The sequence below is a fragment of the Geotrypetes seraphini genome, chromosome 2 (genome assembly GCF_902459505.1).
Source record: "Geotrypetes seraphini chromosome 2, aGeoSer1.1, whole genome shotgun sequence".
NCBI classification, from domain to species: domain Eukaryota; kingdom Metazoa; phylum Chordata; class Amphibia; order Gymnophiona; family Dermophiidae; genus Geotrypetes; species Geotrypetes seraphini.
This window is the reverse complement of record NC_047085.1, coordinates 29,445,702-29,517,790: the sequence shown is the minus strand read 5'-3', so window position 1 is coordinate 29,517,790 and position 72,089 is coordinate 29,445,702.

Here is a 72,089-nt window from a genome sequence, read left to right as displayed (position 1 = left end):
GGGATGTTTTGGGACCCAGCAAAACATTGCTATACAGTCTGACCATTCCTTACATCAAAGTCCCAGATTATTATTATTATTATTCTTTATTCTTATATACCGCCATACCCAGTGAGTTCTAGGCGGTTTACATCAATTAGCAAATGATCTGCATTGAATAGCAGATTTACAACAAAATTAGAAGTAGGTTTACAAAATTAGAAGCAGATTTACAGCATAATTAGAAGTATTTTTAACAGCAAATTGCAGGCTGAATTACGATAAATTACAGTGATTTGCCGCAGTCAGCCGTGAAATTACAGCGATTCTTAACTGTCTGCAAAGAGGGCAGGTTTACAACAATATTACAGAAATTGCAGGTTTGATCGAGCTAGGTAGGGGAGGTAGAGAGTGGGGGAGGGAGGGACTGGTGAAGGAGGAAGGGGGCAGGGGTGGGGTAAGTGTCATGTGAGGTGAATGGATTATTAAGGGTCGTGTTTGCTGAAAAGGTACGTTTTTAGTAGTTTTCTGAATGATAGGTAAGTGGGGGCCTCGAGTATCATCTGTGCTAGCCATGGGTTCGACTTGGCTGCTTGGAAGGCAAAAGTTCTATCAAGGAATCTTTTGAGAGGACAGTGTTTAGGCGAAGGGAAGGCGAACAATTGAGTTCTCCGTGATGTCCTGTTGCTGCAGTAAAGGTTAAAGTGTGTGTTTATGTAACTTGGGGAGGAGCCGTTAACCGATTTGTAGCAGAAGCATGCAAATTTAAAAAGAATTCTAGATTCAAATGGTAGCCAGTGTAGTTGGTGATAGAAAGGGGTGACATGTTCCCATTTCTTTAGGCCAAAGATGAGGCGTAAAGGGTAAAGGCAGTGACGTGGTAAGGGGCTGTAGGGCAGACTGTCCTGGGCGCCATCTTGGTGAAGGCGCAAGCACTGGACTTCCTCTCTGGCCCCCTGCCCCGCTCCCCCACTGCCACGTGCGCATGCCGCTTCCCTTCCCCGTACCTTTGTAACGTTCCTGGCGCGAGCAGCTACCCCCAACCTGCCGTCGCGCCAGCGTCAGTTCTTCCTCTGACATCACTTCCTGGATCCACGCCTAGGAAGTGATGTCAGAGAAAGAGACAAAGCTGGCACGACGGCAGGTTGGGGGGATGCTGCTCGCGCCAGAAATGTTACAGAGGTACGGGGGAAGGGAAGGGGTAGGGAAGGAGCATGTGGAGGTGGGGAGGGTGGGGGAGGGGCACCACTGCCCCGGGCCTCACACCCTCAAAATGCCACTGGGTAAAGGTAACTAGAACTATGGCACTAGTTTCAGTAGTCCTTATTCCAGTATAAGTCCTGAACTATTATTAAAAAGTGTATACTGGATAAGAATCTTAACCTTGCAGACTCATGAGTGGATAAATGAAAAAGCCTCAGCCCCACCACCAAGATTTAATTAAGTTGAAAGATTTAATTAATTTGAATGAACGAGAACAGAGAAACATCTTTTTTCTTAATACAGTCGAACCTTATGGACTTAATTGTGAGTTGGAGTGGGTTTCATTGTTTTGACCGATTCTGACCAATAGGACTTAGGGGGATGAGTTACTGGCACGAATGGGAGGACATTATATAAACACCGATGTACACGCCGACGCCATCTTGCTCTTTTACAAACATAGACAGAGTTGGATGACATAGGCAACCCGGTAAGACACTTGGATTTAAAAGTTGGGTAGTAATCTATATATATAAAATCGGAGGTATGTATGTGTGTATGTGTGTGTGTATGTGTGTATGTGCCGCGATCACGCAAAAACGGCTTGACCGATTTGAACGAAACTTGGTATGCAGATCCCTCACTACCTGGGATGATATGTTCTGGGGGTCTCGCGGCCCACCTGCACACGTGGGCGGAGCTACAAACATAAAATCACAAATTTTGACACATTCAAAACACCTTCCATGACTCATGACATGTTCCCCATAAGCCACTTTCAACATTTCATAAGTTTCTGTAGTGGTCTTAGTGACGGGTCAACACCGCGCAGACAATGGAGTGCCAATAATCGTGCACAGGACATCTGCACACTGGATTTAAACAGTATTTTAAAGCGCTCCAAATGGGGTGAGTATGGTGGGAACCCCCCACTTTACTTAGAACTGTTGGCGCTTCTGTTGGGAGGGGGGAACCTCTCCATTATATAGAAAACTATACTTTTCCCTAAAAAACAGGGAAAAAGGCTGTTTCCTCTATAATGGGGTGTTCCCCCCCAATACCCCCTACAACGGGAGTGCAAACAGTTCTAAGTAAAGGGTGGATGCGTGGAACAGTCTCCTGTGTCTGAATTCAAGAAAGTGTGAGATAGGGAGAGGAGGAAGTAGTGGATGCTGTGGATGGGCCATTTGGCCTTATCTGCCTTCATGTTTCTGTATGTTTCTATAATAGCATTAGGTGCCCTAACTGGGGATGCCTAGCTGAGTTCTGAACACAAAATGGAATAAGGAGCTTAACTGGCGTGGTAATTGACCATGCAAATTGAAAGCTGATTAAAAAATTTAGAAAACAATTAAGAGTTCCATGCTTAACTTGCCTAGCGACACATCATGACACCTACGTCAAAAGTAGGTGTGGTTAGGGGCAGCGAATAGGTATGGTATGACTTAGGCATCTGTATAGGGAAAATGAAGAATATAAATTAAAGAGCTAAAGCCGGTACTGGACAGACTTGCATGTTCTCTGTCCCATATGTGATGATTTGGAGTAGGATGGGCTTGGAAGGGCATCGATGGGAACTCCACTAACTTGGAACATGAAGATGTTACTGGCCAGACTTTATGGTAGATATCCTGCAAACAGGAAGGTTGGATAGGCTGGAGTGAGCTTGGACGGAAATTTCAGCATTTGGAACCTAGAACAATACCAGACTTTACAGTCTATGGCCCAGAAATATCAAAGAAGAGTCAAGTTAATTTAATGGGTATATCTTATGGGAAGACTGCATGGACCGTTCAGGTCTTTATCTGCTGTCATTTACTATCTTACTATGTTACCTGGCAGAAACCCAAAGAGTAGCAACATTCCAGAGCTTAGATTGCGATGTCATAATGCCTCATTCCATCAATGCCTAAAAGCCAACCTCAGCAGTGATGTCACAATGGCTTGATTAGATGGCAACTTCAGCATATAGAACCTAGAACAATACCAGACTTTAAAGTCTATGGCCTAGAAATATCAAAGAAGAGTCAAATTAATTTAATGATGTATTTTTTAAAGGGTACATCTTATGGGAAGACTGGATGGACCGTTCAGGTCTTTATCTGCCATCATTTACTATGTTACTGTGTTACCTGGCAGAAACCCAAAGAGTAGCAACATTCTAGAACTGAGATTGTGATGTCATAATGCCTCATTCCACCAATGCCTAAGAGCCAGCCTCAGCAGTGATGTCACAATGGCTTGATTAGATGGCAACTTCAGCATTTGGAACCTAGGACAATACCAGGTGGACTTTACAGTCTATGGTCCAGAAATATCAAAGAAGAGACAAGTTAATCATGTATTTTTAATGGGTATAGCTAATGGGCAGACTGGATGGGCGGTTCAGGTCTTTATTTGCCGTTATTTACTATGTTACTATAGGCAGTAGTAAATTAGGCCAAGAAACCCCTGGCCTAATAAACCGGGGCCTAAAAGAACGCCTAAGTCAAATTAGATGCCAGTAGGCACAATTCCGTAAACGGTGCCTAGCAGTCGATTGACAACCATGCCTAGCGGTGCTTAGGAGTTATGCACCGTTAGGCACCATTTATAGAATCAGGCCCTATATGCCTTGAAATAATATATATATATATATATATATATATATATATATATAAATAAAGAAAATGACTATCATTGTAAACATTTTCACAGGGCTACTTACACCGTGATGGGATCCTAATCTTTTACCCTCCTTATATAAAACAGAATATTCATAAGTCACTTCCTGTTTTGTTTTTATCTATTCAAATTTCTCTTTTACAACTGTGTTATATTCTTTCCAAGGGTTTATTTACTATGGTAATTTGCGGTGCAGGTCCCAAAAGAAGAGCTATCAGTGAGCCCTACTCAACTCTCTCGACTTCACGTCAATCTTTATTTCCCCAAATAAACTATCTCTGATTCAAAAGGAGAAACTTATCTAGCCAGTGACAAGCGGACAAGTCAGAAGTGGTCTGACAAGGTGCCCCCATTTCATTATCTTTTTCCTTGCATTCTCATCGTCTGCTCAATAATTTATAAAACGCTCTGCTTTTGCATGTAAATCAAAATGGGACCCCTGCCCTATAGCGGAGTGAAAATGATACAGCTAATATAAACAGTGGGACTGCTTTGGGGATTTTTGTGTGTTGAAGAATTCCCCATTATCTTCTTTATTGTGAGTGAGAATATAACACTGTACATTATTAGCTGCATAAAATTATTTAAATATAAGACGGGTGTGTGTTAATATTCATGTGCCCTGCTAGGATCTTTGCCCTGCATCCACCTCCTTCACTCTCTCCCCTGTCAGGCTCTGCACCCATCCCCCTCCCTCCTGGCCCTGCCGTGCTCTCTTCCCTGTCCACTTCCCTCCCTGCCTGCCAGGCCCTGAACCCAGCCCCCCTCCTTTCCTGCCAAGCTTTGCATCCAGCCCTATACCCTGTCCCTCCTCTCTCCTGATGTCCTGCAGGTCTCCACCGGGCCTGCCATATGACCTGGTGGGCCGGAACAGGAAGTATCCCTACTGCCTATTGTCCCGGCTGATTCTTCCAATTTCTTTTACCTCCCTCCCGCCTCCGCCTGCGTACCTTTTTGAATTCCTGGTGGTCCAGCAGTATACCGGGCAGGAGTGAGCTTTTTGTGTTCCTGTCCCATGCTGAGCCCCTTCCTGAATTGCCGCCTCGAGTTCTCGCAGTCCAGTGCTGTATTGGGCATGAGCAAGCTTTTCTTGCTCCTGTCCGGTGCTGAGCCGTTCCCTGAATGGCTGCCGCAAGTTCTCACCAGTCCCATGAGATCTCGAGGCAGCCATTCAGCGATCGGCTCAGCATTGGGCAGGAGCGAGGAAAGCCACGAGAACTCGAGATGGCCATTCAGGAAAGGACTCAGCGTGGGGCAGGAGCGCGGAAAGCTGGCTCCTGCCCAGTACACCGCTGGACCACCTGGGATTCAAAAAGCTACGTTAGGAGGGGGGGGGGGAGGCGGGAGAGAGGGAAAAAATTGGCTGAGTCGACCAGGACAGGAGGGATTCCTCCTGTCTTGGCCACCGCTAGACCACAAGGTCTCATGGCAGACCTGGCAGAGGCCTGCAACAGGTTCGGGGGGGGGAGAGGGCGACGGGACCCAAATATAAATCAAGACTCCCATTTTTGGTCCATAAATCATGGTTTATATATGGTACGTTCAGGTACACAAGCATTTTTCTCTATCTGTCCTGGTGGGCTCACACTCTACCTAATGTATTTGGACAACAGGGGATTAAGTGACTTGCTTAGGGTCATAAGAAGCAATGTGGGATTTGAACCCACAACCTCAGGATGCCGAGTTTGTAGCTCTAAACTCTAACCACTGCACCCCCCCCCCCCCCCCACAAATGACATCATATCCCTTTTCAGATGTGCAGGGGTCTTTTTTTGATGTCTAACATAGAGAGATCTATGTGAACTCATTAAGCATATTCAGACTGTGATCTCAGTGCTAAGACATGGAGCCAAAGAAGGCAGACAACTAGGCCGCTTTTTAGTTACTACATAGTTTAATCAATGAATTCTCAACCTCTCCTGGAAGGGCATTCCAAGCATTTACTAGCCTATGGGTGAAAACATATTTCCTGATGTTTCTTCTTCATGTTCTCTAGTTCTACCGCCCCCTACTTTTCTGGAAAAGGTTTGTTTGGGTATTGATACCTTTTAAGTGCTTAAATGTCTGTATCATTTCACCTTTCTCTCTTATACACATAGTCAAGTCCTCCAGTCTCTTCTCATACATCTTATGGCACAAACCCATTTTTTATTTCTTATTATTTCTTTATTTTATCTCAGTACATTACACAAGGAAATTCAATTTTATACGTGTCGAGTCATTTTTACACTCATAAAATCAAATTTATCCTGTCAATAGGATTTTAAATGTGTAAAAACGAAAATCTGGACTGAAACAAATGCACATCTCTGCTGGTTGCCACTATATTCTCTTCAGAAAGCAGGCCTCATCAGGCCTCTAGTCACCTGGTAGGATGTTCACCAGTATTCTCCCCACTCTACAAATAAAAGAGATTCATGGGATGTTTTGGGACCCAGCAAAACATTGCTATACAGTCTGACCATTCCTTACATCAAAGTCCCAGATTATTATTATTATTATTCTTTATTCTTATATACCGCCATACCCAGTGAGTTCTAGGCGGTTTACATCAATTAGCAAATGATCTGCATTGAATAGCAGATTTACAACAAAATTAGAAGTAGGTTTACAAAATTAGAAGCAGATTTACAGCATAATTAGAAGTATTTTTAACAGCAAATTGCAGGCTGAATTACGATAAATTACAGTGATTTGCCGCAGTCAGCCGTGAAATTACAGCGATTCTTAACTGTCTGCAAAGAGGGCAGGTTTACAACAATATTACAGAAATTGCAGGTTTGATCGAGCTAGGTAGGGGAGGTAGAGAGTGGGGGAGGGAGGGACTGGTGAAGGAGGAAGGGGGCAGGGGTGGGGTAAGTGTCATGTGAGGTGAATGGATTATTAAGGGTCGTGTTTGCTGAAAAGGTACGTTTTTAGTAGTTTTCTGAATGATAGGTAAGTGGGGGCCTCGAGTATCATCTGTGCTAGCCATGGGTTCGACTTGGCTGCTTGGAAGGCAAAAGTTCTATCAAGGAATCTTTTGAGAGGACAGTGTTTAGGCGAAGGGAAGGCGAACAATTGAGTTCTCCGTGATGTCCTGTTGCTGCAGTAAAGGTTAAAGTGTGTGTTTATGTAACTTGGGGAGGAGCCGTTAACCGATTTGTAGCAGAAGCATGCAAATTTAAAAAGAATTCTAGATTCAAATGGTAGCCAGTGTAGTTGGTGATAGAAAGGGGTGACATGTTCCCATTTCTTTAGGCCAAAGATGAGGCGTAAAGGGTAAAGGCAGTGACGTGGTAAGGGGCTGTAGGGCAGACTGTCCTGGGCGCCATCTTGGTGAAGGCGCAAGCACTGGACTTCCTCTCTGGCCCCCTGCCCCGCTCCCCCACTGCCACGTGCGCATGCCGCTTCCCTTCCCCGTACCTTTGTAACGTTCCTGGCGCGAGCAGCTACCCCCAACCTGCCGTCGCGCCAGCGTCAGTTCTTCCTCTGACATCACTTCCTGGATCCACGCCTAGGAAGTGATGTCAGAGAAAGAGACAAAGCTGGCACGACGGCAGGTTGGGGGGATGCTGCTCGCGCCAGAAATGTTACAGAGGTACGGGGGAAGGGAAGGGGTAGGGAAGGAGCATGTGGAGGTGGGGAGGGTGGGGGAGGGGCACCACTGCCCCGGGCCTCACACCCTCAAAATGCCACTGGGTAAAGGTAACTAGAACTATGGCACTAGTTTCAGTAGTCCTTATTCCAGTATAAGTCCTGAACTATTATTAAAAAGTGTATACTGGATAAGAATCTTAACCTTGCAGACTCATGAGTGGATAAATGAAAAAGCCTCAGCCCCACCACCAAGATTTAATTAAGTTGAAAGATTTAATTAATTTGAATGAACGAGAACAGAGAAACATCTTTTTTCTTAATACAGTCGAACCTTATGGACTTAATTGTGAGTTGGAGTGGGTTTCATTGTTTTGACCGATTCTGACCAATAGGACTTAGGGGGATGAGTTACTGGCACGAATGGGAGGACATTATATAAACACCGATGTACACGCCGACGCCATCTTGCTCTTTTACAAACATAGACAGAGTTGGATGACATAGGCAACCCGGTAAGACACTTGGATTTAAAAGTTGGGTAGTAATCTATATATATAAAATCGGAGGTATGTATGTGTGTATGTGTGTGTGTATGTGTGTATGTGCCGCGATCACGCAAAAACGGCTTGACCGATTTGAACGAAACTTGGTATGCAGATCCCTCACTACCTGGGATGATATGTTCTGGGGGTCTCGCGGCCCACCTGCACACGTGGGCGGAGCTACAAACATAAAATCAGATTTCACCCATTCATGTCAATGGAAAAATTGTAAAAAGCTGCCAACGCAAAAACGGCTTGCCCGATTTGAACAAAACTTTGTATGCAGATCCCTCACTACCTGGGGTGATATGTTCTGGGGGTCTCGCGGCCCACCTGCACATGTGGGCAGAGCTACAAACAGAACATCAGATTTCTACCATTCATGTCAATGGCTAAAATGTAAAAAGCTGCAAACGCAAAAACGGCTTGCCCATTTTGAACGAAACTTGGTATGCAGATCCCTCACTACCTGGGGTGATATGTTCTGGGGGTCTCTTCACCCAAGAATTTATGTGTTCTTGCTCCTGGAGGTGAAACTAAAAATGTTGTTTATAATCAAGTTTTGTGTTAGTTGTATTGTATTCATTTGGTCAAATATTTCACATTATAATTTGAATATTGTACTTTTTATAAAGCTGTAAAAAAATAATTTCATTCACCACTATAAAGTATCTTTATTTGAATCCATTTACAGTGTTATTGCTATAATTAAATACCTGTGCAACGCCGGGGCATCAGCTAGTTACTTATAAAACTTAGCGGGTGGGGTGATGTTATAGAATAAGCACTAATGTCATCTTCCTGTTACTATTTTAGGGGGACCCTTGATACAGCACAGACGGTGCGAAACATGTCGGGTCATGTTCCCAGGGTTTAGCTGGCATAAGATAAGTACACTATTACCTAATAAATTATTTATTTAAACAAAAAACACTTATAAATGAATGAAATAGCCAGTGATGATTGCACCACATAATTTCTTCCCACAGTAACAAGACATTACAGGAGTGGTGGGGCTGAGGCTTTTTCATTTATCCACTCATGAGTCTGCAAGGTTAAGATTCTTATCCAGCATACACTGGGTAAAGGTAAAGCAGATGGGACTTGATATATAGCTTTTTCTGTGTGGTTTACATATTTTAGACAGGTGCGTATTTTGTACCTGGGGCAATTAAATGTTAATTAACTTGTCCAGAGTCACAAGGAGCTGCAGTGGGAACCAAACCCACAACCTCAGGCCACTGATATGAATCTTACCAGTGTATTAACAATTTCTCATATCATGAACATATCCAGCAATACTAAGAAAGCAACATAGGCGGTACATTCCCAAAGGAAAACTTTGAGCCTTCCGCCTTACACTTGCCCATATTTCCTCCTATTGGTATTAAAAGTATTCCTCTGTTTAGTCCTGGTCAGGATAATGTAGTGTTTAAACGTTGGGCTCGGGAGGGGCTTTGCAACTTGGGAAAATTTCATATTATTGAAGGTAAGCTTCCTCCTTTTTACGACTCTCCAGGCGTCCTGGTCCTTGAGTGCTACTGATCATTTTACCTACCGGCAACTCTCTCACTATATAGCCTCCTTGCCCGAGGGGACCCTTAACATGACTTTTCTCGCTACTCTGCAGGAGTTCTTTGTTAATGCTAATTGGGATTGGCTTTCCGTGTCTCAGTACCATTGCCGACTAGTGGCTTTGCAACCTCGGAGCGATTATCAGCAGTCACTGTCCTTGTGGACTGGAGACCCGGGTAGGCGCCTCTGTCTTCTCTGGTGCGGCTGATTCCCCGGGTGGTGCAAAGCACGGAGCTCCAGGAATGCCTATTTAGAGTTCTTCACAGGGGATATGTTTCCCAGAAACAGGCCTTCCATTTTGGGTGTGTTACTATGCCTAAATGCCTTAAATGTCACCGGGTTGATAACTCTTTGGTACATGACTTGTGGTCTTGTGCAAAGATTAAGGCCTTTTGGTCAGATGTCCATATGTACCTCCAATCCCTGGTGGGCTATACCCTCCCAGGTCAAGTTGAGAGGATTACCTTTTTTGATAAAGGTTATTGGGAGGGGGGGTCAATCCTTGCTCCTTAGTAAAAGGATATATCACTGGTTGCAGGACTCCCCACCCACCATCTGGTATTGGCGCAATAAATTTCATCTTTTTATGGTCTGGGAATCTATGTTGGCCCGGTTCTCAAGGCACCGGAGTAAGATCTTTCTGTCTGTTTGATCTTCTTATTTAGATCCTGTATCCCCTACTATCCAGAGTCAAATTGTAAATAGACTGCGGAAGCCAGTGGTGCCCTTGCTGCCTGTTCCTTGAGGCTTGATAGAGGGGGGGAGAGGTGGGAAGGGGGTAGTGGGGGAGGGGGATTATAGTGGTGTAGTTTATTTGGCCAAGTCTGGGTTATAAGAACCCAAACCTGGACTCTGTTGAACCCTTGTAGAATCTGTTAGGAGAGTGTGGCGCAGTGGTTAAAGCTACAGCCTCAGCACCCTGAGGTTGTAGGTTCAAACCCACGCTGCTCCTTGTGACCCTGGGCAAGTCACTTAATCCCCCCCTTGCCCTGGGTACATTAGAGAGATTGTGAGCCCACCAGGACAGACAGGGAAAAATGCTTGAGTACCTGAATAAATTCATGTAAACTGTTCTGAGCTTCCTTGGGAGAACGGTATAGAAAATTGAATAAATAATTAGGAAAATGTTGTATCTGTTTGCATTGTTCTATGCTTTATTTTCTTGAATAAACTGTTTACCAAAAAAAAAAAAAAGGTATTGCTCTGTAACTTCAAGTGTCCCCTAGCCTTTGCTCTTGTGTGTGTATATTGAATACCCAGCGAAGAATTTTATGCAGTATGTGAGACAGAAAGGTGACTGGCTGAAGATCATTAAAGCCTTTGCTTAAGGTTAAAACTGATTTTTTTTAAATATATAAAAAGTTTTAGAGCATCGATGCCTGGAATTTCAACAGAGTTTTTGAGATGTGCTGAAAAGGATGGAATCGTCTTACACCGACGAGTGAGAAGGAAAGGATGAGAAAAATAGAAAAAGAAAATGAATGAAAAAGTAAAGAATTGGAAGAAATGTACAGATCAGTCTGGAAAACGCATGTATTTTATATATAGACTAGCTGATGCCCCGGCGTTGCACGGGTATTTAATTATAGCAATAACACTGTAAATGGATTCAAATAAAGATACTTTATAGTGGTGAATGAAATTATTTTTTTACAGCTTTATAAAAAGTACAATATTCAAATTATAATGTGAAATATTTGACAAAATGAATACAATACAACTAACACAAAACTTGATTATAAACAACATTTTTAGTTTCACCTCCAGGAGCAAGAACATATAAATTCTTGGGTGAACCCACCCTTGAGCAAGCAACATAGAGTTGTGGGCCGCGAGACCCCCAGAACATATCACTCCAGGTAGTGAGGGATCTGCATACCAAGTTTCGTTCAAATCGGTCAAGCCGTTTTTGCGTGATCGCGGCACATACACACATACATACCTCCGATTTTATATATATATAGATTACTGAATTATATTTTTCTTTAAATAGAAAAGTTTTACCAACGTATCCAGATCTTAGAAAACATTTACATATAAATATATATATATGCGGAAGATTTATGTTTTAAATCTAATATAATAAAAGCCTAAGCCGCGCATGCGCACTCTTAACTGCGTGCTCCCATTTTCCGTGCGCTGTAGGTCCCCGCAGGTAGGAGTGTGCATGCGCGCTTAGCTGTGGCAGTGGCCGATTGATAGAGGCAGCAAACACGCCGCGACTCCCCCCTCCAGCCCTCACTCACCCACCACCAGAGAAACATCGCTATGGCTGACCGCATTGGACCGCGAGGAGGTCATTGGGAGTACTGGCGGCGGACACGTGCACAGAATTGGCGCTTGGGGGCAAGTAAAATGGGAGACAGGCCTTATTTGCAATCTTATACCTGGTGGCCACAAAACAAATTGGAAACTGCTGCCCTCCCTGCTCTCCACCTCGCGCAAACCTAAATCCAGGAAAAATTGCACTACCGGTAGAAGTTTATTTTTAAGATTAAAGGTGCTGTGGTGGCTCCTCTCACGAGCCGCACCTGCGTCAGAGACGGCTTCCGACGCAGGCAGCGATCATGAGAGGAGCTGCGGTGGCAACTTTAAACTTAAAAATAAACTTCTACCAGTAGTGCCGTTTTTCCTGCTGTGCACTCTTGATCTCCTTTATCACAGTGAGTGCGATGGTAGGCCAGACCGCGGGAAGCAAAGGGGGGGGGATTGGGGGAAATGCTGCTGCACAGGGACCTGTAGGGGAAGGTAAATACCGCTGCTGCTGCTCAGAGAAGTGGACGGAGAGGGAAATACTGCTGCTGTTGCTGCACAGGGAAGTGAGGTCGGGGGAGGGAAATGCTGCTGCACAGGGAAATGAAGGGGGGAATGTTACATATGGAGCAGGGAGAGAGACAGATAGAAATAAAGATAGACAGACAGCGGGAGGGAGGGAGACAGAAAGAAAGGAAGAAAGACACAGGGGCAGGAAGAGGGTCAGAAAGACAGACAGACAGAGAAAGGGGGTCAGGGAGAGAGAAGTGGAGTATGTTTAGTGACAGAAGGTATGTTTCTTTCTATGGAGGGCTCACAATCTGAGATGGTGCCTCAGACAATGAAGGATTAAGGCCCAAATCCTGTAACCAGCACCTAAAGTTAGGCACTTATTTCGGAGGCGCCCAACTAGATAGGCGCCTATCTAAATTGAATAACAAGCTCAATTAAGCTTTTTAATTAGCCCATGCGAGCGCTTAAGCACACTTAAGAGCAGTGATTCTGAAAGAACACATAGCCACGCCCACACCAAACATGCATAGCGCCTATTTTTTGTGAAGGCCACCTAAATTTTTAGAGGCGCCTTGTTACAGAATCGCGCTTTTCTTGATTGGCGCCTATGTTTCAATCAGCCTCTAAAAATTTAGGCGGCCTTCAAAAAAATAGGCGCTCTGCATGCTAGGCATTGGCATGGCTACGTGTTAGGCGCCTTCGTACAGAATCACTGCTCTTTAGCGTGCTTAAGCGCTCGCATGGGCGCCTAACTTGTAGCTGTGCCTAGGGCCGGCCTGTTTAATGGGCGCCTCCCAAATAGGCGCCGCTCAGCGTGATTCGCTAAACAGCACCCAATTGGGCCCGAATCGCGCTGAACGGTGCCTATATCGGCGTCTAACTTTTGGGCGCTCCTTATAGAATTTGCCCCTGAGTGACTTGCCCAAGATCACAGGGAGCTCCAATGGGATTTGAGCCAGACTCCCTGGTTCTCAGCTTGCTGCTCTAACCGTTAACGGGATCTTTCGCTAAGCCGAGCTAGCTGATTTAGCGGCATAGAATATAATGGGCGCGCTAAATCGGCTAGCATGCCTTAGTAAAAGGGCCCCCTAAGTCAGATCTACCCAAAAACTGAAACTTTCCTTTCCCTCTCGAAAAGGCGTCTCCCTTGTAGGAAATCTAGGTTCCTCCCTCCCTTTCAGAATCACTGAGCTCTGGAACAACCTTACCTCCCCTCTTAGGAATCTGAGCTCCCTCCAACTCTTCCGTAAACATCTGAAAACCTGGTTATTCTCAAAAATGTAACTCCTCCTCCCTCTGGTTACTCTGTCCTAAATTTTCTCTTCATTTTGTCTTTTCCCTTCACTGGAGTTCCTTTCTACCCTAACCCTTGTTAACCGTGTCGAGCTTTGCGAATGTAGAGATGATGCAGTATACAAACCAAGGTTTAGTTTAGTTTAGTTAGTTAGTAAAGGGAGGTCGTCTCTCTTTTTGGTATTTTTCAAGTTAGGATGAGAGCTAAGCATCCTGTGAGAAGTTGCTGTGTCCAGGAAGAGAGAGACACTGGGGATTAGAATCTCATCTGCTGCAGAGTTAAAGAAGAGCCAGATCTGTTGAATGACAGCTGAACTTTGAGATAACCGCTTTGATCATAAATCTTTTTGTTACTTTGAAGTAAATTATTTTTGTTTTGTTTGATTGTTTTTTTTAAAATATGAAAACGTATGAAAGGAGACATACAACTGAAATAACATACATGGAATTGAATTGCATAAAGGAATTGCAAAATGGAATTGAGATGTCCAGGTTGATAAGTCTACAGTTCTGCAAGTATTTTAGGAAAGAACATAAGAATAGCCTTAGTGGGTCAGATCAATGGTCCATCTAGCCAAGTAGCCCGTCCTCATGATAGCTAATGCAGGTCACTAGTACCTGGCAAAAACTCAAATAATAGCAATATTCCATGCTCCAGGGCAAGCAGTGGCTTCTCTCATGTCTTTCTCAATAACAGACTATGGACTTTTCCTCCAGGAACTTGTCCAAACCTTTCTTAAAACCAGCTACGCTATCTGCTCTTACCACAACCTCTGGCAATGCGTTCCAGAGCTTAACTATTCTCTGAGTGAAAAAAAGATTTCCTCCAATTGGTTTTAAAAGTATTTCCCTGCAACTTCATCGAGTGCCCCCTAGTCTTTGTAATTTATGATGGAGTGAAAAATTAATCCACTTGTACCCGTTCTACTCCACTCAGGATTTTGTAGACGTCAATCATATCTCTCCTCAGCTGTCTCTTTTCCAAGGTGAAGAGCCCCAACCTTTTTTAGTCTTTCCTCATACGAGAGAAGTTCTATCCCCTTTATCATCTTGGTTGCTCTTCTTTGAACCTTTTCTAGCGCCGCTATATCTTTCTTGAGATAAGGAGACCAAAATTGAATGCAGTACTCCAAATGAGGTCGCACCATGGAGCGAACAGGGGCATTATGACATTCTTAGTCTTGTTAACCATCCCTTTTTTAATAATTCCTAGCATCCTATTAGTTTTTTTGGCCGCCGCCACACATTGGACGGAAGATTTCATCATATTATCTACGATGACACTTGGGTCCTTTTCTTGGGTGCTAATCCTCAAGGTGGACCCTAGCAACCAGTAACTATGTGAAGGGAAGCTCTTGCTTTGGAGCTGAAACGTTCATCTGCTTTCTACTTAAGTATCTAATAAACATGAAAATGCTCGGCATGTTTTCTCTGAGCACTCTTCATTAAGCCGCTTTTCTAGATTTTAAGAAATTTACCGGAATGGAGGCGAGAGATGACGAGCCTTTATAATAGCTGGCTTTCTATTTAATCTCAGTTAGATCTGCAATATGGTTGGTTTGGGGGGTTTTTTTTGTCAATATTTGGGGCTAATTGATAGCTTTTTGCTTTATGCGAGTGTGCTTTTGGAAGACGGCTAGCTTGCAAGCCTTTTATTTGGCTACCTCCCTTATTGTGGGCTGTGGAAAACGTGCCCATGACAGTGTTTCCCTTCTATTATTAGATATTATTCTTCTTTCCTTATTCATTTTTGTAATGTGCAGCTCATTAATTATGCCAAGATGTTTGAAATCTCAAAAATAAAATGGGGGGGGGGGAGGGAACCACCCCACCCATATGTACCAAATCTTTAGGAATTAACAGAGAAAAAGAAAAAAGAAGAAAAATCATATTTATAGCCCTCTTTTACAAAGGTGCGCTAAGCGTTTTAGCACGCGTCTAGCGCTTGCTAAATCAACGCATGCGCTAACTGCTAACCTATTAGCGTTTAGTGCGTTTAGCGCACACTAATATTTAGTGAGCGCTAAAAAGCATAGCGCACCTTAGTAAAAGAAGGGGATAGTCTTAGTGCCAAAAAATGAGTAGTAAACACTCAAATACCCGTAGCTGCGAGACATAATTTATAAACTTCCTAGGCAACTTTTCCTCTAAGCTGTGTTAGGGTGCTCCACCCATATTCCTGCCAATGGGGGGGGGGGGAGTAGTGGTGTAGCGAGGGTGAGAGGCACCCGAGGCAGTGGCACCCCTCCCCTGCCCTCTTCTCCGCCCCCCTCCTCACCTCCACATGTTCCTTCCCTGCCCCCTCCTGTCGCACGTGCACCACTTCCCTTCCCCTGTACCTCTGTAACATTCCTGGCGCTACTCAACAGAGTTTACAATCTGTTCAAGACAGACAAATAGGACAAATAAGTGATTAATAATAATAATAATTTTATTCTTCTATACCGCCACAATGTTGCGATTTCTAGGCGGTTTACAGTAAAGAGAGCTGGACATTCAGTGAATTACAATATGCAGATAGTCAGAGGAAATACAGAGTACAGAAACTTTAAGAAAGCGAAAAATAAAATATACAGTTTGCTGAGAAACTTCCGAGAGGACCTGTTTGAGAGAGGTCGCGAATTACAAAAAATACAGCGAAAATTACAATATACAGTGAATATTACAAAAAATAGGGAGCTACATTTATTATGGGAGTGACTAAAACAACATGGGTAATGAACAGGTGAATAAAGGATTAAGAGTGCAAAGCAGCCTTATAAAGGTGGACTTAATGCTTTAGGTCTTGCTACATTTCACTAAAGCAGGGGTGTCAAAGTCGATCCTCGAGGGCCGCAATCCAGTCGGGTTTTCAAGATTTCCCCAATGAATATGCATGAGATCTATGTGCATGCACTGCTTTCAATGCATATTCATTGGGGAAATTCTGAAAACCCGACTGGATTGCGGCCCTCGAGGACCGACTTTGACACCTGTGCACTAAAGGCTTGTTTGAAACTTTAACTCGGTCAATCCAAAATACGATCTCTCTTTTTCTTCAGGAACTGTATAGCAAATTTACTTCAATGACTAGGGTTGCTGTCTTACTGCATGACTAGGGTTACCAGATTTCCCCGGACATGTCCTTTTCGAGGACGTGTCCGGGGGATCGGACAGCTTTTCAAAACCCGGCACTTTGTCCGGGGTTTGAAGAGTATTCCAGGTAGCAGTGACGTCGGGATGGCATCTGTGCGTGCGCGGATGCAATTCGGTGACATCACGCGCCTGCGTACGACGTCAACGTGTCACACCACTGCATGTGCAGACGCCCTCCCAACAAGCGACCAGGTTGAGAGAGCGGGGCTGGGGGCGGAATGGGGCATGACTCGGACGTGAGGGAGGAAGATCCACCCCTTCCCCTCTTTTTTTCTCCTGCTAATCCTTTTGTGGCATCTTTCCAAGATGATGTTGCCCCCATGGACAAGATATCTACGGATCGGAGTATGCCATCTTCATTCCAGCCTCATGCTGTTTATAAGGTTGCTCACATAAACCGGCCGAAGACAATATGAAGGGTTTGGTGTCTCCCATATGACAACTCATGAATTCAAACCAATATTATTTTATAGATCACGTTTTCAAAGGAACTAATATTGCAGTCTGATCATAACAATTCCAATAAGTAGAATTCAGTTGTGTAGAGCCATCAGATGCGGCACTCCAAGGTACACAAGAACATAAGAACATAAGAAGTTGCCTCCGCTGGGTCAGACCAGAGGTCCATCGCACCCAGCAGCCCGCTCCCGCGGCGGTCCATCAGGTCCATGACCTGTAAGGTGATCCTTGTTTAAATCATTTAAGCCCCCCTGTCTTTCTGTCTATGCCCTATCATAGCCTATCTCTACCTCTATCTATATCCCTCAATCCCCGTATCCTTCAGGAATTTATCCAATCCTTCTTTGAAACCCGGTAGTGTACTCTGTCCTATCACAACCTCTGGAAGAGCATTCCAGGTGTCCACCACCCTCTGAGTGAAAAAGAACTTCCTAGCATTGGTTCTAAACCTGTCCCCTTTCAATTTCTCTGAGTGCCCCCTTGTTCTAGTGGTTCCCAGTAGGCTAAATAATCTGTCCCTTTCTACCTTCTCTATGCCCTTCGTGATCTTGAAGGTCTCTATCATGTCTCCTCTGAGTCTCCGCTTTTCCAGGGAGAAGAGCCCCAGCCTTTCTAACCTGTCTGCATATGAAAGGTTATGGAGCTAAATGCCGCTACGCTTCTTCATTAAATATTTGGATAGCTTATATTATAGATTTTGTCCAACTTATCTGTAGAGTTCTGGCAGAGCATTTAGCTTATACCAAGAAGCTGAAAGCACCAATGCCGATGAAGAAGTGTACCGGCAGTTAGCTCGATAAGTTCGGTATCTTGTGTACCTTGGAGTGCCGCTTCTGATGGCTCTACACAACTGAATTCTACTTATTGGAATTGTTAAGATCAGACAGCAATATTAGTTCCTTTGAAAACGTGATCTATAAATCAATATTGGTTTGGATTTATGAGTTGCTATTGTTTATAAGGTTCCAACAGCAGTAGTTTGTAGCAGTAGTTGACATGTATTGGAATAATTTTTCAGCCTTTAATTGGCAAACCTTTTGTAAGTTTTATACTAAGTATGTCTATTCGTATTGTAGGCTTGATAGCTGTTCCCCAATGTCATGAAAGTTGCCCCTGTCACTTTTAAGGCTAAATTGTTTAATTGAGTTAATTTTTTATTATCCAATGGGACCTTTCCAGAAGAATTAGGTCAGATTTTGATCACATCAATCATCAAACCCCTAAAGAATCTTCGATCTTAGCATCCAACTACAGATCCATTGCTAGTATTCCTTTGTTTACTAAACTGTTGAAGGGTCTGGTTAACCCAGAAATAACTACTTATTTGGATATGTTTAATATATTACAGGATAATCAGTCTGGGTTTCGGTCAGGTTTCAGTACTGAAACTGTCATGGCCATCTCTGTTGGATTATCCTCATAAGTTGTTTAGTCAAGGTACAAGTGCTTTGATTCTGCAGTTAGATCTGAGCAGCGCTTTTGACTTGGTGGACCATACTATTCTTATTGATTGCTTGGAATCTATTGGTATTTCGTCTTATTGATTGCTTGGAATCTATTGGTATTTCGTGAAATGTCTAACTGGTTTCGAGGATTTTGGCATAACAGGTGTTCAAGGATGAAAGTCTTTCTTACCGCTGGAAAAATCTATGTGGGGTTCCGCAAGGTTCGCCTCTATCCCCCACTCTGTTTAATATCTATCTTGCTTCACTTGGAAACCTTTTGCACAATTTAAATCTTAGGTTTGATATTTATGCAGATGACATCACTATAGTCATCCCGTTAACTTGTCTGACAGTTGAGATTGCAAATTTTTTAGCAATCATTCTGAATCAGATTGAACTTTGGATGATTGTGTTAAAACTGAAACTAAATCCAGAAAAAACTAAATCCTTTCTTGCAACTCCTAATGATAAGATTAAAGAAACATTGATACATTTGAACGGTCTCGACCATATTATAGAACAGTCTATAAAAATATTGGGAGTGACTACAGATAGACATCTTACTTTGGAACAGCATTCTGATCTATTACTGATGAAATGTTTTTGGGTTCTTTGGAAACTTTGTACCATTAAGAAATATTTCAATGAAGCTTCATTCCGTCTGTTAGTGCAGTCATCTGTTTTAAGCATTCTCGATTATTGCGTGCCTATAAGAAAATCTTTAAAAATTGAGAGTGGTTCTAAACACTGCAATTCGACTGATTTTTGGTCTAAAAAAATGGGAAAATATTACTCCATATTATCAGAAACTTCATTAGTTGCCGATTGAGGCCAGAGTTTTGTTTAAATTTGCTTGTATTTGTTATAAATCAATCTTTGGCATGTCACTTGACTACCTTGTTTCTCATTTTTCTTTGAACCACTCAAGCTTACACGTAGAGTTTGTTTACATTCCCTTCTGTTGTAAGAGGTTTCTTGAGAGAAATGTCTCTTTTCAGGCTGCTAAATTGAATGTTTGGTTTGGAAAAATTATGCTAGGAGCTTCTTTCTATCTCGATTTTTAGAAAATTATTGAAGACACAATTATTTGATAAATTTGTATCCTAATGCATTCTGCTGTCTTTTAAAATTTTATGCATTTCCTATGTTTTACTATCTGATATATTTCCACTTTCAAATTGTATTTTTCGCTGCATGTTCAGTTTAACTTGTTGTGAACTGCCTAGAACCACTCCTGGGCTGATGGTATATAAAAATGAAATAATTATTATTATTATTTGTCCTAACCTGACTAAAATGATTGATCAGCTTCAGGACATTATTTTGAAAGATATTTGACAAGTGGTGGTCAGTACTGAAGAGTGTATTAAAAATACTATTCCACAACTCTGTAGCTTCTCCCAGAAGATAGCTGCCAAGTTTTATGAGATAGATTCTAAAATTGCTGAGATGGACATCAGAATGTCACTAATTTCTTCTTCTATGGTTAATTTCCAATCAGCTTCTATGGCTTTTGTTAAGGACAGTTTGTTAATCCATAGACAACTGGAATTTCTAGAAAACCATATTCGTTCAGTCTAGAGAAAGGTGGTCCAGAGAAAGGTGACGAAAATGGTAGGAGGTTTGCTCAAAAGACGTACAAGGAGAGACATGAATATGCATACCATAGGGCTTAGAGGAAAGGAGGGACAGGGAAGATATGATTCAGACGTTCAAATATTTGAAAGGTATTAACGTAGAAGAAAATCTTTTCCAGAGAAAGGAAAGTGGTAAAACCAGAGGGTATAAATTGAGGTTGAGGGGTGATAGTCTCAAGAGTAATGTTAGGAAATTCTTTTTGGAGTCTCAAGAGTAATGTTAGGACATTCTTCTTTACGGTGAGGGTGGTTGATGACTCGAATGCGCTCATGGGGGAGGTGGTAGAGAGGAAAACAGTGACAGAGTTTAAAAAAGGATGGGATGAACACAGAGGATCTCTAATCAGAAAACAATGGTATATATTGAAGGATTAAGACCAGTCCTGGACAGACTTACACAGTCTGTGACCTGTATATGGCCATTCAGTTGCGGATGGGCTGGGGAGGGCTTCAATGGCTGGGATGGTTTAGATGGGCTGAAGTGAACTTTGCCGAAGACTCCAGTAGATGGAACCTAAGCACACTACTGGGCAGAGCTCTGGGTTTCTGGCCCAGAAATATCTAAGAAAAAGAGCAAGTTAAATTAAATAATTAATTTATAGAGTGTATGGTTGTGCAGACTGGATGGACCATTCAGGTCTTTATCTGCCGTCATTTACTGTACTGTATTACTATGTTCAAGTACATTATTTTTTTTGAATTTTTCTATATGTCATCAAGTGTCTACTGAGATATTATTGTGCAGATATTTAAAAGCGATATTGCTGCTAGATAAAGTGGAGGAATTGTTTCTGAAGATATGTTTTTATTTCTCAATCTGGGGCGATTGAGGTGGGGGCCAAAGAGGGAGTCAATTTAGAGTCAATTAATTTTGACTAATTTCCTGGAGTCCTTCTAGGACAATAGTACTACAAGGCAACCCTCTAGACCAGGGGTGTCAAAGTCCCTCCCCGAGGGCCGCAATCCAGTCGGGTTTTCAGGATTCCCCCAATGAATATGCAAGAGACCTACTAGCACACAATGAAAGCTGGGCATGCAAATAGACCTCATGCATATTCATTGGGGAAATCCTGAAAACCCGACTGGATTGCGGCCCTCGAGGAGGGACTTTGACACCCCTGCTCTAGACCAAACAGGAAATTAAAACTAATATACTGAAGTTGTATTTTCAGAAGAAAGATGTCATCCTGTCCGTATTTTTTTCGGATGTGGCTACGACCACACAGCTACGTCAAAAAGAACTTCTGAACTTGAAAGACAGGGAAGTAGCTTTGGGAGGAGTTTTTTTTTTTTCTCCAGTTCCCCTGTAAATGTGTGATAATGTTGAATTCTATAAGATATATTTACTTTGATCCTTCCCAGCTTGAAAGATTATTGATTGGGATGGGTTCGCTCCGGGGAATTCTTAGAGGGAGGGTTCTTGTTGAGGGAGGGTTCTTTGTGTAGGCAGACTTGTTGGGCCGACGGCCCTTTTCTGCTGTCATACTCTATGGGCTCCTTTTATCAAGGCGCGCTACGGGGGTTAGCGCGTCGGACATTTCATCACGCGTTAACCCCCACGGCAGCCTAAAATCGTAACGCCTCGTCAATGGAGGCGTTAGGTACTAGCGCGGCAGGCGGCTTAACGCACGGTATTCCACGCGTTAAACTGCTTCCGCACCTTTGTAAAAGGACCCCAATGTTTCTATGTTTCTCTAACGAAGCATCTACTGAAGGGTAATATGAATGGATATTATTTAGGGAAAATGATGGAGAGAGGAGGGTTAATCTGATGAAAGTTATTTTTTTTCGTATTAACATTTCAGTTTGCTTCCTCACATTGATGTAGACTATAGGCTCCTTTTACTAAGCTGCGTTAGCATTTTTAGCGCACGCAGCATTTTAGCGTGCGCTAAATCCACGCTATGCGGCTAGAACTAACGCCAGCTCAAAGCTGGCGTTAAGGTCTAGCACATGAGGCAGTTTAGCGCATGCTATTCCGCGTGTTAAGTCCCAAATGCGGCTCAGTAAATGGAGCCCTATAATTTCATGTATTTCATCTGTGTGAAATGTATATAAGATGTATAGTCTTCAAGATCCTACATGGCGTCCTCCCTCCCGTTATCCCACTCTTTTGGAACTCCTCAAACCCACACCCCACTAGACCCTCACAAAAACTGAAACTGTCTTTCCCCTCTATAAAAGGTATATCCCGCGCAGGAAAACTTGGAACATCCCTCCCCTTTAGAACCACAGAACTCTGGAACAACCTCACACCCCCGCTCAGAAATTCAAGCTCCTTCCAATCCTTCCGCAAACACTTGAAAACTTGGCTCTTTTCAAAAATCTAATTACCTCCCGTTCTCTAGCATCCGGTCCCTCTCTATCTTCTTAGTCCCTCTCCTTTATCCCTTCATTGTAGTTCCTTTCCTCTTAACTTCTGTAAACCGTGCCGAGCTCTGCGCTTGCGGAGATGGCGCGGTATACAAACCTAAGATTTAGTTTAGTTTAGTTTAACATAAGCAATGCCTCTGCTGGGCCAGACCTAAGGTCCATCATGCCCAGCAGTCCACTCACGCGGCGGCCCAACAGGTCCAGGACCTGTGCAGTAATCCTCTTCTATACCCCTCTATCCCCTTTTCCAGCAGGAAATTGTCCAATCCTTTCTTGAACCCCAGTACCGTACTCTGTCCTATTACGCCCTCTGGAAGAGCATTCCAGGTGTCCACCACACGTTGGGTAAAGAAGAACTTCCTAGCATTCGTTTTGAATCTGTCCCCTTTCAACTTTTCCAAATGCCCACAAAAGCACCCCTTGATTTTAAATGAAAACTTATTGGAATATGTTTATAAATAAGATGACAGCAAATACAAGTCTCAAATGCACGGTTGGCGAGATCTTACACAATCGTTTGCACTTTCACCCTACTAAGCTGCAATTGATGCAGAAGTTACAACCTTCAGACAACGCAATGCGACAAAATGACCAGGTGTTCCTCAAGTGGCCCCCGAGATCACCGGACATGACTGTTTGTGACTTTTTCCTTTGGGGGTACGTGAATGACAGAGTGTACGTACCTCCACTACCCGCAACGATGGATGATCTGCGGGAACGCACCACTGAAGCTATAAACGCGATCACGCCGGATTTGCTTCGGAGAGTCTGGTTCCGAGCTCGATTATCGCATCGATGTTTGCCGAGTAACAGGTGGGCGGGCGCACGTCGAGTGTATGGAATCAACAGATTACCATATGAAACTTTGGGCTCCTTTTACAAAAGGCGCGTTAGGGCCTTAACGCCCGGAACAGCGCGCGCTAAAGTGCCCCGGGCGCTAGCCGCTACCGCCTCCTCTTGAGCAGGCGGTAGTTTTTCGGCTAGCGCGCGCTAATCCGGTGCGTGAGCTGAAAACGCTAGCGCACCTTTGGAAAAGGAGTTGATGAAACCGTAGCCTCAAAGGTGAAAGACTATCCCAATCAATTTTGGTTTCGTAGCCATTTAAAATCAAGGAGCGTTTTTGTGGGCGCCCTGTATAATAAATAAATAAATGTAAGAAACTAGCTTCACTTCTCTTTAGACACAGTAAAAAGAGTGTGAAAAGAAAAAAGCCTTCCAACTGTTTCCTAAATTTGAGATAATCCCTCTCTGTATATAAAGAGGCGGCTAATGAATTCTAGAACACAGCAGATCATGCTTTACTAGACTGTATGTCAGCAATGAGAGAAATGATCAATTTATTTGTACTCGTGGATCATTCACTTGCTTTCATTCAGTCTCTCTAAGCATTTGCAATACATGTTCTGGTTTCCCCTTCTGAGAGTAAACAATAATAAATCAGAGAACCTAATTTCAAACGGGATTTGTTGATCAATAAGAAGCCGATGTAATGGTTCTGAGACGTATGAAATATGCTTTCGCTGTGAGCATTTCAAAAGTAATATCGCAGCTGTATTTTGAATCATTTGTAATGATTTTGGTGCAACCTTTTTTGAAAACCTACATTTAAAGATGTTGCAATAATCTACTTTGCTTAATGCCGATGATTGAAGTACCAAATAGAAACCTTTTCAGACGACAAGTCTTGTAGCCTGCACAATCCTATTTAAAAAAAAAAATTAAGAAAGAGCAACCACATTGATTCAATCCTTACAAGTTAATTGTATGTCAAACTTGCCCCCCCCCCCACCTCTTTTTACAAAACCATAGCAAGTTTTTAGGTGCTGGCCGCAGCGGTAACAGCTCAGGTGGCTCGTAGAATTCCTATGAATGACGTAGCTGTTACCGCCATGGCTGGCGCTAAAAACCACACCATGTTTTGTAAAAAGGAGAGGGGGGGGGGGTTTAATCTCTAAACCAGTAGTTATTAAAACTGTCCTGGAGGTCAATCCTTACAGTATTTAGTTAACGTTTCCCAAACATCCTTAAATTTCATGTAATTTCCCTGCTGAATGTCCATGAACCGCTCCATTTTAAAAATATAACAAAGGGATTCCCACCAAAATGTGTAATTTAGTCTAATGTTTGGGAACCGTTAACTGAATACTGTAAAGATTGATCTCTTTAGATGTCCCTTTGATATGCACATCCAGGGTGGGAGCGTTTCGGAATTGGTTTAAGGCAGGGGTGTCCAACCTTTTGGCTTCCCTGGGCCGCATTCACCAAATGTTTCTGCAGCAAGACAGAGGAGGGAGCCGGCAAGATGGTAAACGCCCGGGGGCAGCAGAGGAAAACACTGCATTGCCCTCGACCAGGGCCACACAAAATACTTCACTGGGCCACATGCGGCCCTTGGGCCGCAGGTTGGACACTCCTGGTTTAAGGGGTATAAATTGAGTGTTCTTGAAGGTATCTATTTGTTGATTAATAGGGGGAAGGGTTGGGGGAAATAAATTTTTGTAAGTTTAATGTGCTTTATTTTAATATTCTATGTAAGTGTATTATTTGTGTGTACTTCTATAGTTTAAAAATTGAATAAATTGTTATATTTTTGTCCATTGATATTTAATTTCTGGAGGTCAATTTGGGGACAAATAAATCTTATTCTTGAGTCATCTATTCCCTTAACTTATGAAGCCATAATTTGTGGTACGTTACTACACATGAAGCCTACTTTGGATAAATATAAAAGCCGTCTTTTCTTTTTTTAAGTCAAGGTGTTTTTATTGAAAAATTTTTTAGAAAAGAGATATACATACAGATGAATGAAAAACAAGAGTTAACAAATCACTCAAGTAGGTGCAAAGATCAAAAACGTAGATGACAGTTTTTGCTTCTTAAACCAGGGGTGGCAGCAGTGGGGGGAGTTTTCTTTTTACGATATCCATGTAAATGTATTGTAAAATATAGATCCAATACATACATATTCTTTGAACCATCTCAGTTAACAGGTTTTCTCACCATGAAACGCCTTGAAGGGGGTCCAATAACATCAAGTTAATTTAATAGTTAATCCTGTAACCACAGTCAGGAAATCGCTATCTTATTGTTTAATTGGATGATTCCATTTTCCTCTTTTCACTCATTAACATTCTTGGATCTATAAATAATGGACTAAAGATTGATTAAGAAAACTATTTTCTTTGTATTTCATATTCATTTATTATATATTGTAATGTCTTTCTCAATATTCTGAACAAGAAGTTTTTTCTTGATTGTTTTTGTGTTAAATATAAATAAAGAATTTAAAAAAAAAAAAAATAGGTGCAAAGATAAACCATCAACGGAGCAGAACCACCTTATCATAATAAATGATACAAACAGTATTCGTATAACTCAGAATCATACATAGAGTGGCAATACAACTCAACAGCATGAATCTAATGAAAATATGGGAGGGAGGAGGAAAAAGAAAAAAAAAAAAAAAAAGCCGTCTTTTCTTGATCATGACGGGAATAGCTATCCAAATGGTCACACATAACTGGAAGAGCCACGACAGACTTAATTACACATTTTGGTGAGCAAATGTGTGTACCACATATAAATATGAGAGAATGAATGCGGAATGTATGGGGTTTAGTAGTTCATTTAATAAAGTGTGGAGCCCATTGAATATGTTTGTTACCTCGCAATAAGGGTCACGTGTCTCTCCTTTTCTTAGATTTCCTTACACATCCAGGGTGGGTGGGCGGGGGGAGGGAAATGTATTTTGAAGATTAAAATGACTTAATTATAATATTGTAATCACATCATATGTCTTATTGTATTAATAATTGGGAGGAGGATGGGAGAAAATGATTGTTTTATGTATTAGTTGTGTAGTTGTGTAGTTTTTATACAGTATTTTATGTTCAATTAATTGTATTGCACTGTCAAAGTCTGGAAATCAATAAAGATTAAAAAAAAAAAAAAAATTTGAATAAGAATTTTAAACCCCCCCCCCAAAAAAAAACAGTCCTGGAGGACCCCCCCCCCCCCCCCAGCCAGTAGGGTTTTCAAGATATCCCTAATGAATAAGCATGGGGCCAGTACTTGTGCCAGCATAAGTAGGCCTTTCTCCAGGAGGTACGCGAGGAGTTGCTGTCCCAGGCAGTATCCCATGACCCTCTCCAGCTCACATTCACCTCTATGGCTTAAGCAAACGGCAACAGTTGGTCCATAAAGCACCCAGTTGCCTCCCAGGTGACCTCATAATATGTTGTGGCCAAATGCACAGGTGCTGGAGTACCTGACTTAGGGTTACCAGACGTTCCGGATTTTCCCAGACATGTCCTCCTTTTCGAGGACATGTCTGGGGGGGTCCGAACAGCTGTTCAAAACACGGCTTCCAACAAATCGCCATCGGGCAGGAGAACAGGCAGCAGGGGGGAGGGGACTAAGGTGGGGATGGGTGGAACTGGGCGGGCCTGGAGGCGGGTCTAGGGGGGGTCCAGATTCCCCATTTGGAAAATCTGGTAACCCTAACCTGATTCTAACCTATGTCTGTTTCCCTCCTTTTTAGCTCATTCGCCAGCTGCAGTACCCCCTGTATCAGCTACAGCAGGGACTGGCCCCCATCTCCAAAAAGGAGGAGGCAGAGGAAAGGGAAGAGGAGGAGGGAGACATTTCTCCTGAACCCATGCAACCCCTTTCCCTCTCACCTACCCATTCTTGATACCATGTTATCCCGCCTTCCCCCAGTCAACCTCTCCCCCCACCCATCCTGGAAGCCATGTGCCCCTCCCCTCCAGGAGGGGCTTTCCAGTTCTAGGACAGAGGGCAATGGCCTCCTACATCCTCCAACACACAAAGTTGAGGCTCAAGCGGTTCATGGCCCTGCATCTGACCCTGGAACTCGGGGTGTATTTGAAAGGATAGGGCTTTGCTGGAGGCCATTGACTACAGACTAAAGGTAGTAGAAGGGCATCTGGCCAGGCTGAAACATGGTCTGCTAGGCCCAAATCCCTCCCCTGACCCTTAGTCTTCCCCTTATCCTGAGGTAGCTCTTGGGGGGGTCCTCCTACTCCCACTGATCCTTCCCCATTCCCTCAACCTAGGGTTGCTAGATTTTATATTCATAAAATCTGGCCCTCCCCCTAGACTCACCCGAGGCCCACCCATCCCCACCTCTAATCCTGCCCTAGCCCTGCTGTTTGCTCTGGTTGGGCAGGAGGGCATCCGCGCATGCGCAGATGCGACACAATAATGTCACTTGCGCGTGACATCATTGCATGACATCCTCGCATAAGCGGATGCCCTCTTGCCCGACACAATTTCGGGGGAAGCTTTTCAAAACCTAGACAAAGTGCCGGGTTATGAAAAGCAGTCCGCACACGCAGACGTGTCCTCAAAAAGAGATCATCGTCTGGTAACCCTACCTCAACCTCATATGTAAATAGCCCTTCTCCCCTGGTTGTAAATACTTTTTTTTTTTTCCTGAAAACGCAGTCTTTATTCTGCAAGACACATAAAATGGCTGTACATTAATATGTATCTTTGCATCTATGTAAGTGAATCCTGTCAGTTTTATTTATTTATTTTTAGTATTTATCTTTATATTTCTTTATTAATTTTCAATTTAAATCAAGCTAAACACTTGTACAGAAAGCAATAGTCATAATCAAATAATCATAAGGTAATTAACATCCAATAAAGAAACATTATTTAACTATTTATGCTCAAGTCCTCCTACTGGATCCAAGTTTTAAATTTAGCGAAAAATTAAAATAACAGAAATTTTTTTGCAAGATGCTAAGGGCAGAAGCACTGAAAAAAAAAAAAAAAAGGTTTCTTAATTATATTAGGGTTCAAGATAATCCTCCATCCAGACGAGACATAGCTACAAAAGTTGTCAATTGAGATGGCTCAAAGAATACATATTTAACAGAACGGTAACACACTATACATTTACATGGGTGTCTCAAATAAAAGGTAGCCCCCAGAGAAGTAACCCCAGATTTCAAAAGAAGAAATTCACGGCGACGCCTCTGTGTCTCCCTTGTAAGATCAGGAAACATCTGTACTTTACAACCAAGAAAAATTTTCTGTCTATTTTTAAAGTAAAGTCTTAATAACCATGTTTTATCTAACGGAAGCGCCACAGTTAGAATCAAAGTTGCTGGTGATGCCAAGTCTTTATCAGATGTCTCCAACAGTTCTGAAACATTTAAAGTTTGTTGAGCCAGTTCTTTTTGTTGATTTACAGAAACTTTCATCGGCAAATAATAGACACGTGTGAATGGTGGTAGCATTTCTTCTGATACTTCTAGGATTTCCATCAAGTATCTCTTAAGCATTTCTCTTGGATTTACCATTTCTAATTTAGGAAAGTTAATTAGCCTTAAGTTATTACTACGAGAATTATTCTCAAGCATTTCAACTTTCCTTCTCAAGTTGGTATTGTCTTTAATTAAAGTCTCTTGAAGTTGTTTAGATGTAATTATTTCCTTTTCAATTTTCTGAATAGATACATCTGAATCAGAAAATTCTTTCCTTAAATCTTTAAGTTCCTTTGTATGTTTTATAATTTTTTCTTCCAGATATTGAAATTTAGGCGTAGTAGACTTTATAAAACCAGCAATTAAGTCCCATAGTGAATCTAAGGTTACAACTTCAGGTTTAACCAAAGAAATTGAAGTTTGTAAAATAGTAGAGTGCTCACCATTCTGTGGAGATTCTTCGAGGCTTGTCTCTTGGATTTCACCCCCTTGTAAAGTTGGATTCTCCTCAGGTATATCTTTTAGAGCTCCTTGAATATGAGCCCCAACCTCCAAAACTTCTCCCAGATTTAATCTTGCCTCTGAGGGAGAGAACGCCACCAACTCCGGGGTTTCCCCGCCCCTGGGAGAACTGGTAACCTGAGGTTGTGGGGGCGGCACCCTTGCATCGGGGCTCAGTGTAACATCATGCCCTGGAGGAACAGCTACGGGTTCGCCTCCCTGTGCCCTCAGCGGGCCGCCTTCCGACGCCCGGGAAACCTCCTGCACTCGCCTCAAGAGCCGCTCAATATTGCCCAGAGAGGGAACCTCGGGACGCCGCGAGACAGCAGCGGCGCTCCGTCCTCTTCTCTTGGGCATAGTTGTAAGTAAGAAAAAACCCCTTACAAGGTTCAATAGAAGGAATTTCTTGATTTATGAGCGGGTCCGACGCGAGCAGCTCAGCGTGTCTGACTCGTAGCCATTTTTAGTATTTATATACTACGTATAGCCTAAATGATATATAATTAAGGTACTCAAGCATTTTTCCCTATCTGTCCTGGTGAGCTCACATGTTATCTAATGCAGTGTTTTTCAACCTTTTTTGGGCAAAGGCACACTTGTTTCATGAAAAAAATCACGAGGCACACCACCATTAGAAAATGTTAAAAAATTTAACTCTCTGCCTATATTGACTATATATAAAGTAATTCTCTTGAATAGGAATCAAATAAACACAAAGAAAGTATTTTATAATTACTTTATTACGAAATAAAAATTATAAAATACTTTATTCAGTGCGAAACCTGGGCCTGTTTGGCTGAACACAAAGCTGATATTCTGGCTGAATCGAAGAAAGACACACACGTAGCTCTTCGTCAACAGCTCTCAGTCTCTCTCTGTATTTGGTTTTTATAGCATACAAAAATAGACAAATATACCCTCCATCCTTTTTATTAAACCACAATAGCAGTTTTTAGCGCAGGGAGCTGCGCTGAATGCCCAGCGCTGCTCTTGACGCTCATAGGCTCCCTGCGCTAAAAACCACTATTGCGGTTTAGTAAAAGGTGACCATATTGTAAAATATAGACAGCAGATATAAATTCAGAACTGTGCATAGTAAGTGAAGGGAAGTTTTCATCTCTGGGAATTTACCCAGTTAACTATTAAGTTATTTGGGCAAATTCCTTTGAAAACTGTGGTAATACTGCCTCCACTTTGCTAAATTTAAAATAAAATCATTTTTCCTACCTTGTCTGGTGATTTCTGGTTGCACTTTCTTCTTCTGACTGTGCATCCAATCTTTCTTCCCTTCTATCAGCCTGTATGCTTTCTCTCCTCCACACCTCATTCCCTCCCCCAACTTTTTCTTCCTCTCTCCATGACCTTTCTTTCTTTTTTTCTGTTTCTCTTCTTTCCTTCTGTTTCCCTGCCTGCCCCCTTTCTTTCTTTCTCCCTGCTGTTCCCCAAGCCACTGCCACTGCCGCTGCCATCGGGGAACAGGACCCACCAATGGATAACAGGCCCCAAAGCCGACGCCGACGCATGCTCTCCCTGACGTCAATTCTACAATCGGAAAGGAAGTTCCGCCCAGCCAGGCAGCGATTGGCTGGCCCGAACTTCCTCTCCGACTGTAGAATTGACGTCGGGGAGAAGAAGACTTATCAGCTCGATAGATTAGATCGCCAAGACAAAGTGAGTCCTGGGTGATCGACTCACTTTGCCTTGGCGAGCTACTGGCGCCCCTGCCTCGGGCCCCCTGTCAGCTCCGGGCCCGGCGGCCCTGCGGCACACCAGGCAACATCTCGCGGCACACTAGTGTGCCGCGGAACAGCGGTTGAAAAACACTGATCTAATGCATCTGGGGAAATGAGGGGAATTAAGTGACTTGTCCAGGGTCACAAGGAGCAGCATAGGATTTGAACCCACAACCTCAGAGTGCTGAGGCTGGAGCTCTAACCACTCTAGAAATCAAAATGTAGTAAAAACGAGCCAATTATAGGACATAAGAACATAAGAACATAAGCAATGCCTCTGCCGAGTCAGACCTGAGGTCCATTGTGCCCAGCAGTCCGCTCACGCGGCGGCCCAACAGGTCCAGGACCTGTACAGTAATCCTCTATCTATACCCCTCTATCCCCTTTTCCAACAGGAAATTGTCCAATCCTTTCTTAAATCCCAGTACCGTACTCTGCCCTATTACGTCCTCTGGAAGCGCATTCCAGGTGTCCACCACCCGCTGAGTAAAGAAAAACTTCCTAGCATTTGTTTTGAATCTATCCCCTTCCAATTTTTCCGAATGCCCTCTTGTTCTTTTATGTTTTGAAAATCTGAAGAATCTATCTCTCTCTACGCCCTATTGTGACATCACTGATGAGATTGGCTCTTAGGCATTATGATGTCACAATACCAGCTCTGGTTATCAGAGGCTGAAGCTTTTCACACTATTTATTCACTTTTTCACCACTGTTCTCCCAGGGGAGCTCAGAACAATTTACATGAATTTATTCAGGTCCTCAAGCATTTTTCCCAATCTGTCCTGGTGAGCTCACATGTTATCTAATGCATCTGGGGCAATGGGGGAATTAAGTGACTTGCCCAGGGTCACAAGGAGCAGCATGGGATTTGAACCCACAACCTCAGGGTGCTGAGGCTGGAGCTCTAACCACTGTGCCACACACTTCCCATGTTGATATATGACTTTTTTTTTCTCTGGATGCCCATGGCTCCTCTGATATTCAGATTTACTGAACAGGGTAGAGAGGGCTGTCATAAGGATAGTGCCAGACTATCAAAGTGGTTATGCGTACAACATAGACTTCATATAGAATCTAGGGGTTAAAACGTTATTAATGCGTGAAAACAAGCTTCCTCAGAAACACATTAAAGTGTTTTGTGTTATTTCTCTTGTTTACTCACGCTAGACCACGCATTATTGGGTGTGGCTTATCAGGAAATGGATGTGACAGCATTAGCCAGCTAGCATGTTATAATTATTGGATGCTAACAGGGTTAATGTGGGAGCACTTACCTCCTCCTATTGCTCCTGTATTGACATTTGGCAAATAACTCATGCTAAGAGGGAACAACCTGAAAAAATAAATCAGGTGGGAAAGTGCAAAATTCTGCATTAAAACACGTTAATGGCAAATGTTAAAAGGGCCGCATGGTTATTCATAAATCTGACAGCATGTGTCTGTATTCAAGAGGGCCTGGGATAGGCACGTTGGATCTCTCGGAGAGAGAAAGAGATAATGGTTACAGCGGATGGGCAGACTAGATGGGCCATTCAGCCTTTATCTGCCGTCATGTTTCTATGTTCTGTGTACATTCCTCTAAATGAGGTATAAGAGGCATCGCTTATATTCTTTGTAGTATGTTCAAGTTAAGCTGAATGCTACAGAGCAATTATTATAAAGTGACTAACAGGGGGTTTTTCAATATGATATTTAAATTCGATTTCAGAGGTTCGGGGGAAAATGTATAAAAAATCCAGTAGAGAAAATGGCAATTATTGAAGACAAGGAAAAGTCCAACTTTTTGTTTCAACAATGGCCATTTGCTAGATCCAAGGGATTGGGTCAGACCAATAGTCCATCTAGCCCATTGACTATTCTTATGGTGACCAATCCAGGTCACTAATACCTGGCCAAAACCCAAAGAGTAGCAACCTTCCGTGCTACCAATCCAGGGCAAGCAGAGGCTTCCCCCATGTCTTAATATCAGACTATGGACTTTTCCTCCAGGAATTTGTCTAAACCTATCTGCTTTTACCACAACCTCTGGCAACACGTCCCAGAGCTTAACTATTCTCTGAGTGAAAAAATATTTCCTCCTCTTGGTTTTAAAAGTATTTCCCTGGAATTTCATCGAGTGTCCCCTAGGCTTTGTAATTTTTGATGGAGTAAAAAAAAAATCGATCCATATGTCCCTATCTGTCCTGGTGGCTTCACAATCTATTTAATGTACTTGGAGCAGTGGTTAGAGCTACAGCCTCAGCACCCTGAGGTTGTGGATTCAAATCTCATGCTACTCCTTGTGACCCTGGACATGTCACTTAATCCCACATTGCCCAAGGTACATTATATAGATTGTGAGCCCACCAGGACTGATAGGGAAAAGTACTTGAGTACCTGAATGTGAACCACTTAGGCTATAAATGGTATATAAATACTAAAAATAAAAAGTGACTTGCCCAGGGTCAAAAGTAGCAGCGAAGGACTTGAACCCACAACCTCAGGGTGCTGAGACTGTAGCTCTACCCACTAAGCCACTCCGTTCTCTCTGTATAGAATATGGCCTATACTTGTATGCTATTAAATGCCATCTTGGAGAGTGTGATGCAGTGGTTAAAGCTATAGCATCAGCCCCCTGGGGTTGTGGGTTCAAACCCACGCTGCTCCTTCTGACTCTGGGCAAATCACTTAGGGCTCCTTTTACTAAGGTACGCAGATTAGTGCACGCTAACCCCGCGCTATGCGGCTGGAACTAACGCCGGCTCAGTGCTGGCGTTAGCGTCTAGCACGTGTGGCATTGTAGCGCGTGCTATTCCACGCATTAATGTCCTAACGCAGCTTAGTAAAAGGATCCCCTAATCTCCCCTTCCCCCATTGCCCCCATTCGATATGTTGTGAGCCTACCGGGACAGACAGGAAAAAATGCTTGAGAACCTGAATAAATTAATGTAAACAATTCTGAGCTTCCCTGGGAGAGCAATATAGAAAACTGAATAAAAAAATAAACCTCCTCTTCTTGAGTTTGCCCACTGATAGAAAAGTACTTTAATCAGAAAAATGTTTGCAAGCTTTTGACATAGAGTTTGGTAGAGAAGCAATTGTATTGCTTGAAAATCTTCTGCCTATAACAACATTCTCTGATCACAAGGGTATTCTCAAAAGTAGAATCCATTGTAGTAAATGAACCAACTCATTATTGCTTTGCTTCTCATTACTAGGTATTCCTCAGGTTTAGTATCAATTATATATGTAGAAATCTTGCTAATTGCTTTCATTACCATCATCCAAAGTTTCAGCGTTATCTCCAACTGTGTCACTGCAGATAATCAGCCATTTATATTATATTACATGTCCCCTGGAGGGATGTAAGTTTGCCATATGTTGGCAGCATGGATGACGTGGATATTTATAAGCGGAATGGGTGCATCAAACATGCTGCGAGTTTTTGGTTCTGTACGGAATGATTTATCTTTATTTTGCCCCCCAAATATATCGATGCTGTTTTCGACGCAGTAGATCGGTTTTCAAAGTTTCCCTAGTCTCAGTTTTTCTGAAATTTATGAATGAAGGATGGCAAAATTGAACTACAAGTTAGCATGTCTTTTTTTTTTTTTTTAATTCTTTATTAATTTTTATTACTATCAAAAAGTGCCCAATCCTATTCAACATCTTTATAAGAGACTTGGCAGAAGGGCTTCGAGGTAAAATAACATTATTCGCCGATGACGCCAAACTGAGTAATGTAGTGGGCAAATGCACAACAGACGAAGATTCAGTGCCCGACAACATGATGCATGACCTACTCCTACTGGAGCGATGGTCTAGGACATGGCAACTCAACTTCAATGCCAAAAAATGCAAAGTTATGCACCTGGGCAGCCAGAATCCATGCAAGTCTTATACCCTTAATGGCGAGATCCTAGCAAAAACGGTAGCAGAACGAGACTTGGGGGTAATCGTCAGTGAGGACATGTAGTCTGCCAATCAAGTGGAGCAGGCTTCGTCCAAGGCAAGACAAATCATGGGCTGCATACGAAGGGGTTTCGTCGTGAATGTATTTCGCTGACTGTCCAGTTTCCCTGCTGTAAACCACCTAGAACTTTTGGTAATGGCGGTATAAAAGAATACATTTATTATTATTATTATAGGAAGGAGGCACTGGGGGCACTAAGGACATAGGAAGGAAAGAGGGAGGGATTAGAAAGGGACAATTGTTGGGCCTGAGTGCAGAAAGAAAGAAATGAAAGAAAGGATGCACAGTCAGAAGGAAACGCAACCAGAGACTCATGAAATCACCAGACAGCAAAAGGTAGGAAAAATGATTTTTTTTCAATTTAGTGATCCATTGTATAGATCCATGGTGAGGCCCCACCTGGAATACTGTGTGCAATTCTGGAGGCCGCATTATCGCAAGGATGTGCTGAGACTGGAGTCGGTGCAAAGAATGGCCACCCGGATGGTCTCGGGACTCAAGGATCTACCATACGAAAAAACGGCTTGACAAATTACAGCTATACTCGCTCGAGGAGCGCAGAGAGAGGGGGGACATGATCGAGACTCTCGTTCAAGTATCTTACGGGCTGCATCGAGGCGGAGGAAGATATCTTCTTTTTCAAGGGTCCCACGACAACAAGAGGGCATCCGTTGAAAATCAGGGGCGGGAAACTACGAGGTGACACCAGGAAATTCTTTTTCACTGAAAGAGTGGTTGATCGCTGGAATAGTCTTCCACTGCAGGTGATTGAGGCCAGCAGCGTGCCTGATTTTAAGGCCAAATGGGATCGGCACATGGGATCTATTCACAGGGCAAAGGTAGGGGAGGGACATTAAGGTGGGCAGACTAGATGGGCCGTGGGCCCTTATCTGCCGTCTATTTCTATGTTTCTAATATTCACATCAGTTCAATATTCACATAATAAATAAGCACTTAAATACAATCATTATTAGTACAACAATATATGCCCTCCTCCGCAATTACCTTAAAGATCACCCTAAAGATACATCCCCCCCCGCCCCCGGATGTGTCTGAATTACATCAGTAAAAGAAGGCTAAACGAACTATAACAATTGTCCAAAAGATGTGAATGGACCCCAAATTAAGCTAAATATCTTAGAATGCCCTAAAATGTCGGCATTCATCTTTTCATACCTGTAACTTAAACATAAGCTCGCCCACCAAAAGGAAAAATGAAGACGATCACAGCTTTTCCAATTTCGAGTTATCATCTGTAGGGCTACCCCAGTCAGGGACACCAGGAAATTCTTTTTCACCGAAAGGGTGGTTGATCGCTGGAATAGTCTTCCACTTCAGGTTATTGAGGCCAGCAGAGTGCCTGATTTTAAGGCCAAATGGGATAGACACGTGGGATCTATTCACAGAGAAAGGTAGGGGTGGGTCATTGGGGTGGGCAGACTAGATGGGCCGTGGCCCTTATCTGCCGTCTATTTCTATGTTTCTATGTTTCTATAATCAGAAAAAGCCGGCATTTATAACGATCCATGGGAGGCTTAACATACAGTAGTGTTCCACATATAATTACCTCATAAGTCAATGGGATTGTCGATTCCAACATGAGGTCAATCTGTCCCCATATTGACTTCCAAAAGTTGAATATCGAAGGACAATAAAACAACAGATGATCCAATATCCTGATGTCTAGATGACAGCGCCAGCATCTATTAGATTTAGAACTGTCCAACTTAGCAAGTCTTTTAAGAGGGTAATTGCGTAACAAAGGCCAAGAGTACACCTATTTGGAGCCTAGTCTAAAAAAGAAAAATATACGCCTACTTTTCATTAGAGAATACTAGAGTGGTGTGCGGTGAGGGCTTTCAGGCGATTCAGTGAATCCCCGGCTCAACAGCGCTGCTTTTTAAAATTTTTTTGTTTACTCTATGTGTGGTGAAGTTTGATTTGATCAACCAGTCAAACTGCATCAAACTAAAAACAAACAAACAAAAAAGCAGGGTTCTTAGGCTGGGGATTCTCCAACCCCCCTGAAGGCCCTGACAACATCTATACTCTCTGCCCCTGTGAATGGGGCAGGGACAGGAAAATAACTCTGAGATGCGATGGGGAAATGAGTTCCCGCAGGGATGGGGAAAAATTTGGCCCCCTGTCATTCTCTAATCTGTATACTTTGCAGGAAAGATGGGAGAGGGAAGATATGCTGGAGATGTTTAAATACCTACCTGGCATAAATGCGCATGACGCGAGTCTCTTTCATTTGGATGGAAACTCTGGAATAAGGGGGCATAAGATGGAGGTGAATGGGGATCGATTCAGAAGTAACCTCAGAAAATACCTCTACATGTAAAGGATAGTGAATGCATGGACTCATAGGCAGCGGAATGCTTTTTTGTTTGGGGGGGGCCCACAAGATCTGCCCCAGAGCCTGCCCAATCTGCGCCCCAGACTCCGACCCCATAATAGTACAACCCCCAGAGAAATAGAAACAAATGCATTTCTTCCTGCACAGTGCAAAATATAGACAACAGATGTAAATTCTCAAAACTGACACAATTCAATCACTAAATTGAAAATAAAATCATTTCCCCCACCTTTGTTGCCTGGTGATTTTGGTTTTCAAACCGTCATTTCTGGCTGCACGTCCTTCTGTCTGTGCTCTTAACTGTGTATCCAGGGCCACCTTATCCATGTGCTGTTTTTCTCTCCTTCACTTTCTACCATACATCCATCTTTAGCATTAACTTTTAACAATTTGCTTTCTTCTCAAAATCTACTTTTCCATGCCTTTCCTTCCCATCTATCCATATGTACCATCTCCTCCCTATTTCTTCTCCCCTCCTCCCATCTATCCATAAGAAGCATTTCTTCTTATCTCTTCCCTGTCACACTCATTACTGTGCACCATCTCCTTCCTCTGTCTCTCCTTTCCCTCCATCCCTATGCACCATCTCATCCCTCTCCCATGGTCAGACATCTCTGTCTTCCCCCTTTCCCTCTCCCATGGTCTGACATCTTTCTCTCCTTCCTTCCCTCTTCCCGAGGTCTAACATCTCTCTCCTCTCCTTTCTGTGGTCTGGCATCTTTCTCTCCCCTCCTTCCCTTCAATTCTGTGGTCTGGCATCTCTCTTTCTCTCCTTCCCATTCCAGTGGTCTGACATTTCTCCCTTCTTTGGGTCCTCTCTCCTCCCAGTGTAACATTTCTCCCTTCCTCCTCTCCACCACTATCATGTCCAACAATTCTCCCTCTTTCTTCCTTTCCCCATATACATCATCTCTCTTTCCCTCTCAGGCCACACACCTATGTCCAACAATTCTCCATTCCTTTTCCCTCCCCCCACCGGCATTTCTTTCTCTCCTTTCCCACTACTCCACCTGTGCAGCATCTTTCTTTTCCTCCTTTCCTACCCCCCAACCCATGCATTTGTCCTTTCCAACCCTCTCCCAGTATGTGCAGTATCTGTCTTCTCAACCCTCTAAACATCTGTCCTCTCTGCCTTCCCAACTCCCTATCCTCTGCACCCAGCCTCTCCCTGCCAGGCTCTGCACCCAGCTCCCTTCCATCCCTCCCTCCCTGTCAGGCTCTGCACTCAGCCCCTCCCTCCCTCCCTGTCAGGCTCTGCACCCAGCCCCCTTCTCTCCCTCCCAGTCAGGCTCTGCTCCCATCCCCTTCCTTCCTTCCTTCCCTCCCACTCCCCCTCTGTCAGGCTCTACACCCAGTCCCCTTCCCAGTCTCTGCACTCTCCCCTCACCTGCCCTGTCCTCCTACCTTTTCCCTCCTCTGGCGATCCCTGGTGGTCCAGAGGTGCAGCAGGCAGGAGCAAGCTTTCTGCGTTCCTGCCCCACTGATAACCTGGTCGGTGGCGGTAGTCTCGAGATCTGGTTTCTTCTGCCACTGAGTGGCTTCTTGACTGGCTCCCGTGAATTCTTGCAATTCGCAATTCGCATTTCACATTTTATTGTTTTCGTATTTCACAACTTTCTGTCATATTCCACATTTACACACCGTTTACCATTTTAAACCATTTTTAACTTTGCATGGCATACTTCAAGTACCTTTAAGACATCTTCCCTAGTCTGTCAGAGGCAAAGGTCAAAGCTGTTGTATTCATCAGACCACAGATAAAGAAGATCCTGGAGTGCAAGGAATTTCCCAAGAAGCTAACTAGAAAGGAGAAAGCGGCCTGAAACAGTCTTGTTGCAGTGGTTCAGTGCTTCCTGGGCAATCACAGGGCCGAAAACTATGTGGAGTTCTTTGAGAATCTGGTGAAGAATTACAGTACAATGGACGTCTCTCACAGTCCACGTCCTTGATGCTCATCTTGAGACATTCAAGGAGAACATGGGAGTAAACTCAGAGGAGTAAGGTGAGTGCTTTCGCCAGGATATACTGGGCTTCGAACGCCGCTACCAAGGACAATATAATGATGGGAGACTACATCTGGTGGGTGATTCGTGAAAGTGACTTATAATATAATCGCAAATCTTGAAAAACTACTCACTTCTAAATCTGTGCTCATCTTTGTTTAACTTCAATATAAATACGTTAATTGTGATTTATATATTGCATTTTGTGACTTTATAAGAACGAAAAGACCATTCTATTGGGCAGGAAGAGCATTCTGGCTTGCTAGCTTTCTCCATACCCGCCTACACTATCTCAATGGAGATCTCTTATGATACAAGTATTGCTAGAACGACAAGATATTCCTAATTTGGACTCTTGCGCAGGTCATCCATTTATACATTGCTGGACTCCTTTTTGTGGTACATTGACTCCTTATCTTAGAGATAAGATTTGGTATTGACTTGCTGTTTATTATCTCTTGTTTGTTTTTACATTGGTTGGATTGAATGGGTTGCTGCTGCTGTTCCTGGGGGTGGGTGGACGGGTGGGGAGGGGATGGGGACAGGGGTTTTAGGTGGGTTGTTTGATGCTGTTTAGTGGGAGTGTACACTTCCCCCTCCGTATTCGCAAATTCTGTATCTACGGATTCGCGGTTTTAGATCAAAAAAATACATTTTCATTTTTCAGGTTATTTTAAGCCCTGTAAGCTCCCCCCTTAAGCCTTACCTGGTGGTCTAGCGAGTTTTCGGGGCAGGAGCGATCTTCCCACGCTCTTGCCCCGTGCAGATCGCTCACAGGAAATGGCTCGAGAGACTACAGGACCTCAAGGCAGCCATTTCCTGTGAGCGATCTGCACGGGGCAGGAGCGTAAGAAGATCGCTCCTGCCCCGAAAACCTGCTAGAACACCAGGTAAGGCTTATGGGGGGACTTTCAGGGCTTAAAATAGCCGAGGGAAGCGGGGGTTCGGAGCAGAACCGGCCCAAATATTATTCGCCGTTTTTTAATATTCGCTGGCCGGCTCTGCCCCGAACCCCCGCGAATACGGAGGGGGAAGTGTACTGACTTTGTGATGTATTTGTTTGCATTTTTTGCTCCCTGTTCGGTTACTTGAAAATTTCAGTAAAAATGATTTAAACATATAAGAACGAAAAGATGTAAATTTGGCATTTTCACATTATAAATAGGTAAATTGCAAAATTTGACCATCCTGGTCACAAAAGCAAAGTTTTAGAGAAATGACAGACATTTTCTATAGTTTTTAGGCATGAGCAATTAGGAAATTATACTTACTGCCCAGGAATAAAAATCGTGTTACATAGCGTATAATTAGCCAAGCTATTCACAACACGGTAATTGTATGTATCCTCTGGGCCATTGTATTTACACCTATTGATTTTACCTCCTGGGCATGAGTTATTTTGACAGCATGTCATTACGGTATCTTGATTGCTGGTGTTAAAGTTTGCCTTCAGCTACGAGCGTATCATAGAATTTACAACATATTGTAGCCAAATATATCTAAATTATCATTCAAGGTTAATAATAGCACAACTCTGCAATTTAATTTTTTTTTCTGATCTCGGAGGTATTTCAATGCATTGCAAATCACTTTTATGAAGTTTAGCATAGAAAATGAGGAAAGAATTATGCAAATGAGACCCATGTCTGTCTGACTGTCCGTAGATACAGCAACACTCCAAAAAATGACAGGAATGAATCAAACTTGGTAGAGTGAAAATGGGAATATCCCTGACACAATTAGGGGAGTGTGTGGTGCAGCGGTTAGAGCTACAACCTCAGTACCCTGAGGTTGTGCGTTCATATCCCACACTGCTCCTTATGACCTTGGGCAAGTCACTTAATCCACCATTTCCCCCATGGTACATTGATCCCACTCAGGAAGTAGAAAGCGCAGAGGGAAGTGAAGAGGTGTTCTAACCTGATATTCTAAACTGTTTCTACATACTACCGTACATACCCCTTTTGCTCAATGCACATTGGTTACCAGTTGAACACAGAATCTATATATATAAAATCGGAGGTATGTATGTGTGTATGTGTGTATGTGCCGCGATCACGCAAAAACGGCTTGACCGATTTGAACGAAACTTGGTATGCAGATCCCTCACTACCTGGGGTGATATGTTCTGGGGGTCTCGCGGCCCACCTGCACACGTGGGCGGAGCTACAAACAGAAAATCGGATTTCACCCATTCATGTCAATGGAAAAAATGTAAAACGCTGTCATTTTCACAGTAATTCACAAACGGCTTGACCGATTTGAACGAAACTTGGTATGCAGATCCCTCACTACCTGGGGTGATATGTTCTGGGGGTCTCGCGGCCCTCCTGCACACATGGGCGGAGCTATAAACAGAAAATCAGATTTCACCCATTCATGTCAATGGAAAAAATGTAAAAAGCTGCCATTCTCACTGTGACCAATTTGGACGAAACTTGGTATGCAGATCCCTCACTACCTGGGGTGATATGTTCTGGGGGTCTCACGGCCCACAACTCTATTTTGCTTGCTCAAGGGTGGGTTCACCCAAGATTTTATATGTTCTTGCTCCTGGAGGTGAAACTAAAAATGTTGTTTATAATCAATTTTTGTGTTAGTTGAATTGTATTCATTTTGTCAAATATTTCACTTTATAATTTGAATATTGTACTTTTTATTAAGCTGTAAAAAAATACTTTCATTCACCACTATAAAGTATCTTTATTTGAATCCATTTACAGTGTTATTGCTATAATTAAATACCCGTGCAACGCCGGGGCATCAGCTAGTTAGCTATAAAATTTTACTTTTAACACTCACAAAGAAATTAAATAACCAAGCGGATTTCATCAGCAGACTTCCTAATTCCTTATAGCACATCACAATCTCTCCGTTCAACTTCTCAGAATCTCCTTGTCATACCCTCTTTAAAATCGATTAATATGTTGCGATTCAATAACTTTGCGGTACCTGCCCCTCCCCTATGGAATTCGCTGCCTAAACCCTTGCGCTGTGAATCCGATTTAAAACAATTTAAAGCAAAATGAAAAACATTCTTGTTCCAAGACGCTTTTGGATAACGACTGTCCTTTTAAGGGCAAAATTTAAATCAACTGCTACTTTTTACCCTAACCTATTGTTTTTTTCCTTTTATGTGGCACCTTTTCTATAATAAATTGTAGTTTTTCCCCACTACCCTATTGTCTGAGGTAGTTCCGTATGTTTCATCAAAACCTTTTGTTATCAAGTTTATTAGGATTTTATATACCGCCTATCAAGGTTATCTAAGCGGTTTTTACAATCAGGTACTCAAGCACTTTTCCCTCTCTGTCCCGGTGGGCTCACAATTTATCTAACATACCTGGGGCTATGGAGGATTAAGTAACTTGCCCAGGGTCACAAGGAGCAGCGCAGGATTTGAACCCACAACCCCAGGGTGCTGAGGCTGTAGCTCTAACCACTGCGCCACACACTCCATCCTTATGTTCGGAAGTTATCTAGTATCCCTTGTTTTTATGTAATGTTATATTGTAAACCGCTTAGAAACCTGAATAAGCGGTCTAAAAATTTTTTTTAATAAACTTGAAACTTGATAGAGTCTAAGCCCACCGGGACAGAGAGGGAAAATGCTTGAGTACCTGAATATAAACCACTTAGATTATAAGTGGTATATAAATACTAAAAATAAATTTAAAATGGGGAAGGCTATTTTGTTTTAAATACACTAAAGGCTCCTTTTACAAAGGCACGCTAGGGCCTTAACGCGCGGAATAGCGCACCCTAAATTTCCACGTGCGCTAGCCGCTACCGCCTCCTTTTGAGCAGGCGGTAGATTTTCGGCTAGTGTGCGCTATAGCACACGCTAATCCGGTGCGTGCGTTTGTAAAAGGAGCCCTAAGCTGGAACCTATAAATTGAGAAGTATTTTTATAATTTCATCATAGTGGAAAATCTTCCCTGCACTCGTCTACAATTCAGATAAGTACAAGCATTATTTCATATTACATCTCAGTGCAGCATTGTAGATCATTTTAATGTACAGTAGTGAATTCATTTGATGTTTCAATTAAAAGATATTGGTACAATTTTCCGAGCCCACAATATACTATAATACAGTAGCATATTATTGGTAGACTATTGGTAGACTTAGGGCCCATTTTATCAAACTGCGATAGAGGTTTTTTTTACTGTGGGCCGGCGAGCTAAGTGGGCCGACGCTCATTCAGTTCCTATGAGCATTGGAGCATGTACCTCAACGGCCCGCAGTAAAAAGCTCTATCAAAGTTTGATAAAAGGGGCCCTTATTTAGGTAATATTACATTACATTACATTACATTAGGGATTTCTATTCCGCCATTACCTTGCGGTTCAAGGCGGATTACAAAAGGTTAATTTAAAAACAGAGTTACAATGATTAGTTAGAGAGGTAGGTTGTAGATCTTATAGACATTTAGCGAGTTGTTGAGGGTGAGGTGGTTTGTAAGAGAGTTGATAGGTGGTCATAGTGGAGGTTCTTTTTGTTATTATTAGTGCAGTAATGGGTAGATCGAGCGTCAGTTTTAGAGTTACTAAGAGGTTGTGATGTTATTGCTGCTTTAGGAATTTCTTGAAAAGTGTGGTCTTTATTTCCTTTCTGAATGTCCTATAGTCTGGGGTGGTCATCAGAAGGTTGGAGATCTGGTTGTCCAGTCTTGCGGCTTGAGTGGCTAGTAATTGTTATTTATCCAAACTTTAATATTACTACTAAAATCAATTCATCCTGCAATAGTTCACAAGGAGTCAATACAAAAGAGCTATTCAATCTGATTACGAACTTATTTGATACCACTCGCTACACTCTACCTACACACAACATTAAATTACCCTCAGCGAATGATTTAGCCCTACACTTTGACTCAAAAATTAAAAACCTAAGAAACAATTGCTCAACAAAAGAACCTAGTGATCACCAGTGTTCCCTCTAAGCGGGCGGGTGTTGTGAGCAAACTTTTTTCACTGTGAGCTAAAAATATCGGGTGCCAGCAAGTTATGAGCCAAATAAATATGTTGCTTTCTACCACAGAACTTCCTTACGTTTGTATGGAATCTATCCCCTTTCAACTTTAGAGAGTGCCCTCTCGTTCTCCCTGCCTTAGCTACTAAGTCTATTCCCTTCAGTACCTTGAATGTTTCTATCATGTCCCCTCTCAATCTCCTCTGCTCAAGGGAGAAGAGGCCCAGTTTCTCTAATCTTTCGCTGTACGGCAACTCCTCCAGCCCCTTAACCATTTTAGTTGCTCTTCTCTGGATCCTTTCGAGTAGTACCGTGTCCTTCTTAAAGTACCAGTGCTGGACGCAGTACTCCAGGTGAGGGCGTACCATGGCCCGGTACAGCAGCATGATAACCTTCTCTGTCTCTTCAGTCCAGCATCTGCCCCTTCCATTCACTGTCTGTCTTTCCCTGCCATCTCTCCTCCTGCCCCCCCCCCACCCCCCAATTTGGTCTAGCATCCATCATCTTCCTTCTGTTCCCCTCATGGTCTGGCATCTCTATCCTTCCCTCCCCCCTGTGGTTTTTAGCCTATCTCTCTTCTCATTTCCTCCACTCAGATCTGATCATTCTCTGCTCTCTCTTCCCTTTTCTTCTCTGGTCTTCCTTCTCTATTTTCTGCCTCCATCTAAATTAAATTCTTTCTTACTATTTAGTCCCGTTTCCCTCTTTTCACTGTGTCTACACACAGCTTGTCACCCCTTTCCCTCACCCCTCCATTATCTTACTATTTTCTTCCCCCTTTATTTATCTCCTCCTTCCATCCAGTATGTGTTCTTTCCCCACTTCCATTCAGCATCTGCTCTCCCTTCTCAACTGACATCCATCTGCCTTCTGCTCTCTCTCCCTTCTTCTCACTTCCATCATCTGTCCCCTTCTCTCTCTCTCTCATCTCCTCCATTCCATCATCTGCCCCTTCTCTCTCTCTCTCCCCCCCCCCCAACTTCCATCATCTGCCCCCCTTCCCCTCACCTTTGTGGGTCACTTTCTTTCCCCTGAGGGTGGCTCATGTCACAGGGGAAGCTTTGGCCGAGCAGAACCGCTTGATTGACAGTGGAACTTACTTGATTGATGTCGATGCTGGGGCCCGTTGCCGTTTGAAGGAAAAAAAAAAAGGTGGAAAAAAGGAACCTGTAAAGGCGAGAGGAAGGGAAACCTCCAGGACAGCTGCTTTTTGCCCTCCTTCAGCGGCCCAAAAGTTCAGACCAGCAGCGGCAGCTCTGTATGCTTTTAACTTCGGCACAGAGCTGCCCCTAATCAATAGTTTAGCGCGGTTTCATGAGGCAGCCTCGGGGCCTTTGATAGCCGGCCCGCTTCGATGATGCGATGTGGGCCGGCCTAGCAAAGGCCCCGAGGCTGCCTTATGAAACCGCGCTAAACTATTGATTAGGGGCAGCTCTGTGCCGAAGTTAAAAGCATACACAGCTGCCGCTGCTGGTCTGGAGGTGCGGAGACAAGGCAGGAGGCAAACGCGGTGGAAGGCAGGAGTCCCGGCGAAGGCAGGAGTCCCGGCACAGCGACTGCAACAGGAAGTTGCAAGTCAGCTGACGCCGGCCTTTCGTTGCGGCGGGGACCGAATCCTTCGTGGACCGGCAAGATTTTGTTTGCGGACCGGCGGTTGAAGAACTGTGCTCTACACTGTGTGCGCTGCGACGAGAAACTTGTGCGCTGCGAGGTAATATTTTGTGCGCGTGCGCACGTCAACGCAGCTTAGCGGGAACACTGGTGATCACCAAATAGCTAACACACAAGGAAATGAAACACCTGCAGATATGATCTGGAATTCCTTTCAAGACATAGATTGGAATAACTATACCAAATTATATAACAAATACTATACCAAATTATGTAACAAATACTCCAAATCATATTGCATCCTGGACTCATGTCCCCCGGAAATCATGAAAGCGGCACCACTTGAATTTAAACTATCACTACTGCACTACTTAGCCCGTAACCTGAAAAATGGGAAATTCCTCACCAAGAATAGTCACATAATAATAACCCCTATCCTAAAAAATAGTAAAGAATCCTCAGCTCTAGTAACCAACTATCGACCAATTGCTTCCAGTCCACTTATCGTAAAGATCATGGAGGGATTGGTACACTCCCAATTGATGCAATATCTTGACCAGTTCTCACTCCTACATGAGACTCAATCCGGCTTTAGACCTCTTTTCAGCACGGAAACTGTAATTGTGGCTATCTTAGATAATTTGCATCTATTGTTAAGCAAAGGCCTCAATGCCCTGATCATGCAATTCAACATGAGCTCCGCCTTTGATCTAGTAGACCATGCGAAAATGCTACAATGCCTAGACGCTATTGGCATCAGGGGTGAAGTGCTAAACTGGTTTCATGGCTTCCTTCTATCCCGCACCTATCAGGTTCGTTTCAATAATGATCTCTCCAACACCTGGAGCAACCCATCCGGTGTACCGCAAGGGTCCCCGCTATCTCCATTGCTTTTCAAAATCTACATGACCTCACTGCAGGGCCGCCATCAGAAATTTCTGGGCCCCTTACTGAGCAATCCTATTGGGCCCCCCACACACCCATTCCCCCCCTGACCCCCTTCTTCCATGGGCCGAATACACACATACTTTTCTCTGTCGCCGCACTCTTTGACCAAAAGATTTGTAAGCCTGCAACCACGTCAAGGTAGACTCTTTCAGCAGCTCCCCTCCCTCCCCCTTACCTTTGTGGCCAAGTCAAAATGATCTACCAACAATAAAATTTTAAAAACACAAAGCACGCTGTACGCAGAGAAAATGTTAATTATCATTTATATTCCACGGGTTTTCAAAGAGGTCAAGGCAGATGACTTTATGCAATGTCACCTCAGTAACAACTATACAAAAATAGACAAATATTCCCCCTCCCTTTTTACTAAACCGCGATAGCGGTTTTTAGCGCAGAGACCTGCGCTGAATGCCCCACGCTGCTCTTGAAGCTCATAGGCTCCCTGCGCTAAAAAACGCTATTGCGGTTTAGTAAAAGGGGGCCATAGTGCAAAATATAGACAGCATATATAAATTCTCAAAACGGACACATTTTGATCACTAAATTGAAAATAAAATCATTTTTCCTACCTTTGGTAATTTCATCAGTCTCTGGTTGCACTTTATTCTTCTGACTGTGCATCCAATATTTCTTCCCTTCTTTCAGCCTGCTGTATGCTTCCTCTCCTCCAGACCTCATTCCCTCCCCAAACTTTTTCTTTGTTTCACCCTGCCCCCTTCTTTCTTTTTCTCTCTCTCCATACCCATTTTCATTCTGTATGTCTGTCTTTCTCTCTCTCCGTGCCCCATTTTTCTTTGTTTCACCCAGCCCCCTTTCTTTTTTTTTTTTCTGGCTCCCTGTCCCCCCCTTTCTTTCTTTCTCTTTGCCCTCCCCTATGCCACCACCATTGGGAAAATGCTGCCACCGCCACTGGGGAATAGGCTGCCACTGCCGCTATCGGGAACAGGCTGGCGCCAAGTTCACCCTGCTTCTCTTCCCTGCGGGGCCGACCAACTCTCGCCACTTGACGTCAATTCTAACGTCGGAGAGGACGTTCTGGGCCAGCCAGGCAGCGATTGGCTGGCCCAGAACGTCCTCTCCGACATCAGAATTGACGCGGGTGGCGAGAGTTGGTCGGCCCCACAGGGAAAAGCAGGGAGAACTTGGCACCGGCCTGTTCCCAATGGTGGTGGTGGCACTCAAGTGGCTAAAGAGACGCAGTTTGCCAGCCTAGGGAGAACACTGGAGGGTGGCCAGCTGTGCACCTCCTTGGGGCGTAAACCCGGGGCAGACCGCCCCCCCACCCCCACCTTGGTATGCCACTGTCTGTACCTCACTCTCTCCATATGACCAAAAATTCTCCTTTCTTCTATTCCCCGTGTACACAATCATCTCTTTCCCTCCCTTCCTCTCTCCCAAGTCCATGTCTTCTGTATCCAAAAATGCATTCCCTCCCCCACCTCAGCATCTCTTTCCCTCCCTTCCTCTCTCCCAAGTTCATGCCTTGTGTCCAAAACGCACTCCCTCCCCCCTTTTGTGTTCCCCGTTTGCCTCCCAGCCCATCTTAGCAACTTTCTCAGCAAAATGTAGCTCGAGCCGCGAGGCTTGTCTTCTATTTCCTGCCTGTCCCGCCGCGCACACATAGCCGACCAGAAGTCTTCCACGACGTCAGCGCTGACGTCGGGGAAGACTTCCGATCGGCTATGTGTGAGCGGCAGGGCAGTCGGAGTAGAAGACGAGCCTCGCGGCTCGAGTTATATTTAACCCCGCGGGTCCCCCATCGTCCCCGTTCAGCTCTCTCTCCTGTGCACCCTCTTGGGGTGTGCACCTGGGGCGCACCTCCCCCCCTAGGTACGCTACTGGCCCGGGCCCCCTGTCAGCTCCGGGCCCCTGAATGCAGGACTGGTAGTACTTCCCTGATGGCGGCCCTGCCTCACTGGGCGTACAATTAACCCAGCTGGGGATAAAATTATTCAGTTATGCTGACGACTTTACGATCATCATCCCATTTGCCAACTCCATTTCAGAAACCATTCCCATAGCATCAGAAGCCATAAACTTGATGGAGCACTGGATGACAGACTTCAAGCTCAAGCTCAATACAGAGAAGACAAAATTCTTTGTCGCCTCACCACGCCCGCTTGACACCAAAACACCACTAGGCATCAACAAACTTAACCACCCCATACAGCCCACCATTAAAATACTGGGTGTAACTCTGGACCAATGCCTAACCATGAAAGATCAGGTAGACTCCTTAATCAAAAAGGGTTTTTTCACCCTCTGGAAGCTTAAATCCATTAAATCATATTTTCACAGCTCTGCATTCAGAATCCTGGTACAATCCCTCGTACTGAGTCAACTCGACTACTGTAACATTGCCTATTTAGCAATCTCCCAAAAGAATTTGCAACGCTTACAATTAATGCAAAACGCTGCGGTCAGACTTATCTTCGGTCTAAAGAAATTTGATCACGTGACGCCATACTACAAACAGCTACACTGACTGCTGTTAGAAGCTCGTGTAAAGTTTAAGTTCGCCTACCTCTGCTTTAAAATTCTTTAGGGTCTAGCCCCTAAATACATAACTGACCTCTTCTCCTTCTCAGCCAACAGACACAAGAGAAGCTCCCACTTGCACTTCGTTTCTCCCCCGGTTAGAGGTTACAAACTAAAACAACACCATGAACACCTTCTCTCACATCAAGCAGCGTTATGGGGTAAAGATCTAGAACAACTCCTCTCGCCCACCACTTACGAGGTATTCAGGAAGCGCCTCAAAACTCACCTGTTCCTGAAGTATCTAGACAGCTGACCCGTTCCTCTCTTTCTCCTCTATAACGGCTCTCTTGCCCTATCCTCCTCTTGTTTTCCCATCCCTTAAGATCTCTCTACTTGTACTTCACTAATCTTTTGTAAACCGCATAGAACTTAACGGTACTGCGGTATATAAACTGTTATTATTATTATTATTTTCTATGAGGTTAAAAACTAGAAAACTAAGATCAGAATTTTCAGAGAACTAAATTAAAGAATGACACGGGAACAATTTTTTCCCTGTCCCAGCGGGAACTCATTTTCCTGTCCCTTCACCACGAGTTCTTTTCCTGTCCCTGACCCATTCCTGCAAGCTCCGTCCTCGTCTGCACAAGCTTCAAAACCCTTTAAAATCATAAGTAGCAACATTCTAGAGCTCAGATTGTGATGCCATAATGCTTCATTCCACCAGTGCCTAAGCTCCGTCCTCATCTGCACAAGCCTCAAACCCTTTAAAATCATAAGAGTTCCATGTTTGTGCAGTTAAGGCAGAGCTTACAGGAATAGGGCAGGCACAGTGTCAAAACTCACAGGGACGGGAAGGGGAAATTGAGTTCCAGTAGGGTCGGGGAAAAATTTGTCCCCATGTCATTCTTTAAACCAAATCTCAAAAATAAATTCCCGCGCATGTCCTTGAGAAAGAGTTGCAGGCTGCAAAATGTTGATCATTTTTCACTTCCAAAAGCCAGTCTTTCTCATTTCCATATGCCTGGAGATGTGAGCCTTTGTAAACTTTCCCGCTTGATATGCAGGCAGACATACGCACATACCTCTGGATTCTATACAGTGTGACTAAATTTGCTTGCACAAACTTTGGCCATGTGTCCAAATTGTGTGTGCAACTTAAATGTTTAATGTGCCAATCAAAGGCCACTGAAAAGCAATTATTGTCCCTGATTGGAATTGGACTAATTAGAATTTACATGCACAACATTTTAGGCATATTCTATAAAGAGGCGTGCGTAAATTCTAAGGGGAGGAGCTCAAAAGGCAGCCATGGGAGGGGCATGGGCAATTTGTCCGCATTCCTAAAATTATGTACATTGTTATAGAATATGTCCAGTCTGCTCCTAAATTGGGTGCAGGCATTTGCTCCAGATTTTATTACTATAAATGGTCATGCCACTCTTTACCCTCCTCCATTAAGAAAAATGGCCGTTTAAATCTAACCTCTGTTTTCTGATAGCATCTTCCTATTCCACAACTGAACATTGCCTCCTATTCTATGATGCTTTAATTTTCTCAGGAGCCTGTTTTGAGGAAGTTTGTCAAAAGCTTTCTGAAAATCTAGATTGGTGAGGTAAGATCTCCCCTTAGCTGAACCCATGATAACTCTGTCCCATTAAATCATGTTTGTCTATATCTTCCGCAATTTTATTTTTTTTTTTTATAATTGTTTCCACTATTTTGCCTGGCACTGAAGTCAGGCTTACCAGTCTGTAATTTCCTAGGTCTCCCTTGGAACACTATTAAAAATTGGCATAACATTGGCCATCATCCTCTAATCTTCAGGTACTTCAGAAAATTTAAGCAACAGGTTACAGATCACTAACAGCAGGTCAGCAATTTCATGTTTGAGTTCTTTTAGTATCCTGGGATGTATACCTTCCGGTCCAGGTGATTTATCACTTTTTAACTTGTCAAGTTTGGCTTAGTATATCTTCCAGATTCAGAGATTTTTTTTCAATTCCTCTGCATCATTTCTGGTTCAGGTAGATCACTTACATCTTCTTCTATAAAGACCGAAGCAAAGAATTCATTCAGTCTCTCTGCTATTGTCTTATCGTCCCTGAGCAACCCTTATGCTTATTGATTAGCCAATGGTCCCATGGAGGGGCATATCAAAACATATGTCTAAGTCTAAGTTGGATGTATGACACTAGACATCCAAAGTTGGCAGTGGGAAAATGCCCATTTTTGAAAGGCAAATCACCATACGTCTAGAATTTTTTTTTTTTTTTAATTGTCTATCTGGATGTCCAGGCCATTGGGTCACTCAGACTGCCAGGACATCTATGTTTATGCCACATTTTCAACCAACATTTCTTCCAAGTCCCAAATGCCCAGAACAAGACCATTTGGACATGAGAGGGGCCAATCTTGTAATGGGCTGGCCACCCAGACATGGCAACAGAGCAGTGGGGCACCTTACAGGGCACTGCTGTGAACTTCACATAAAGGGTGCCACATAAACATCTCAAAATGAAAACTCAACATAATCGGCAAATAATATGGGGAGAGGAGGATGCCTCTTCCCATATACTCAAGAAAAAGGGGAATGAATGAAAAAAGATATTTATAATTTATGCTTAGTGAACCTATAGGTGTGAGAGACTTCAGTATCAGGGAACTGTAGTACAATTGAATGCTCTTAGTCAGTATCCCCCGGGCTAGCAACTCTTATAAGGACTACTGGAGCCCGATTGAGTTCGCCCGATACATCACCATGTCTCTGTTGTGTAAAGTGCAAATCAAAATCAGTGAAAAAAAATGTGTAACAATTCATAATTCATTCATCTCCCTCTTTCAACAATAAGTGCTCAAAAATTCAATGATGATCTGATGAAAGTGTACCAGCATAATATATAACAATAAATAGGATAAAAATTCAGCACAAGAAATGTCCAGCTTATCTGTATTGAAAAAGTTGAAACAGTCCATGACTCTTGAAGGTAAGTCCGTAATATGCCATCAGATGGAGGAGTACAATGGTAGGGCAGCAGTGTTAGTCCACTTTTAAAGGTAATAGATAGAAATAAAACAAAACATAAAGGAAATGTTAGGCATAATTAAGAAGGGGATCACGAGTAGATCGGAAGATGTCATAATGCCACTTTATAGAACAATGGTCAGACCGCACTTAGAATATTGTGTCCAACACTGGTCTCCATACCTCAAGAGGGATATAACTCTGTTGGAGAAAGTGCAGAGGCGAGCCACAAAACTTGTCAAAGGAATGGAGCATTTGAGCTACAAAGAATGACTCAGAAAACTGGGATTGTTTACCCTCGAGAAGAGAAGACTGAGAGGGGATTTGATAGAGACTTTTAAAATATTAAAAGGATTTGATATAATAGACCAAGAAGCAGCATTGCTAACGTTTTCTGATGCGACACGGACAAGAGGTCATAGCCTGAAACTGAGCGGCAGCAGGTTCAGGACAAATGTCAGGAAGTTCTGTTTCACACAGCGGGTGGTGGGTGCTTGGAATGCACTCCCGGAGGAGGTTGTGGCGGAGACTACTGTACTGGGATTCAAGCGCAGGTTGGATGCACACTTTCTTGCATATCATATTGAGGGATATGGTAAAGTCGGGTCTCCAGAAAGGAGAACCTAAATGGGCCGCCGCGTGTGCGGAGCACCGGACTAGATGGATCTCGGTCTGATCTGGTGAAGGCATTTCTTATGTTCTTATGTAAGCTGCAATGATTCCTTGTAGAAAATGGCGGGATATAGGAAATGGTATGGTATGGAAATGATACCTTTTTTTTCAGATCTGAAGAAGGGTTACCTTTAAAAACTCATCAAAAATGTGCAGGCAGTCCCCCGGTTAAGAACGCCCAACTTGCATTGCACTCATACTTATGAACCGTGATCCTGCTTCTCCGGAGTCTGTTGTAGGGTAAAACACCCTCCAGGGTTTCAACACAAAGTTGGGCAAGTTCCTGCTAAACTGGAACATACGCAGGTGAGGCTGGACTCATTTAGAGCACTGGTCTTTGACCTGGGGGCCACCGTGTGAGCGGACTGCTGGGCATGATGGTCCAGTGGTCTGACCCAGCTGCTGCAATTCTTATGTTCTCCCTAACATGATCCTCTTCCTTCCATGTCCCAATGTGCCCGTCATCCTCTTTTTCGCTTGCCTCCCTCCTGCGGGTGTTGCCTCCTATGGCCGGCTCCCTCTTCCCTGCCATCCTTCTCTTCTCAAAGCTGCAGCCACGGTTCCTACATGTGGCCTACAGCTGACTCGGAGGTCTTCCCTTCCTGTGACAATGTGCCCTTCCGTGTCCCAACACGCCCCTCGTTCTCCTCACTTGCCTCCCTCCCACAGGTCACGGGTGTTACTTATTATGGCCGGCTCCCTCCTCCCTGCCATCCTTCTCAAAGCCACGTGTCCTGCATGCGGCCCACAGCTGACCCACTCGTGCCCTCCCTTCCCACCTCCGTACCTCTTTAAATCGTCACCTGCGCACACAACTACTCTGGCCAGCTGCTCGTGCCGGCCTGGCTCCCTCTAAAATCACTTTCCGGTTGCAGGGCCAGGAAGTGACATCAGAGAGAAAGACAATGCTGGGCCGGCATGAGCAGCAGGGTCAGAGAATCTGCTTGTGCGGGGGAAGATTTAAAGGCGTACTGGGGGTGGGAAGGGAGGGTGCTAGTGTGGCACGTGGAGCACGGCAGGAGCAGGAGGGTGGTGTGGAAGGAACGGGGAGTGGAGAAGAGGACGTGAGGTGTACTACTGCGCCAGGCACCTCGTAATCGCACTATGCCACTGAGTTGTGCTGTATGAACTTTAGGCGCGCGCATTATAGAATCTGTGGGTAACTCCTAATTCCTGCCAATTAGGATCTTGTGAATGCCAATAATTGATTGCTAGTACTTAATTGACTAATTAGTTTACATGCAGATCTGGGATTCACACCCTAATTTGGGCAATCTATATGAAGTCCAGAGGATGACCACTACTACTGCTACTATTAATTATTTCTAGAGCGCTACCAGACGTACAGTCACAAAGGGGACAATCTCTGTTCGAGTGAGTTTACAATCTAAACCAGGGGTGTCAAAGTCCCTCCTCGAGGGCCACAATCCAGTCGGGTTTTCAGGATTCCCCCAGTGAATATGCATGAAATCTATTAGCATACAATGAAAGTAGTGCATGCAAATAGATCTCATGCATATTCGTGGGGGAAATCCTGAAAACCCGACTGGATTGCGGTCCTCGAGGAGGGACTTTGACACCCCTGATCTAAACAATCAAGACAGACAAACACGATGCCAGGGTAGGGGTTACAGTTAGAAGGGATGGTTAAACTGCTGGCTAGGGGGGGGGGGGAGCAGAGAGGAGTAGGGTTATGAATCGAAGTTTGTCTCAAAAAGGTGAGTTTTCAGCCTACTTTTGGACAAGGGAAGGGGCATGGCGGACAGACTCACGTAGTTTATTCCAGACATATGGGTCATACATAGTTGTAATTTGTCGTTAGATCAACTCGTAATTTGTCGTTAGGTTGACTCGTACTTTGTCGTTAAGTCGACTCGTAATTTGTCGTTAGGTCGACTCGTAATTTGTTGTTAGGTCGACTCGTAATTTGTTGTTAGATTGACTCGTTCGAGTCCTAGTGTTCAAGTCCTAGTGACTCGATTAGGGTTACCAGATTTTCCAAACGGAAAATCCGGACCCCCTAAACCCACCCCCCCCAGGTCCGCCAACTTCCACCCATCTCCGCCCTAGTCCAGCCCCCGCACCGTCCCCTCGTTGCCTGCTCTCGTCGGGCAGGAGGGCATCCGCTCATGTGCGGATGCCCTCCTGCCCGTCGGCGATTTGTTGGCAGCTTTTCAAAAGCCAGACAAAGTGCCGGGTTTTGAAAAACGGTCCGGACCCCTGGATATGTCTTGAAAAGGAGGACATGTCCGGGAAAATTCAGATGTCTGGTAATCCTAGACACGATGAATTACAGATCTAAAAAGAAATCGGTTTTGTGCTAGTCCCCATGGTTGTTTTCAACGTGTCCAGCCATCTGATTGCAGGTCACCCTCTTCGCCTGGTTCCTTTGATCTTCCCAAACATAATGTCCTTTTCCAGTGATCTGACAGACTGGCAAGGAAAGTGCTCCGACACTCATAGGAATTCTCTGCGCATTGGAGCATTTACCACATCAGCTTGCGCTAAAAAACTCTCATCCCCGCTCAGAAATTCAAGCTCCTTCCAATCCTTCCGCAAACCCTTGAAAACTTGGCTCTTTTCAAAAATCTAATCACCTCCCATTCTCTGGTATCCTGTCTCTCTCTATCTTCTTAGTCCCTCTCCTATATCCTTTCATTGTAGTTCCTTTCCTCTTAACTCTGTAAACCGTGCCGAGCTCTGCGCTTGCGGAGATGGCGCGGTATACAAACCTAAGGTTTAGTTTAGTTTAAAAACCTCTAGCACATCTTGAAAAAGGGGCCCTTAATGATCTTGTTTTCTAATGAAAGTTTCTACAAAAGAAGTCATATTTATTAAGGACTTTTTATGAAGAGATTCCCCCCCAGGGCTTTTGATACCTAATTATGGTTTTTTTAATATTGTTTTCTAACTTCTGCAGTTTTTATTGTGTTGGCTATAATTCTAAAATCCGTGGGAGAGGCATGACATACAACTTCAGCAATTTTATTACCGGGTCAAAGATGGTAAATGAAAAGTATTTCTGAGCACATTACATAAAGAATAATTGAAAGCAAGCTCAGAGTTAAGCAACCACAGGGTTTCTGGTACATGACTGAGCCATAAAACTGATAGCCATCAAAGTTCAATGTTAACAGAAGGATGTTTCTAGGGAATACTGAGATCTAATTATCTACCATTTGATAGGTTGACCTGCAAACAATTCATATGGATGTATTATCCTTGCAAATAGGTTACCATCAAAATTAAAGTCGTATGGGCTCAGGCTGGTATAAAATTATTTTGTAATAGCACAGCGCTCTGTGCATTAAAAATTAATAATAATACCCCAATTTCTTCTCCTCAATTGATTGAATTTAAGTGCTTATTTTGTTTATTAATGTCTGTATAATTCCTGGCACTTTGTATTAGCTTTGAAAAATTAATAAAGATTTAAAAAAAAAAGAAGAAAAAAGCAGTTCAAACATAGAAACACAAAAAATTGAAAAATGAAGGCAGATAAAGACCATGTGGCCTATCTAGTCTGCCTAACCATAGTAACATAGGCCCTGTTTTACGTTTCTACCTCAGCCCAGGACTCATGCTCCGATGCTCATAGGAATTCTATGAGTGTTGGAGCAGCATTGGAAAATGCTCTGGGCTGCAGTAGAAACCTCTACCGTGGCTTAGTAAAATGGAAGGGACGGTACTACTCGAAAGGGTCCAGAGAAGAGCGACTAAAATGGTTAAGGGGTTGGAGGAGTTGCCATACAGTGAGGAATTAGAGAAACTGGGCCTCTTCTCCAGGGAAAAGAGGAGACTGAGAGGGGACATGATCGAAACATTCAAAATACTATAGGGAATAGACTTAGTAGTTAGACAGGTTATTCACCCTCTCTAAGGTAAAAAGAACGAGAGGGCACTCTCTAAAGTTAAAAGGGGATAGATTCCGTACAAACGTAAGGAAGTTCTTCTTCACCCAGAGTGCTGGGCGTGATGGACCTCTGGTCTGACCCGACAGAGGCACTGCTTATGTTCTTATGGTGGAAAACTGGAACGCTCTTCCGGAGTCTGTTATAGGGGAAAACACCCTCCAGGGATTCATCTTCCCTGGAATAATCTTCCACTTCAGGTCACTGAGGCCAGCAGCGTGCCTGATTTTAAAGCCAAATGGGATAGACACGTGGGATCTATTCACTGAGTTAGGTGGGGGAGGATCATTGCGGTGGGCAGACTAGATGGGCCATGGCCCTTATCTGCCGTCTATTTCTATGTTTCTATGTTTCTATTAAGTTGGACAAGTTCCTGCTAAACTGGAACGTACGCAGGTGAGGCTGGACTCATTTAGAGCACTGGTCTTTGACTTGGGGGCCGCCACATGAGCAGACTGTTGGGCACGATTGACCACTGGTCTGACCCAGCAGCGGCAATTCTTATGTTCTTATGTTAAAGGGTTAAAATTATTTTAATAAAATACCTGGGGGCCAGAATGGGTCCGCAGGTTAGAGTGCCGGGGCCTTCTGGGTCAGGTCTCAGCTGCGGTGAATGGCAGGTCAGCAAGTGCGCGGAAGAAGGAGGTGCTAGACCGCAAGACTCCAGAGAAGACAGGCTGGATGGTGGTGAGCTGGGCCAAGATTTTTGGTTCCCCCAAAATAGCCCAAAATGGAGGTCTTTGTTTACATTCGATAAGCTAATTTATTTTTTATAGCAAAAATGACTGAAAATATAGTTCATAATCAATTACAAGATTTTTTTAGAAAAGACTAATGTACTACACCCTGATCAGGCAGGTTTCAGAAAACATCCCAATGGAGGCAACACTTCATTTAGAGAAATCTTTTTAGACTCCAGTCTTAATTCTATTTTTCTATTCAAAGACCTGAATTATGGAATTCTCTTCCAAACCAATCTTACATTCCAGACTTTACTGAATCTATTTTTTAAAAAAGATATTAAATCATTTTGTTTTGCAGATGCTTATTCTTAAGCATTATTATTATATAGGGAATCTTTAGTTTACCGGTTAGAGACCCTTTACTTTTGTGTTATCCCACCTTCTTTCCCATCACATATTGTAGTTTCTCCCTCTTCCATATCCATGTATGTGTTTGTCATGTTATATATTTATTTTAATTCAGATATTTAATTTGTCTCATTCCAGCAATCCTGAACTGGCCTCAGTGGATTTCATCTACCAGAAAATAACCAAGCCCCGTCAAGCTCCTTCCCTTGTTTAAAAGCAGTCTGAAAACCCACTTTTTTGATATAGCTTTCAATCCTTAACCCTGCTCCTCAGCCCTCCAACCCAGCCATCTGATTAACCGTTCCCCTTAACTGTATCCATGACATCCTGTTTGCCTGTCTTGGCTGTGTAGATTGTAAGCTCTTTCGAGCAGGGACTGTCATTTTCTTTGTGACTCTGTACAGTGCTGGTACGTCTGGTAGCGCTTTAGAAACAATTAATAGTAGTAGTAGTGTGAAGAGTTTCAGTCTTTGGGAAGCAGAACTGAGATTGTGATGCCATAATGCCTCATTCCACCAATAAGAGCCAACCTCATCAGTGATGTCACAATGGCTTGATTGTCCTGTACTCCCCTCTGCCCTCCAACCCAGCCAGCTGATTAACCGTTCCCTTAACTGTATCCATGACATCCTGTTTGTCTTTGGGAAGCAGAACTGAGATTGTGATGCCATAATGCCTCATTCCACCAATAAGAGCCAACCTCATCAGTGATGTCACAATGGCTTGATTGTCCTGTACTCCCCTCTGCCCTCCAACCCAGCCAGCTGATTAACCGTTCCCTTAACTGTATCCATGACATCCTGTTTGTCTTTGGGAAGCAGAACTGAGATTGTGATGCCATAATGCCTCATTCCACCAATAAGAGCCAACCTCATCAGTGATGTCACAATGGCTTGATTGTCCTGTACTCCCCTCTGCCCTCCAACCCAGCCAGCTGATTAACCGTTCCCTTAACTGTATCCATGACATCCTGTTTAGATTGTAAGCTCTTCCGAGCAGGGACTGTTTTCTTACTCTTTGTGACTCTGTGCAGCGCTGCGTGCGTCTGGTAGCGCTATAGAAATAATTCATAGTAGTAGTATTTCAAGCTGCTTAGATATTATTTGATTTGTGGGGTATCGAATTAAAATAAACTTGGATAAGCATCTATAGGGTTCTGTCCTGTTTGCACTCTGACCAGGGAAAGAATTTTTGAGGCTGAAGTTATTAAGGAACTGTGGGCTCCTTTTACTAAGCTGCGTTAGGGCATTAACGCGCGGAATAGCGTGCGCTGAGTTGCCGTGCGCACTAGACCTTAGCGCCAGCATTGAGCTGGCATTAGTTCTAGCCACGTAGCGCGTGGCACTATCCTGCCTGCGCTAAAAACGCTAGCGCATCTTAGTAAAAGGAGCTCTGTGTCTCTGGTATAACATTAGAAAATCTCATATCGCCCCGTATCATCTCAGAGAAAGCAGTAGATGTGACTGTTTCAATAAGACAAAGCATCAGCTGATTAAGGCCTTGGCAACTGATAGGAAAAGGAGCTAGTCGGAATATATTTATGAGGTTAATCAAATTTTCAATAGTATTCTCCAGCTTTCCTTTTCTTGGGGCAGGAAATGTTATTACCATACCAGCAGTGGCGTACCGAAAGTGAGTGGTGCCCCGGGCAGTGGCACCCATCCCTGCCCTCTTCACCCCCTGCTCCTCCACGCCCTCCCTACCATGCACGCTCCTCCTTTCCTTCCCCATACCTTTTTAATTTTCCAGGCAAGGGCAACATTACGAACTTGCTGCCTGCGTCATGTCGGCTATCCCTATGATGTCATTTCCTAGGCGCGGGGTCCGGAAGTGATGTCAGAAAGAGGCGACGCCAATGTGGGCAGTGAGCTCATAATGCTGCTCGCGCAGTGAAGATTAAAGAAGTAGAAGGGACGGGAAGGGGCGCACGCACGTGGCAGGGGGTGTTGAAGGAGCGGAGGGCAGAGAGGAGGACAGGGAAGACCGCCTCCCCCGCCCCCCCCTAACTACGCCACTGTATACCAGTTACTGTGCTTCGAAGAACAACCAGAAGAATTTTCGACTTTAGAAGATTGGGTGAGTCTAGTCTAGTCTAGTCTAGTCTAGTTTTCAGTTTATATACCGGGTCATCTCCTAACAGAGCTCGACTCGGTTCACAAATAATTAAGACCAGAATACATAAAAATATGAGAACATGAAAAATAGAATGTTAAGCTGCTATCAATTCGTCAGTTTAGTAGGAAAACCATTAAGATATTGTGTAAACAGCAGAGTTTTGAGGGCTTTACGAAATTGTTGTAGCTGACCTATCAATCTAACAGAGTCAAGGAGTCTGTTCCAAGTTTCAACCAGTTTGAACACAAGAGATTGGCTAAGCTTCCCGACAGATTTAATTCCCCTAAAAGAGACAACAACGGATACAAGAAGTATGAGAATTTGCCAACTTAATATCAGAGAAAGCAGGTCTGAAAAATGAAAAGTTTTTTTTTGACAAGAAAGTAGGAGGAGATTCTTTGGAAACTGGTGATTAGGTTCTCATAAGGAACCAAGGGTTCTAAAGTAGGCATAAATCAGAGAAAATGTAGAATTCTACTCCATTGCAAATTCTTAAAACTTTTGGACCTAATGTGTTTGAAATACAAAATAAGGCAGGGATAGAAAAAGTACCCCATCGTGACCAATTAAGAAAAATTTCCTGGAGGGAGGATGGGGAAATGGAGGAGATTTTCTTATCCCTAAACCTCATGCAAAGAAGTCTAGAACATAAGAACATAACATAAGACCATAAGAAGTGCCTCTGCTGGGTCAGACCAGAGGTCCATCGTGCCCAGCAGTCTGCTTGCACGGCGGCCCAACAGGTCCAGGACCTCTATCTATACCCCTCTATCCCATTTTCCTTCAGAAAATTATCCAATTCCTTCTTAAACCCTAATACCGTACTCTGTCTTATCACGTCCTCTGGAAGCTCATTCCAGGTGTCCCCTACCCACTGGGTGAAGAAAAACTTCCTAGCATTGGTTTTGAATCTATCCCCTTTCAGCTTTTCCGAATGCCCTCTCGTTCTTGTACTTTTCGAAAGTTTGAAGAATCTGTCCCTCTCCACTTTCCCTATGCCCTTCATGATCTTGTAAGTCTCTATCATATCCCCTCTAATTCTCCTCTTCTCCAGGGAAAAGAGCCCCAGTTTCTCCAATCTTTCTCTATCTCTCTCTCTCTATTTCTGTGTCTCTTTCTTTCTCTCTCTATTTCTCTCTGTCTCCCTTCTTCTCTCTCTCTCCCTCTCTACTCTCTCTATGCCCTTCATGATCTTGTAAGTCTCTATCATATCCCCTCTAATTCTCCTCTTCTCCAGGGAAAAGAGCCCCAGTTTCTCCAGTCTCTCAGTGTATGAAAGGTTTTCCATACCCTTTATCAAACGTGTCGCTCTCCTCTAAACCCTCTCGAGAATCGCCATATCCTTCATAAGGTACGGTGACCAGTATTGGACGCAGTACTCCAGATGCGGACGCACCATCGCCTGATACAACGGCAGGATAACTTATTTCGTTCTGGTTATACCCAGCATTCTATTCGCTTTCTTAGCGGCCGCTGCGCACTGTGCCGACGGCTTCATTGTCTTGTCCACTATTACCCCCAAGTCCCTTTCTTGGGTACGCTCAGTCAATAACATCCCTCCCATCGTATAGCTGTACCTTGGGTTTCTGCTTCCCACATGCAATACTTTACATTTATCTACACTGAACTTCATCTGCCATCTCGTCACCCATTCCCCTAGTTTGTTCAGGTCCCTTTGTAATTCTTCGCAGTCCTCTTTAGTCTGAGCAGCACTAAATAGTTTGGTGTCGTCTGCAAACTTTATTATTTCGCACTTCGTCCCTGTTTCTATATCATTTATAAATATATTGAATAGCAGCGGTCCGTGCACTGACCCCTGCGGAACACCACTCGTGACCCTCCTCTAGTCCAAATAGTGGCCTTTCACTCCTACCCTCTGCTTTCTCCCCGCCAACCAATTTCTGATCCGTCTGTGTACGTCTCCTTCCATCCCATGGTTTTTCAGTTTCCAAAGTAGGCGTTCATGGGGTACCTTGTCAAAGGCTTTCTGGAAATCTAAATATACGATGTCTATGGGGTCCCCTTTGTCCATTCGTTTGTTAATTTTTTAAAGACAATGTATTATTTTATTTTCTTTCCCTACTTGCTTATGAATTATCTTTAATCTTACTTATTGTTATGCCTTTTTTCTACGTTTTATAACATTTCTGTCATTTTAAATTTCGCCAGAATTCTATTGTTTAACGGTCTCCCCTTATGCGTTTACTCTTTGATCTTCTCTCTTCTATCTACCAAAGAATTTAATTCAATGCTGTCTTGTTAAAATGTTTATTTCTATTCCCTCTTCTATCTTTATTTTTAATTAATTTATTAATCTCCAGGTACTTTAGTTAGATTGTGAGCCTTCGGGACAGAAAGGGAATTTTTTTTTTTTTTAAGTACCTTTATTATTTTCTTATTTTTAATTTTAATGTATATTTTCTGTAAACCGCTTGGAACTTAACGGATGTAGCGGTATATAAGAAATAAATTACATTACATATATAAGAAATAAATTACATTAATTCCTTCGAAGAAGTACAGTAAGTTCGTTAGGCACAATCTCTCCTAAATGGCCTGTGTTGCTCCCGACGCTCATAGATACATATAGTGTAGCTAGTGACATACAAATAAATTAATAAATAAAAGCACGTTTGGTAAGGAATAGGGGTTATATAGCTAGTGACATAAAAACTGATTAGTAAGGAGGAAAGTGTGGTTTAGTGGTTAGAACTACAGCCTCCGCACCCTGAGCTTGTGGGTTCAAATCCAGCACTGCTGGCTGCGGTGGTAACAACTCTGACGCCCATAGGAATTCTATGAGCGTTGAAGCTGTTACCGTCAGGGCTGACACTAAAAAAATGCGCTATGGTCTTGTAAAAAGAGGGGGAGGCAAAGTGGCTGTCTATTTCACTGAACAGGCACAACGCAATAGATGTGCTCAAATTTAACAATTGTGTACCCTGTCACAATCAGAGAAGAGCAAATAAATGTAAATTATTTATAAGGCAGGCCATAATTTAAAAAAAATTATTTCAGCCTGACTGCATAAGGATCAACTGTGACATTTGGAGACTAAGCAGGCTGATCATACTAATGAATTTACTCAAGATTAACTTTTCTGGCTCGCAAATCATTGACCTTTACGTAAATATAATAGGAAATAGCCACCATAATGTATAAGTCTGAATTGAAAATACCAGAAAATCAAATTGTTTTTAAATGAACATGATGTCAACTGAAAGATCAGCTAAACATTCCTTCATCTTTAAAAAGGGAACGGAGATGCAAAAACACTACCCATATTTCCTTTAGTTGTTCGAAAGAAGGCCTATGGCTTTGGGAAAATGTCTACATACTATTACATTACATTACATTAGTGATTTCTATTCCGCTTGTACCTTGCGGTTCAAAGCGGATTACATAAGAAGAAGCTGGACATTTCCAGGAGGGTACGTGACATTTAGGGTAAGACATAGTTACAGAATGAGTATAGATTTGGTAACATTGGATGAAGAAGTTATATTACATTACATATCAAATCTTTTTCCAGGCGTTGGTAGGTAATATGAATCGATAGGATGAATTAGGTTGTTTTTTTTTTTTTTTTGGTCGGTTGAGGATATGGTGTCAGGGAGTGGGTAACCTGGTCGGTGTATGTGGAAGAGGAGATTAGGTGTTTTGAATACTATGTATGATGCATGTTAAACCGGCTGGAATTGGTTCAGCGACCACGTTAAAGTTTGAGAATCTGGCCCCCAAGTCCTGTCACAGCACTTCCTCATGAATGCTTTGTATTATGTGCCTACAAAAATTCTGAACCTTTAACAGAAGAAAAGATTTATATACCGCAATACCTCTCAGGTCAGTGTAGTTAACCAAAGAGAAAAATGCTGTACATTCACAGTGAAATATAATCGCATTAAAAAAAAATGTGTCAGTGGTTAAAGCTACAGCCTCAACACCCTGAGGTTGTGGGTTCAAACCCTGCGCTGCTCCTTGTGACCCTGGGCAAGTCACTTAATCCCCCCATTGCCCCAGGTACGTTAGATAGATTGTGAGCCTACCGGGACAGAGAGGGAAAAACTGCTTGAGTACCTGAATAAATGCATGGAAACCGTTCTGAGCTCTCCTGGGAGAACGGTATAGAAAAAATTTAATAAATAATAAATAAGTCTTTTACAATTTTCTAAAAGCTTTAGAAGAACTGGAACTTGCTATCAAATTACTAAAACGCTTGTCCCAAGTACAAACATGATAGGATAAAATTCTATGGAAAAAATTGCTTATAAATACAGCCTTTTACAGTAACACAGAAACATAGAAACATGATGGCAGATAAAGGCCAAATGGTCCATCTAGTCTGCCCATCTGCAACATCCACTATCATTTCCTCTCCCTATTGGCTAAGGCTCTTTACACCTGCATTGTGATGTCATAGAACTTTAGTAACATAGAAACATGATGGCAGATAAAGGCCAAATGGTCCATCCAGTCTGCCCATCTGCAACATCCACTATCATTTCCTCTCCCTATTGGCTAAGGCTCTTTACACCTGTATTGTGATGTCATAGAACTTTAGTAACATAGAAACATGATGGCAGATAAAGGTCAAATGGTCCATCTAGTCTGTCCATCTGCAACATTCACTATCATCTCCTCTCCCTATTGGCTAAGGCTCTTTACACCTGCATTGTGATGTCATAGAACTTTAGTAACATAGAAACATGATGGCAGATAAAGGCTAAATGGTCCATCCAGTCTGCCCATCTGCAACATCCACTATCATTTCCTCTCCCTATTGGCTAAGGCTCTTTACACCTGCATTGTGATGTCATAGAACTTTAGTAACATAGAAACATGATGGCAGATAAAGGCCAAATAGTCCATCCAGTCTGCCCATCTGCAACATCCACTATCATTTCCTCTCCCTATTGGCTAAGGCTCTTTACACCTGCATTGTGATGTCATAGAACTTTAGTAACATAGAAACATGATGGCAGATAAAGGTCAAATGGTCCATCTAGTCTGTCCATCTGCAACATTCACTATCATCTCCTCTCCCTATTGGCTAAGGCTCTTTACACCTGCATTGTGATGTCATAGAACTTTAGTAACATAGAAACATGATGGCAGATAAAGGCCAAATGGTCCATCCAGTCTGCTCATCCACAGAACCCATTATCTCTTCCTCTCCCTATTGGCTAAGGCTCTTTACACCTACATTGTGATGTCATAGAACTTTAGTAACATAGAAACATGATGGCAGATAAAGGCCAAATGGTCCATCCAGTCTGCCCATCTGCAACATCCACTATCATTTTCTCTCCCTATTGGCTAAGGCTCTTTACACCTGCATTGTGATGTCATAGAACTTTAGTAACATAGAAACATGATGGCAGATAAAGGTCAAATGGTCCATCTAGTCTGTCCATCTGCAACATTCACTATCATCTCCTCTCCCTATTGGCTAAGGCTCTTTACACCTGCATTGTGATGTCATAGAACTTTAGTAACATAGAAACATGATGGCAGATAAAGGCCAAATGGTCCATCTAGTCTGCCCATCTGCAACATCCACTATCATCTCCTCTCCCTATTGGCTAAGGCTCTTTACACCTGCATTGCCATAGATGTCATAGAACTTTAGTAACATAGAAACATGATGGCAGATAAAGGCCAAATGGCCCATCTAGTCTGCCCATCCGCAGTAACCATTATCTCTTTCTCTCTCAGAAATCCCACGCCTTCTTAAATTCAGACACAGGAAATGTAAATAGTCTGAAATGACGAGAAAGGTGCTTTCTGTCTGCAAATTTAAAGTGATCAGCAAGATAGTTTGGTACGAGACCAATAGAATGTCTTATAACAGATGCAGCCAAGCTTGAATAATATTCTTGCCTCGACTGGAAGCCAATGTAATTTCCAATATAATTTTGTCACAGGATCAAATTTTTTTCAAATTAAAAATTAGCCAAATGGCATCCTTTTAATATTCTTTTTACAAGAGGCTAGATCAGTGATTCTATCAGTAGGACTGATGACTGAAACATGTTATATGGTTCTGATGGTCCCATATATAGTACATAGGGTTACCAGATTTTCCGTTTGGAAAATCTGGACCCGCTAGACCCATCCCACTATTGTCCCGCCCCTAATCCTGCCCTAGCCCCCCCCTGTCCCCCTCCCCCAGCTGCCTGCTTTTGTCGGGCAGGAGGCATCTGCGCATGCTCGGATGTGATGTGATGATGTCACATGCATGCACCTGTGCATGTGATGTCATCGTGTGGCATCTGCACATGTGCGGATACCTTCCTGCCCGGCAGCGATTTGATAGGAGCTTTTCCAAAACCCAAAGTGCTGGGTTTTGTAAAGCTGTCCGGGGAAATCCGTATGTCTGGTAACCCTACATATAAATTTGAAGGAGAAGATGGTTTCCGGCTCTGTGTGCTTGGGAATGTTCTTCTTTCTTTGGGGTAGATTTTTTTATTTTTTTTTTAGTTGATTTTCCTTTATACAATAGGCACCTTTTGGACTTTTCACCCAGGTGACTCATGAAATTAGCCCTTATGACATTTTCAAATATTTCCCAGGTTTGTTCATATAAGAGTGTGCAAATTGTTTTAAAAAAAAGTGAATTGAGTTAGGTCAGGGGAAGGAAATTGCACACAGGGTTTCATTTGAAATCCCTCCTTGTGCTTGAATGAATGGGCTTCACACTTGCTTCAAAGCAGCTCTCATTTTCAAAAGGAACCTTCACAGAGAGTTTCCCCTTGAAAATGAGCCTGCAGGCCTGAGAGGGACTAACGTTTCTGCAGACCTGCAAGCGCCACGGGCAGTCTGAAAATTGCCCTCTAAATTATTTGAAAGTCAGAAAAGGCTTTTAGAGAGAAGCAACGTGATAAATAAGAAGCGGAGAGCTACTATAACAATCAAAGATATTCAGCATTCAAGGTCTCCTGCAGTGGAAGGATGTAGAGAAATCGGTGCCAGCCTGTGGATAGTCTGCCAGCAATTCAGAGTAAAATTCATGTGGATAAACTGAACTAACCACGTTATGCATGTGTCACTTTATCTTGCCCTGTCTTCCTTGAAAAAGAAGTAATATCTTGATGGCATGCTGTAAATACTTATATTATTATACGAGGGTGTGGTAAAAAAAAAAAAAAAAGGCAAGGTAGTCTCCATTGAGGGTACGGTTGCCAGATTTTACTACAATAAAAGGGATTTGGGAGTTCTGATTGACAAGTCGATGAAGCCGTCCACATAATGTGCGGCGGTGGCGAAAAAGGCGAACAGAATGTTAGGAATGATAAAGAAGGGGATCATGAACAGATCGGAGAAGGTTATTATGCCGCTGTACCGGGCCATAGTGCGCCCTCACCTGGAGTACTGCATACAGCACTGGTCGCCGTACATGAAGAAGGGCACGGTACTACTTGAAAGGGTCTAGAAAAGAGCGACTAAGATGGTTAAGGGGTTGGAGAAGCTGGCGTACAGTGAAAGATTAGAGCAGGGGTGCCCACACTTTTTGGGCTTGCGAGCTACTTTTAAAATGACCAAGTCAAAATGATCTACCAACAATAACATTTTTAAAAAACACAAAGCACACTGTACGCATAGAAAATGTTAATCATCATTCCTATTCCAGGGTTTTTCAAAGAGGTCAAAGCAGATGACTCTATGCACTGTCACCTCAGTAACAACCATACAAAAATAGACAAATATACCCCCTCCCTTTTTACTAAACCACGACAGCAGTTTTTACCGCAGGGAGCTGCGCTGAATGCCCAGCGCTGCTTTTGACGCTCATAGGCTCCCTGTGCTAAAAACCGCTATTGCGGTTTAGTAAAAGGGGACCACAGTGTAAAATATAGACAGCAGATATAAATTCAGACACATTTTGATCACTAAATTTAAAATCAAATCATTTTTCCTACCTTGTCTGGTGATTTCATGAGTCTCTGGTTGCATTTTCTTCTTCTGACTGTGCTTCCAATCTTTCTTCCCTTTTAGCCTGTTTGCTTCCTCTCCTCCAGACCTCATTCCCTCCCCCAACTTTTCCTTCCTCTCTCCCTGCCCTTTCTTTCTCTCTGCTTCCCTTTCCTTTTTTTCTGTTTCTCTTCTTTCCTTCTGTCTCCCTGCCTGCCCTTTTTCTTTCTTTCTCCCTGCCCTCCCCCAAGACACTGCCACTGCCATCGGGGACCAGGACCCAAACCGCCACCAATAACAGACCCGAAAGCCGACGCCAAAAACACGCCCAAAAGCCGACGACGCCCCAACCTCTCCCTGCTTCGGCAGACCAGCATCACGAGGAGCTGTTGGGGGAAATGTTGCCGGGTCCTGCCTTCGCGGAAACAGAAAGTAGGCAGGACTCGGCAGCAAGAAGAGGAAATGCTTCACTAACATGTCTCCTGCCTTAGCCCATAGCGAACGCTTGCTTCAGGGCTCTCAACATGTGTGTGCCGGCTTCCCTTCTCCCCCCCCCCCCCGTACATAACTTCCGGTTTCGGAGGGAAGAGAAGAGAAGCGGCACGCACACGTTAGAGCCCGGAGCATAAGTTCGCTACGAGCTTAAATCTCCAAGCCGGTTTTTTTTTTTAATGTTCAGCAGCGGCGGCAGCAGCAGCTAAAAGGCCCTAGGGAGAACACCGAGGAAGGCTGATCGGCCCGGTAGATCAGGACGGCAACACTAGTCTATCACGGAGCCCGGGATGGGCTCCGCGATCGACTCACATTGGCTTCCTGAGCTACCGGTCGATCGCGATCAACATATTGGGCACCCCTGGATTAGAGAAACTGGGCCTCTTCTCTCTCGAACAGAGGAGATTGAGAGGGGACATGATCAAAACATTCAAGGTACTGAAGGGGATAGACTTAGTAGCTAAGGACAGGTTGTTCACCTTCTCCAAGGTAGGGAGAAAGAGAGGGCACTCTCTAAAGTTGAAAGGGGACAGATTCCGTACAAACATAAGGAAGTTCTTCTTCACCCAGAGAATGGTAGAAAATTGGAACGCTCTTCCGGAGTCTGTCATAGGAGAAAACACCCTCCAGGAATTCAAGCCAAAGTTAGACAAGTTACTGCTGAACAAGGACGTATGCTGGTAGGGCTAGTCTCAGGGCGCTGGTGTTTGACCAGAGGGCTGCCGCGTGAGCGGACTGCTGGGCATGATAGACCACCAAGGGAAGAACAGAGAGAGGGTTTTTTTTTTGTCCAAGGGAGAGAAAAACGTACTGATGGCACCGAGATGTAAATGAACCTAATTGGTTTTCATATCAGAGTTAGAGAGGTGAAGAAGATAGTCCAGTAAGGATGGCAGTGGACAGGTGATGGGTTCCAGAGAATGCAAAGTATACCAGGAAGAAAATTTTGGCCACTTGAAGCGGTAACAGCACTGAGTTGAAGGTTTACTAGATGCTTCAATGACCGCAGATACTGCAGCGGAGAGGGAGGAAGAATTTATTTGCTCCGTGAAAGAAACCACATTGTTAGTGATAAGTAGCAGGAGCTGGCGTGAAGGACAGATCCCTCATTCTGCATCAGTAGTGTTAGGAACAGTTGAAACTTACACAGTTTCTTGGTCAAGAGCTCTAGGAGGAGCAAAAATCAAACCTAATATGGCTAAAATGGTGCTATGAGTATCATGGTGCCTCAATCTTGGCAAAGTTTGAGTAGAGTTTTCCCGACGAGAGTTAGCAGAGCAAATTCATAGAGGAATGGTGTCCCCCAGTGAATGAGGAAGGCATTTGATGCCATGCAATTGGAGGTATAGAGTCTGGAGCAGAATCTTGGAAGTTTGTTACTGGGGAGGGGGGAGGGTCGGGGGGGGAAGGGAGTGAAGAGAATTATGTCCAGTGTTACCCATTTGGAAAAAATCTGATGGAAGATGGATGTGCTGAGAGACCATTCGTGAGGCTGAAGGAGTTTGCTCAATTTGGCTGCCAAGACATTCTGCTTCCCTGCTAAGTGAACTGGTCTGAACAGTGTGCTGTGAGCAGTCGCCCAATTCCAAATTTCCAAATCTCTATTGCTTCCATGCAAAGGGGTGGAGATCCTGTGCCCCCTTGTTTGTTCAGGTAAAACGTGTCAACTTGATTGTCTGAATGGACAAGGACTACCTGTTGGAGGGGATGATCCTGGAATGTTTTGAGATCATTTCCAACTACTTGCAGTTCTAGAAGATTGACATGGAGGATTTATTCATGGTGAGACCATACTCTTTGAGTGTGGAGGCCATCTAGATGAGGACCTAATCTTAACATTGAAGCATCTGTGGTTAGAAGTTTGAGATGGCGGAGCGGGGGGGGGGGGGGGGGGGGAAGGGAAGACCTCGTTTGAGAGGAGTCATTTAATCCTCCACTGCCCCAGGTTCATTAGATTGATTGTAAGCCCATCAGGACAGATTGGGAAAATGCTTGACGTACCTGTTGTAAACTACTTTGAGTGTGTTTGTAAAGCTACAAAAAGGTGGTATGCATGTCCCAATCCCTTTCGCCTGATGTAAATTCAATTTAATCCTTTCAGGATCTCTTACGAAGAACCCCAGTCCTTCACACACCACATGTAACCAGGGAAGCTGTAGCATCACCACACAACACATAGAATTAGCATTTTACAATAGAATTCTACAAACATTCTAATTACATATTACGAAGACTGACATTATATCAGATATGTTCTTGTCTTTGTGTATGGTAATAGTCCATTCTAAATTACTGTTTATAATTTGATTTCTTGCATTTAAATAGTTATTACTTTGTTTGAACTTTTGATGCGCCTAATTAAATTGGTGACTCAATAATGACTGTTTTCTTCTGTTTTTTTGCCATTTTCTTTCTTTCTGATAACGCTGTCCTGATCTGGAGTCTGTTCTCATAGCAACTGTAGAAGTGATGAGTGGGTGGAAGGAAGTAACACTAACACTTTATGGCCTACCTACACTGAGCAAGCTAAAGTACTGTCTGCTGCTTAAAAGTTTCAAAAAGCAATTGAAAACATATCTAAATGATATTCATCAACCAATTGCATAATATGGATATGTACGGCAAAGAGTTTCAGGTTTGTTTATCTATGAATCAATCGCCCTTTCAGTTTGTCATCAAACTCCAAATTATTTTCATCATTTGAGTCCATTAAACTCAATAAGGCTAAACATTTTGCACTCTAAACACTGGAGTCTTGTCTATAAATTTCCTTACAATTTGCTGGCTGGCATCTTTTAAAGAGGCAAAATCACTCCATAACATTGAGCCGGGCATGAAGATCCCTGGAACCAAAAGAGGGGCAAAAAGCACCAATTAGATCTCATCGGTTGCCAATAAGGGCAAGAATTGAGTTTAAAGTTGTAATATTTGGAATGGCACCCAATTGGTCCAACAAAGGTGAAACTGCCTCCAGAACTGGGACAAAAATATAATTTGAAATAAAGTACATTTTCAGCCCAGTTCTGGAGGTAGCTTCACCTTTGTTGGGTGTTGTTGTTTTCTGTTGCAAAAACAAAGAGAAATTTCATGGGTCTGCAGTGAACATCAACAATGAGATTGCAGAAAGGAATGTACAAGTTGCAGGAATTTTATTTAAAAAATCAATAGATTGTGGAATCCAAGATGGCGACGGAGCAAGTCGTGTCGGCGAGAGGCTCCTGCACCACCGGCAAAATATTTACTTACTTGCCTTTTTTTCCTCTCTTTACAATGCCGAAGCGCAGGGGAAGACAGAGGGGTGTTCTTCCTACTTTCTCTGCCTCTTCGCCGTCGACGCAGACGGCGATTACCAGCTTTGCCGTCCCTGTTGGAGCGGGCGTGTCTGCTGATCGAGGGGGGCAGACCTCGATCTTGGAGGGCGAGA